The sequence below is a fragment of the Gouania willdenowi genome, unplaced genomic scaffold (genome assembly GCF_900634775.1).
Source record: "Gouania willdenowi unplaced genomic scaffold, fGouWil2.1 scaffold_93_arrow_ctg1, whole genome shotgun sequence".
NCBI classification, from domain to species: Eukaryota; Metazoa; Chordata; class Actinopteri; order Blenniiformes; family Gobiesocidae; genus Gouania; species Gouania willdenowi.
The window spans coordinates 2,021,632-2,093,720 of record NW_021145258.1 but is presented as its reverse complement, the minus strand read 5'-3'; the positions used below and the strand labels follow the sequence as shown (position 1 = coordinate 2,093,720).

The window sequence follows — 72,089 nt, the reverse complement described above, 5'->3', positions numbered from 1 at the left end:
CGAACTTTATAATTTACCACTGTAACCTGACACCTTTGATTGTAGTAAATATCTGTATGATTGTTAATTATTTATTCTACTTCATGTTTTACTACTGTAATGTGTGTGTATCAAATCCTTATTTTTGTTAAAAACATTATTTCACGTAATTATGTACTTTATTATTACATCTAATAATCATGTTTAGTGAGACGTACGTGTTATTCACTCCACAGTGACAGTAAACTGTCTTTTATGTTATTATTTTCTATACAATACCCGTGACCCAGATGTAACCTGTGGTATGTTGCGACCTTTGGAAGCATAGACATTTTATATATATATATATATATATATAATGTCTATGTTCTGCAGTAGGTCGCCAGTTAATCTGAACCGAAACAAAGTCATAGTTCTGGACTATGAAGGCACCGCGCTGAAGTTTGGCTCCACAGATTGTTTGAAAAATATTCTTAGAGTGATTTGTGAACAAAAACAAAGATGGAGATATCTTCCCTGTGTGTAAATTCAGGTAAACGCAGTCACAAGTTAACATGGAAATAGTGCAATTCCTCTGCGACCTCCAATAAAAACGGTATGTAAAGATTAGAACAGTGAATTACAAGTAGATTAATGGCCGAGCGGTTAATGCAGCGAACGTGAAGATTTGATTTTTTTCTCATTGACGAAGGATCGATCCCCAGTGGAAGCAATTCAACAGTTTGTTTATTTATTTGTATGACACAGATCATATACGTGTTTATTGTTTCATCATATTACACAGACTGTAGATTTTGTAAGAACAAATAGGGATGAAGAAGTGCGAGACACGTAACTTCCTGTTTACAACAGCCGTGGTGAGTCCACTTTGCACCGAGAAGTCCGGTTTTCTACATGTAACGCGTCCGCACACAGAGCTGCAAACACAATCACATATTAACACTTTAAACAGTTGTACAACGTAAATAAAAGCTACCCGGCATCAACGCGGGCAGCTATGCACCCTGGTCCTTTTTGAACACATCTGCCATTGCTGCAGCAACAAGCCACGCTACCGGAAGTCGGTCGCCAGTTAAAATGGTCGCCACTTAAACTATAACACCGGCATGACAGAATCCGCAGTTTTCCAGATGGAGAATTGAACAGGTTGAGATCAATATCGACTCTCGTGAAACAGCGCGTTATTGAACAACAGTTATATGGTTTAAACAATGGGAAACGTGTCTGCAGAAGACTCACCAGTGGCTGATGGTTTCAAAGTATCTATTCAGAGAGCTCCCGTGTTTGAGAAGCTAACAATAGCATGGCACAGGAGGAAGTGGAGTCTGCCGTGGCTCACACACACGAACATCAGTGACTAACATCAGGCCCAATAAGTGAGACTTAAGAGCTTTGCTAGTTTATCATTACAAACACGGCTGCTCAGACGTTCCTCTCCGGTATAAAACTATCTTCTTCTGTCTCACTCGTGTTTACAGTCCGTGTCTGCTTGGTTGTGTGCACACGTGACTCTTGCTCGTGTGAGGAAATAGATCTAGATGGTGCGCTAGCGCCCCCTCACACCCTGAGGTCAAAAGTTGAATAGGTTTCATTTCGGGGCCATCCAGAAGTGAAATAATATTAAAATAATTATTTTGAAATTACCAAATGACTCCAGAATAACAGATACACGCACTCGGGGTATTTGGAACCCGTCGAGCGAGTTTCAGGTCGAACTGGCACCGCGTCTGGGAGATATTTGCTCCATCCACACACACACATCAAGACACACACACAGACCTCCCTTGAATTAATAGATAGATAGATGTAGATTAAATTTGTGATAGTGAAAGCATAGAATACAGGTATTTAAGTTAGTTTTGTGTGTGGTGTTATAGATTTGAAAAATAATAATTACAACATTTCAAAAATACATTTTAATCAGTTTATTTTTTTAATCATAAATTATTATACATTTCAGGGGACTCCATTTTAATTCCAGGTGACCCCACATGGGGTCACGACCCCAAGGTTAAAAAAACGCTGCATTACATTATAGTGTGCAGGAGTAGGGGGTACATGGCCTCATGTTAAATGTTTGAAGGGGTACGGACTGTGAAAAGTTTGGGAACACTGCACTAGAATAATTGTTTACAGGAATTTAGTGAACAAAGCTGAGTGCTTTTTAATTGTAAATAATATATATGTAAACACTATTTAAACTATAATTGAATAATTACGTGTCTGGACACAAAACTTCCTCACAATATGTGTGTAATAAACACTGGTTATAGCTGTTCACCATCATTAGCATCATTTGCTCACATACACACTGTATAGCTCTGTATGTACAGTAGCACTGATTCTAGCATGTTAAGCAGTAAGTTAGACCATGTATAACTTCTCTGGTAATTACAGACATTTTCACATTTGATCGTCTCGTTCAGTAGGAAACGTGTGTAGAACTGAAATGGTTCCAATGCATAAACATGCTATTCTACTGTAACACAACACGGAAACAAGCACGAAAATTATGGAACGTGCTTTGAGTGTCTATGAAAAGCACTAAATAAAATCCAATGCATTAATATTATTATTATTATTATCCACCAGTATCCATGAAGTTACACATAGTATTGTTGCTAATGAATTCAACCAGGACTCCAAGCTATGCTTTATGATGACTGTGTCCTCTAGAACTAAAGTATCCTCTTTATCTGTCCGTCACTAATGTTAAAGTTGTGCCTACTGCAAATTCTTAATATCTTTATATTTTAACTCGAAAAGTAAAAATCATTAAATGGCTGAACAACCAGCACTGTGGATGACGCCATTGTGATGAACTCTGACCCGGAATCATCAGTAAAAAAAAAAAAAATCTGTTTTCCGAATTAATGTTTTTTAAATTCGTTTTCTGAATTATTATTATTAATTTTTTTTAGATCGTTTACCCAAATTAATTTATTTTCTTGTTGTCAGTCATGTGACTTTTGGTTAATAATCAGCTGTTTGGAACGTTGCCTATTTAAATATAAATGAAATGAATGAACAAATCAAATAATATCAACTCTGTCGTCATGAGTTCCAAACAGCTGATTTGCCAACCAAAATGTTTGAGTATTTGTGTGTGTGAATGTATGTGTTCCTTTTTGGGGGAGAGATGTCAGGCTACCATGTCTTATTTCTTATTCTTTTAAAGTGTAATGCCAATAACTAGTACTCCAAGTCCAAGTCAGAACCTGACCAATATTGGTGGCATTCGATTCTTGACTTGGAATGTAAAATGATTAAATAGCCCTGTTAAAGGTTCTAAAATACTTCAACATTTGAAACGCCTTAAGATTGATGTAATTTTTCTCCAGGAGACTCATCTACGGGACAGGGATCATGTTAGGCTCAGGTGTCCATGGATGGAACCTGTGTTTCACTCCACATTCAATTCCAAAGCCAGAGGGATGGTGATCCTAATTAATAAGAGAGTGCAGTTCACGTCATCAAAGGTAATAGCTGACAAACAGTGGAGATTTTTAATTGTTATTGGTACTTTGGGTAATAAACCTGTGTTATTAGTTACTGTATATGCTCCTATTTTTGATAATCCAAGTTTCACTGACACATTATTGGGCAGCCTCCCCTCCCTCGATTCCCATCTTCTAATTTTTGTGATTTGAACTGTGTTGTTGATCCTGTGTTAGATCACTTTAACCCTAAGACTATGACCCAGTCTTCTATGGCTAAATCCATTTCAAATTTCATGTTACAGAATGGATTTGTGAATTCTTGGAGGTTTTATAATCCTAACACAAAAGCATATTCATTTTACTCACGGGTAAACCAGTCTTTTTCAAGGATTGATAACTTATTTTTGGATGGCTCCCTTATTTCTAAAGTAGAAACATCTGAATATTATTTGATTTTTATTTCAGATCATGCACCACTTAGTGTTGATATTAAAATGCAAAGCCAGCCCTCTTTTTCTTAACTCTGGAGGTTTAACCCTTTATTGATATCAGATGGGACATTTAAAGATTTCATTGAATCAACATCACCCGTACTTTACCTTCCTTATACACAGCTAACTTCACCCCATTGATTAACCAAATTAAAGCAGACTTTCAGAGGTGGGGCTCCTTGCCCTTATCTCTTTTGGGTCGGATAAACACAGTTAAAATGAACATTTTACCCCGGTTTCAATGTAATCCGGTGTTTTTGCCCAAAAGATTTTTATGAACCTCGACCATCTTATATTATGTTTTTTGTGAGAAGGCAAGAACCCCAGAGTGAGGAAATGTCTATTACAAAAGATGACGTTTAGTGGTGGGCTTGCTTTACCTAATTTCCTGTATTATTATTGGTCAGTTCACATTCATGAATTGACCTATTGGCTCCGACACAAGACTTGCTGTGGTGTAAACTTGAACACTTGTCTTGTTCCTCATCATCACTGGAAGCTCTGTTGTCTTCTTCTCTCCCAATGAATATCCAGCACTGTTGATGACGCCATTGTGATGAACTCTGACCCGGAACCAGTTTCTGTGTTAAAAAAAAATTAAGAGATGATCTCCACAGGAAGAAAAAAAATTATTCAAAAAAACGGATTTAAAAAAAAAAATTCATTTGGAAAATGGATTAAAAAAATATTAATTCAGATAATGGTTTTAAAAGAAAATATTAATTTGGAAAACAGATTTAAAAAAAATTTAATTGGAAAACGGATTTTTACTGACAATGCTCCATCGTACATATGTACCAAGCAAAATAAAAAACTCAATAAAAAATTATTGATTAAAATCCAATAAGCTTGTGCTTATAGAGTCTCTTCCTCAGCCCATGATATGTAAAAAAGATTAAATAACCAATCTTGTTTCACAAAAATATAGTCCCTTCAATAAAAAAAATAAAAAAACAGATGTCAAACAGTTTTTTCTTTAAAAAAATACTGACCAGCAAAACTAAATTGTATAGCTGTTTATGTACAAAAAGAAATTACCATCCTTTCTGAAGCTACTTAGCACAGCAGCTAACTAGCGATTAGCTTAAATAGCGATTAGCATGCTAGTAACATTCCATCAAAAAATACAACTTAACAAGACATTCAAACGTATATTCCATGACAGTCAATTGCAGTACAGTCAGTGTTACACCGTGAATATTTTCAGCTCACCTAGCAGGGAATATTTAAGTAGACTGTATGAAGCAGGCACGGATGGAGACGACAGACAAAACACGTGTCTACCACAGCTCGAGCCATCTGAGCATGCGCAGATTCTGCTCCGGTTGCCATGGTTATCAACTGTCATAAAGCACAACTCATCAGAAGATGAAAGCAGCTTCTGAAGTAGTTCTAAGACAAAGTCTGGTGATAAACTACATGTTTTATCCTCCTCATCAGAGTGAATAACTAAAGACGAACACAAACAAATAAAGTAAGTGTAATATTTTAAATATGCATTTTACATCGCGACCACCAGAGGCTCCCCGTGAGCAATGTGTGAGATTTTACAGCAATACGGCTTTTTTTTTTTTTTTTCTTAGATTAAATTACTTGAGTTTTGTCAGATGAAGTTTGATTGTAAAAGAAAAGATGAAATTAAATATTTTTTGTGTAAGTCAGTTTTTGGCATAATTTTATATTCATAAGTGTAGATAATTAAACTTAGCCACGTTTTTTACTATATCTAATTATTTTTTTATGGATAACAAATAAATTCAATAGGCAAGCATTGAATTCTAATTTGTTTCTCTTCCTTTGAAATTAAATGATATTGTTAAATGTATCTCACCTGAAAGATATGAAAGAAGATTTGTGTGTTTGCTGATCATTCCAAAGGCTAAAGAAATATTAAATAATATCCATGTAATAATTTCTTACATCAACCTTTTGATATTGATTTGATTAACTGTGTTTATGTATATCATCATATAAGTTTTTATTATTTTACTTATAGAGGATGAAGAGCGAGATTACAGCGGTGGTTTTCTTCCTGAAAAGGCTGGTGAAATTAAAGAATAAGGTGGAGGTGGAGAAAATGGATTTGTTTGCTGAGAGGCTAACAGTGGCGCTGCAGGAGAAGTTTGAGGGTCACTGGGTCCCTGAAAAGCCCAGCAAAGGCCAGGCGTACAGGTAAGCTCAGTGGGACACCCATGGTTTGTGGGTCATTCCATGTCATTAACAGTGTGACAATTGAATAATTTAGGAACAATTGGTAAACATTTCAGGAGCTAAAAGTGCTGATCCTTGTGTGTTTTTCAGGTGCATCAGAGTGAACGCGTTCCACAAATATGACCCAGAGCTGCTGCGTGCCTGCAGGGAAAGTGGGGTTCACTACGGTGACCTGGGGCTGCCCTGGGAAATCACTCTGTGGGTGGATCCAGGAGAGGTTTGTGGCAGGTGAGGAACAAAAACACACAATTATTCTTCACTCTGTTTTTAGACTTTCTATTCCTAGGTTTGGTTTATTGGTTTATTGGTCAGTCAGAGCATAAACAGTATACACTCTGGTCAGACCAAGCTTATGTTTAGCCCCACCCCCATTTGACGTCTAGTTTACAAAGTACAATATTTATTGATAATCAAAGAACAATAATATACATTAGGGTCTCTGATTGTCCATGATCGTGGAATTCATGTTCTGAATCATAAAATGAAATCCAAACTTTTTTAGTTTTTTCTCTTTATTTAAAATCTGGTCCCAATATGACATGGAAATGCTTCACATGCATGTTTTGGGACAATATGACACATATACATGCAATTTTTCTTCCATAAAAAGCGAGTGTTACATACACAATCTTGATCATAATTTCGCTCTACGTAAACACATGGCTGGGTGGGATTTTGTGCAAAACTTGAGGGTGAGTCCAAATGGAAACAGCTAAATGACACAGACTAAACCCTCATGTTTTGGGACCATATCAAACATTTCCAAGGTATTTTTCCTGTAAAATGGGGGGCTGGCCGTTTTAACATTTAATCTGATATGTGGGAGGGGTCAGATATTAGTATGTTCATGTCAGATATGTGTGTCTGGGGTCAAACTGTTCAGCCATTGGTCGTGTCTATTATTAAAATCAAACTCAAATGGTTTGTCATTGAACTGACATGTGTGTGTGTGTGTGTGTGTGTGTGTGTTATTGTTGCACAGGTACGGAGAACAAAATTTTGATTTCTCAATTGCCACATTTTCCACTGATAAGAATGAGATGACATTGTTCTATCACTCGGGTTCATCTGATGAGGGGAGCACACATTCCTCCCCCCTCACCGTCCCCAACAGGAAGTGCCAGGTAACCCAGGGAGCAGAAAGCCCCCCCTCACTTGTTCTTAAACTGTTGGTGCTTGTGTGTTTGAACTCATCTTCAACCTTTTCCTTCCCCAGGTGTTAAATCCAGCTGCTCCAGCTTGGGAACCCTAAAAGAAGCTGTCAGGAATGGTTCATAGCATTCCACAGCCTCAGCACAGCTACCGGACCCGTGACAGAACCCCCCACCCCTGGACAAACCAACTAGGGGTGCCTCCTCCACCAGAGGCACGGTCCCCTCATTATTATTATTTTTATTAACATGTATCAATGTCCAGTAAGAGTCTTTATTTTTTAAGAATGTATCAATGTACAATAAACATATCTTGAATTTGACATTTTCTTTTATTTTACCCATAAACATTAAACAGAAAATCACTGGTAACCAGCTGCCAAACAAAACAAAAAGGACAAAGACATAAAGTTGTGGGTCTTTCAAAGTAATCCAGGAAAGGGCGACATAATTTATATAAATTGTCTTCAGATCCTTTAACTGTGTATCTATTTTTTTCCAAATCCATACAGGACAATATATCTTTAAGGTAAAGAAATCTTATTGTCCACATGAGACTCCATGGTGACCCAAACGAGGGAAGACGGTTCCAAGTAAAAGTGTTTCTAATACAGCATCGACCTGATATTTGTGGCCTAGTATTAATATTAAGAAGAGCTTTCCTCAATCTTTGATGTTTACAATTCCATATAAAAGGTTTTCTTACTATCAATGGGAACATTGTTATCATTAAATACATTTAATAATGGCTGATCTATGTCTTTTCTTTTTCAAAAAGTTTTTATAGCTTAGATACTGGTCGTCTTTGACAAAGTCTTTTGCAATTTAGACAGTTGTAGTTTGTATCACCTAAATTAAATTGTGTATATGAAAAATAATACAACACATGATCAGAAGTAGTGTATTCTTTTTTATTCTTTTTATTTATTCTTTTACTTTGACTGCACATGCTGACGAAGGTCAACACTACAAAAAGTGCAATATAACAATGGCCAACATTTAATTATTGCTGTTGGTTAAGCAGAGATAATATTTCAACCTCATATGTGTGATCCTGCTGTGAAATGGTATTTTATTTTGTATTGTGTGCTGTGTTTTTAGTGTGTTTTGTATTGGTTTTATTTTTGCAGTGCATTTTAGCTTTTGTTTTATGAACCTTGCCAATCACATGCTGTAATTTGATCAACCCTATCACATGACTATGTCCAACCCCTGAGGCTAATCAACACACCTGAGGTTAATCAGCACCTGTGGCTGGAGCACAACAAAAGGAGCAGACAGGAGAAGGAGCAGGGGGAGGAAAAACGACACAGACAGGAGAAGGAGCAGCAGGGAAGCTGTGGGTCCTCCCCAGGTTCCCAGGGGCAGAGGAGGACTCTGCCCTCCAGGTTCCCAGGGCGGCACACGCATCGGGGACCACAAGCACGCCAGGATCACAAGTGTTGCGAGGTGATATACACGCAGGGGCAGAGGAGGACTCTGCCTTCCGTGTGAGTACCCTATGGGACCGTAGTAACACTTGTTGGACAAAGTCAGATCGGGGATATTGTTGTGGGACGTTTGACTGCCGGTAGTTGTTCTGTGTAGGTGTCCCAGCGTGTGGAGGGCTGGAGCCAGCGGGAAGTATCGAGACTGATTGGAGTGTTAAGAGCCACATACACGCAGAGGCAGATGGGAACTCTGCCTTGCCCTGTAAGTGACGTGGCAACACCCCTCCTTCGGACGTAGTCTCGGACCCCCGTGCTGGCCTATGTTTTGCATTTTCAGGGGACCCTGAGCCTGTGACCAGAGGAATCTACCGCCTTGGGACAAGGGAGAGCGGAGGACCTGGGCGTAGCTGCACATTGCATTTTATTGTGGACAGTGACTTTTTCCCCTATTTTATTCGTTCCTTAGCCCACATCGTTAATGGATTTTAGCATACATTGATTTTAATTTGTGGGCATTTTAATCTGTTTTACTTTAATCTTTTTAATAAATTTGTGACTTCTGCAGTTGCTGTCCTCCTTGGTAACTAAGAGGTGCTCACACCCGGTCGCTTTACTCTCCCTCCATAAACATTTGGTCAATTCACTGTTATTCAAACTTCCCCAGCAACACCCCACCCCCAATACATATGCACCTATTACACCTATTTAAAATAAGTGTAATGGTGGAAACTCTCCCTCCCTGCAGCACAATGCTGACCCTGAGGGGATCATAGAGCATGGGGGCCGGAGGCTCCCACAGGTCGGTGGCCACGACATCATAATTTCCGAGGAGAAGGATGTACTCCCCTTCCTCTGATGGCAGACAGGACAGTACCTCCACCTCCTGGGCTGCAGATATCACTGACTGTTAGGAGAAAGATGAATGAATATATACATAGGGGAAGAGAACCAATCATCCTATTGAAAACAAAAATGAATATTTACATGTACTGCAGTACTGTTAGTACTCTGCAGCTGAAAGCCATAGTGGTTAGTGACACCCTTTAGGTGGGTCACTTTAATCCTGCTGTGCTGCAGGATGGGGAACAGGACAGCTTCTCTCCAGAGGTTCATGATGACTCTGGTCCCATCCTATAAAAGAGGGTGACAGCAGTAGTAAATGTATTGGTCAGTTAATGATATTTTTAAATTGTAAATGTACATTAAACAACAGTTAGTTCCGAACAAGTCATTTGATTATATCAGCACTCATGGAATGTGTTTGGTTCAGAGTAACAACAGCACTGGGACTTTTTACTCACGTTATCACTCCTCTGTTTAGGCTTTCTAATAGAAAATGTTTGTGTTGCCTGGCAACAGCCTCGTCTCCCTTCCAGTTGTGGATCTATTTGTTTTGGAGGAGCCAAATAAATGAACCAAAACAAACAGAGCTTCAATTTTTTGCTCTCATTGTCAATTTTGTTCACATTTAATTGTTCTATATACATTAAAAATTAAAGTACATGAGGTGTCAAAATCATTGTATCTCAGGGGCACATACAGTGCAGCTTGATCTCAAGTGGGATAGACCTGTATAATAATGATCTACAAATTTAAATGTCTAATTTATATTTTAGTGCAAGAATTTTGGTGCATTTAGATAATGACTTTTATTGAACTGTCCTTTACCAATACAACTTGTAAAGAAATACTAAGATTCTAATAAAATAACTGCAAATTCTTATGTCATAGTTTATAGTTACAACCCTTTCACTGGACTAGTTTTACTTCATTTATTCAGACAATAAAATAAAAAATAAAATAACCAAGGGAAGTGATGTTATTCACTTCATGAACATTGTTTTATCACTACTCTCACTAACTGTGTGGCCCTTGTGGTCAAATGTTGTAGCCACTACACTTATAGTGCACCACCTGGTGTTTGAATAAAGACATTGCAGTTATTTTGTCATCTGGCAAATGTGATTTCAGCACAACAGCGCAACCTTTTGTGTAATATTGCGTAAGTAATAAATAAACAAATATAAATAAGGACAACTGTACTTTTAATCTTAACACAGAGAGCAAGACATGTGCTGGGTGGTGTTCATAAAGTGTGGCTTTTGACCTAAAGGGTGAATGTTCTGTGATGTGGTCGAACATGCTTTGAATTTTTAGTTAATGCCTTGCTTTTGTGTCTAACAGTGAGTGTTGATATAGGCATAAAATATACAATCTAATTTGGACCTCCTACAAAGTCAAGCAGAAGATCTCACCTGCTCCAGGGTCAGCTTTTGATGAGGCACTGCAGGCCTGACACCCCCTCCCTCATCCTGACGGGTTCCACCTAACAAAGAACATAGGGAGATGTTAGTGTCAAATAGAAGCTATTCTACTGCAACTAAAAGCTGCTTGTCGTGAAATGAACATTCAATGACAAGGCACCAAATTGTTCAAAGCATTAAAAGTTCACATCATGTAATGAGTGTATGAATAAAAGTTAATCTTTACTGTTTACTGAAGTTGTCAACCATGACCTAAAGGTGTGTGATTTCACTAACCTACACAATGTACAGCCATACTTACAAACGGTGGTGAGTGTGTGAGGATAAATGTAGTGTGTGACTCTATAATGACAAACCATCACCACATTGTCCTCCACAGTGAGCAGACCTGTTTGGCTCTGCACTGTGGCAAGGTGGACATCAGGAGAGGGGGGGGGGTCTAGCAGCAGGCTCACCTCATCCTCCAGTGCTCTTGAAACCTGCATCTGAGGAGCAGTGAAGAACCGTGTTCCTCTCACTATCCTAAGGTGGCAGGGGGCTCATTCCCCACTATGCTGTGGCCCTTCATGTAGAAGATATTCTCAGCAGTTACCTGCTGGGAATATTCTTCAAAGAAGGTGGTCTTCACCACTGTCACTCCATCGCTGAGTGCTACACTCTGTTTTTCTTTTGGTCCAAGGGGACCACATTATCATTGTCTTTCTTCCAAGAAATGACCCTGACCTCCTCCTTTAATTTCACCACCTTCACCTTCAGGGGCAGCAGCCATTAAAGGGGCCAGAGCGTCAGCCATTCAGCAAATCTTGCAATGCCATTCTAAAATGAAAAAAAAGAGGTAGTTTGAGTTGTAAAAGTTACAAGTTCATGATTAACCGATTACACAGTCATAAAATAAAGTCACATCAATGAACTGACAGCTTAGTGCAGTGGTTCCCATTTTATATCATAAATTTCTGGTGAACCCAGAGACTTTTTTCTATAAAATTTGTGTTTTAGTAATTTTTGTTTTACAAATACAGAGTAGCAAGTATCAGTGCACAAAGTAATAATAAGTGTAGGCTCAGATATTTATATACTGCATTTTATTTGAACTAGATTTGACAGTGAAACTATAGAAGTTGTTTGAGATTGTGTGTAAGGTGTTTTATAAATATGATTCATACCCCTGGCATATTTTGACTTAAAGTTACTTTTATTCAACCAGTAAGTTTTTTCTTGAATGAAAATGACACAGGTGTCTCCCAGAAAATAATAAGACAATGTACAAGAGACATCATTGTGGAAAAAAAAATCCTAGCTTTTATTTACATTTGAACAAAAAGTGACATGTCCAAAATTATTCATACCCTTCTCAATAATTAATAGAAAAGCCTTTATTGGTTATTACAGTAATCAAACACTTCTTATAGTTGTTGACCAGCTTTTTGCATGTGTCCACTGGTATTTTTGTCCATTCATCTTTAGTGATGAGTTCCAGCTCTTTCAGGTTGGAGGGTCTCCTTGCCATCACCCTGATCTTCAGCTCCCTCCACAGGACTCTGGCTGGGCCACTGCAACACATTTCTGTTTTTGTCTGATAAACATTTCTTCACCACTTTTGCTGTATGTTTTGGGTCGTTGTCCTGCTGAAATGTCCACTGGTGGCCAAGGCCAAGTTTCTCAGCAGATGACCTGATGATGTTGTTGAGAATCTTGATGTATGCATCTTTTTTCATGATGCTGTTTACTGTGATTAGGTTCCCTGGTCCATTGGCTGAAAAACACCCCCAAAACATTAGGTTTCCACCACCATATTTGACAGTGGGGTGGGGACAGTGTTCTTAGGGTTGAAGGCTTCTGCTTTTCTACGCCAAATGAAGGATTCATCATTGTGACCAAACAACTCAATTTTTGTTTCATCTGACCATAAAACAGAGGATCAGAAGTCATCTTCTTTGTCCAGATGAGCTTTTGCAAAGATCAAACAGGCTTTTGTGTGCCTTATCTGGAGAAGTGGTGTCCTCCTTGGTCTTCGTCCATGGAACTCAGCAGTGTGAAGCGTCCGTTGGACTGTCTGCCTTGAGATGTTGCCACCAGCAGAGCCCAGATTCACCAGAATGACTTTGGTGGTGATCCTTGGATTCTTGTTCACCTCTCTCACTATCCTCCTGGCCAGCGCAGATGTCACTTTCGTCTTCCGACCACGTCTGCTAAGATTTTCCACAGTGTGGAACGTCTTGTGTTTTTTAATAATACTTTGCACTGTAGCCACTGGAACTTGAAAACATTTGGATATGGCCTTCTAGACCTTTCCTGATTTGTGAGCAGCCACAATGCACAGCTGCAGGTCCTCACTGAGCTCCTTTGTCTTCTTAGCCATGACTGTCCACAAAGCAACTGCAGAGAGCTGCTGTTTTTCACCTGTTGAGTTGATTAAACAGCTGTTTCTAATGAATCAGGGTCATTTGAATGTTTTAGAACAGCTTGGACTGTTTGGAATGATGTAGAACTTTGCATTTTCTATACACTGACAATTTGCAAAGGGTATGAATAATTTTGGACATGCCACTTTTTGTTCAAATGTAAATGAAAGCGAGGATTTTTTTTCCACAATGATGTCTGTTGTACATTGTCTTGTTATCTTCTGGGAGACACCTGTGTCATTTAAAATCAAGAAAAAAACTTGCTTGTTGAAAAAAAGTAACTTTAAGTCAAAATATGACAGGAGTATGAATACTTTTGGGCTTGAGTGTATATATATATATATATATATATATAAAATATTTAAATTATTTTAAAATTCCTTTTTTTAATTTCAAAAGAATATTATTTAGTAATTTTAAAAACATTTTTTATTTATTTGAAAAAATATTTTTTTGAAACAATTTTGAATTGTAAAAATGACTTTTTAATCAGTTTCTTATTTTATTTCATTTTATTTTATGATCACTAGACATTTCAGGCGACTCCATTTTATTTCCAGGCGACCCCAATGTTGAACAACCCTGATTTAACCTACCATGGCGGAGCAGTGGACTGTCAAGGAGTAAAATTGTTGTTTTTTTTAATTAAATGTTTTTATTTATTTAAAAAGTTCAACTTTTTCATTTTAAAATGTATGTATATATTTTTTTATTTAAAAAAAAATCTAAAATTGAAAAATATCATATTAATTTATTATTACTAGATATTTCAGGCTACCTCAACGTTGAAAACCCCTGGCTTAGTGTGAGACATCATACTTACAGGACTTTAGGAAAATGTAAGTATGTTAAAGCTTATGTTTTCAGTGGACAGCAGCGGTGCTGAACACGCACAATACTCACGCACACAAACGTGCACACAGTGAGTGTTTGTGTGGCATTTGTGCTGAAGTTTTCATGGCTGTATATGTGTCTTTAGAGCTATGATATCTTTCTGATTAAGTCTTTACAGAGAAATGACAGGAGTGTGTGTTTTTCCATCAATTTGGACACACGTACACTGTGCACGTGAGTGCATTCACAGGCCGGCCTCGATGTTAGGTTTAATTATTAATATTAAAACCATAGGTCTAACTGCTCAGAGTGAACACACACTTAAGGTGATGCATATGTACATTGTATATGTGCGTATAAGCACAGGCCGACTGGCCTCAGAAGTTCACCTACTCTCTTTGAAGTTAGAGCGGCACCGCCTCCGTCCCACGCTCAATGACAGTAAAAATGCAACAAAAAAGACATTTCTGAGCATTTAGAAAGTTGGTTAATGATTTAAACTAGTATTATGAAAGCTTTTATGGAACTAAATATGTAATGCCTATTGAATTAAAGTACTATACAAATTATACATTTTGACACCTTTTAGCATCTGTATAGAATAATTCCAGTCCCCAAAGAGTTTTTCTTATACATACCCAGAAACATCTTTAATGATATAGTTCAATAAAGTCACATCAAAATGTGTAATAAGAGGAAGCAACTCTATGGAATAAATTAATTACATGAAAAAGCGCAAAAGCGAAAAATGTGTTATTTCTATTTTTATTTTATTTTCATCAATGTACATTTAAAACCTAAAAAAATGGGTGTGTCTTCCATTACGAGCATCTAAAGACATACGACTTAAAGTTAATTACAATTTAATAATGTTAACCATGTTGTTGAAAGTTTTGTACAAAAAAAGTCATATGTACATTCATGATGAAGTGTAAAGAATGTACGTTTATTATGAATGATAGGCATCCTAAACATGTTTACAGTTAGCATTGTTTTTAAAATAAATGTATATATTTTTACTATTTTAATGTATTTTTGCAATCAACTAAATTAAAAACTATTTTTAAAACACTTGAAGGCTTAAATCTATTCTGTGGCTCATAATGTAGTTTATTTTTTCTGGAAAAAAATTTGGCTGGTGGAAAATGTGGTTGGTTTATAACTTTAAGAATCTACTAGCCATGCTGGCTGGTGATCTAAAAAGTTAATTTAAAGCACTGATTGTGACCTACTGTATGATAGTTAGTGGGATATAGATTTGTTCCAAGCCATTATTGTGTGAATGATCCTGGTACCAGGATCACTGATCCAGATAACTTACAATATCTGACAAAGAGGAGATTTGGAGCTTGGAGGAGGTTTGGGTGTCTGAGTGAACTCTCCTTTGGTTATTTTTATTGTCTTTAATTTCTTATCTTCATGCAGTTCTCTTCTCTCCTTTTTTTCTCTTCAGTTACCATTGTAATTAAGTATGTAGCATTATTATTTTTAGTGAGCCAGTAATAATTCATATTTTTGAGCTCATTTTTAATCCATTTTACTTTGTCTATAATATCATTATCAAGCATTAATCTTTGTTAAAACCCTTATTGGTTATTATTCATGTGTGTTTTAAATCAACAAATCACTTCATCTGTTTTGTTTTGCACATTTTATTTTATTTTTTTCACAATAAATGGTACATTGTTACAAAGTGATTGTATCAGGTTGTAACATAAAGTCATTAATGTTTCCACATTTTTCAACTAATGTTAAAATATTTGTTGGAAAAACAGATTGTGTCACTGAGGATGGATGCGGGTGAAGATCCTCTTCTGCATCCACCTGATGAATCGGTTCATTCGACTCTTTTTCTTCTTCCGAGATTCCTCCACCTTCACTGGTGACTGCTCATGGAGGAACGTGGTCTCGTCCGGGAGTGACGTCGGCTCATCATTTAGAGACGTGGGCTTCTCATGGAGGGACGTGGGCTCCTCAGGGAGTGACGTGGTCTTGTCAGGGAGTTTAGTGTGCCCCTCATGGAGGGTCGTGGGCTTCTCATGGAGGGTCGTGGGCTCCTCAGGGAGGGACATGGTATCTTCTTGTTTCCCCCGAGGCTGAAACAAAGCCGTGATCTGTTCAGCTGTAACTTCAGCAACGTGGTGCATCAACTGTGGAGAAAATGAGTTCAGCATCTTCCTCCTGATGTCTTCGGGGTAGGCTTCATGAAGTGTCTTTATGATGGAGGTGATCATCTCATCCCTGGTTGAGCGGGACATGTTGACTTCATGTGTGGTGGAGCCTAGGGCAGCTAGAACACCATCTTCTACCCCTTTGGTGACTCCAACTGCCATCTTATCCAGCTTCATGGAAGGCATGGTGAGGAACAACCTTGGTTTAGGCACCCACAAGCCCTGAAGCACCTTTGGAACCACGTCCAAAACCACGTCCCGGGGCTGCTGGAGATGTTCAGAGCAGGAGGTTTGCTGATGCCTCTCAGTGAGCGCCTCCCCAATGGCCTTTGCCTCTTTCATCATCTTTGCTGATCTATGAAATGAAATCATAAAGTTAGCTTCAAAACAGCCCAAAGCAGCAGGTGTTTAAAGTGCAAATGTCTGTCAAATATAACCAGAGGTGAAAGTAATGGATTACAAGTACTAATGTTACTGTCATTGAGTTGATTTTATGGGTACTTGTGCTTCTTTCAGTATATTTCTAAATCTGTAATTTTACATGTACTTCAGTACATTTTTCAAGAAATAGTCATTCGTTGCATTTTTAAACCCAATCATTACTGAGAAAATGATTATTATTTTTCATTTAAAATGATCAATGTGTGAGGATAGGAAGTTCATAAATGTTAAAAGGAAACGGGCACCCCTATATTTTAATTGTTGAACAATGTGGTGTCCTGTTTGGGGAATAGTTCATTTATTGTGTTCTTCCACATTGGCGTTTGATTTGTTTGTAATGTGGAATGTAAATTGTGCTCCAAAGCTACACAGACAGACAGAAGGCACTGTGCCAGTAATATTGGTGTTGTGGCCCAATTTCACCACAAGGTGGAGTGTGCTGCTATGTGAGTCCTTCTGCATGGTCAAACAGTATCGTCTCATTGTAGCTCGACGTGCTGTGAAGTGAAGCTGTGTGCAGAAGCGAGACGTTAAAAATGTGCTTTCTGTTTGTGTACATTTACAGGTAAGCAGACATGAATGATAGTAGGAGTGATAGGATGTGAGAGGAGGCAGTGGATCTCAGGTTTAGTGGGGAAGAGGGCCGTTTATAACCACTAAGGGCGGATAGAGAAGTTGAGTTTGTTGTTAGTCATGCTGAGTAAGCTAACGATGCTAAGTGAGCTAGCTTCTGGTTGTGATAAAGAGATCCAGCGTCAATGTGTGTGATTTGTGTTTGTAATATTTGTTAAACCTCAGGAACTGTTCCATGGTGTAAAATAGGAGTCACATTTATATTCTATATGATTTATATCACATTTATATTCTATATGATTTATATCACATTTATATTCTATATGATTTATATCACATTTATATTCTATATGATTTATATCACATTTATATTCTATATGATGTATATCACATTTATATTCTATATGATTTATATTACATTTATTTGTTCTCTTTTATAAGTAATAACTGCATGGTAAAACAGTATCGTCTCATTGTAGCTCGACGTGCTGTGAAGTGAAGCTGTGTGCAGAAGCGAGACGTTAAAAATGTGCTTTCTGTTTGTGTACATTTACAGTCGCCGAGCAGTACAATAAACACGTAAACAACCCACACTGGGATTCATTTTTCAAGTGTGCAACAAAATTGGTGGCCCGTACGGGGATCAGTGGTGCTTCTAAGGAGACAGTGGGAGATTCCTGAGTCAACACACAAGATATGGAGCTGGAGGAACTGCAAGATCAGCTGAGTCAGGCCCTGGTGCAGTTAAAGGTGGAGCAGCTACAAGAGGTGTGTCTGCATGGTAAGATCACCACTGACAAAAAGGCCAAGAAGCACACACTGATTAGAATTATAAGTGAAGCAGCTGAAACAGCTATTGAAGAGGAGGAGGAGGAGGTTGCTCATGAGTTTCTGGTCCGCTTGATATCAACTGCTCAGGAAATCCAGAGGGGTGATGACCAGACAGAGGGGACAGAAGATAGCGGCAGTAAGGATGCTGCTAAACTAGCTGGGTTGCAGGAACAATATGCGGCATTACAGTTAAGCTTCCAGGCATCTGTGAAGAGAATTGAAGAAGAAATGTCAAAGTTGACAAAGAAAGGAACAACTCCAAGTAATGTTGTACCCCTGCTAACTAGTCCCATTGTTACTCAGCCACCTGAACTCACTATACGGAGAGAGTTTAAAATCAACGGACAAATAGGAGAAAGGGGTCAGAGAGATAAACTGTCTTACTCTAATCTCATCCATCAGATCGAAATTGGACTGAAAAGAAACCACAGTGAGGCTGAGATTATTGAAGCAGTCGTCAGGGCAATAAGTCCGGGTCTGAGCCTCCGCGACATGTTGGAGATTAAAACTGACCTCACACTTTCACAACTGCGCACGATACTAAAAGGCCATTACAAAGAAGATAGCTCGACTGATTTGTATCATCGGCTAATAAATATCACACAAGACTCTAACGAATCTCCCCAAAACTTCCTATTCAAGGCAATAGAGCTTAAAGAAAGACTTTTAGCCTCATCTAGAGAGCCTGGCGCAGAAGAACAGTACAGTCCTGACCTTGTCCAGAAGAAATTTCTAAGAGCTGTTGGTACTGGACTAATAAGTGACAATGTGAAATACCAGCTCAAAAATTACTTGGACGATCTCACCGTCACTGATGATATCCTGATAGCGAAAACAAATGAAGCAGCTAGCATCGAATGGGAAAGACAACAAAAGTTCAAAAGACACAGTAGAGAACTGAAAGTGAGAGAAATTAGAGCAGAAACACAGTTAGTCCCAGAAGCAGTAGGTGGGCATGAAGGGTCACTTTCCACCTGTACAAAAGTTAAAAGTATAAAAGCCCAACAAACAGTGTCTCGCACGGAAACTGACCTTTTTGATGCAATTAAACAGCTCAAAGGGGAGATGGACGAAATGAAGAAGCTCATTTATGAATCTCCGAGACCTGCTGCCCAACAACGAATGAATAGAAAGCGCGGCTGTAAAAACTGCCAGGACAGCGACAGGGGAGATCGATGTGATCATTGCTTCAAATGTGGACTAAGTGGTCATCTTTCACGGGGATGTAGGACCAGAAGGGGCCCTACAGACAAGTCAGGACAGGTAGATATGTCAGCCAGCACTGTAACATCCATATTATCACCACCTGTAGAAAACAAAAAACAGAGTGATGAGCCTGAAGATGTTCACAAGCTAATCACTGACAGTATTCAGCATTTAGAAACGAAAATAGCTGATACAGTCGCACAGAGAGGTGAAGTTGTCCGTGTTAATCTCCTGTCCCCGACACGAAGACAAAGGTTGCTCAATCTAATTGGGAAGAAATATGTTATCACTTGTCTTTTGGATGAAGTAGAGACAAAGGCTTTATGGGATACTGGATCACAGGTATGCCTAATAAATGAAAAATGGAGAAAACAGAACATTCCAAATGTCACAGTGAGGAGCCTCACTGAGATCATTGGGCCAGGTATACTTGATGGTCGAGCAGTGAATAAGACTCCAATCCCTTTCTCGGGATGGGTTGAACTTAAATTCAGCTTACCCTCAGTTAGCCCATCACAGTTAGAGCTGATAGTTCCAGTGTTGGTGGCTGACGAAGAAAAGGTGGGAGAAGAACCAATAATCGGGTTCAATGTGATTGAACATTTATTAGAGATGGGCATAGAACCACCACAGGTTGTCAGAGAAGCAGTCAGTGCAGCATTCTCTTTTGACTGCAAGAAAACTGAGGTGTTCCTGAAAGTGATGAAAGGTGGTGATGATGGGCTCGGCAGTGGGATTGTAAAAATAGGGAGAGGAAGCATGGCCATTCCAGCAGGCCAAACAAAAGCTTTAGCGTGTTGTGTAAGAGCAGGCCCACTTCCGGAGCCACAGGATGTTCTTTTTGGGCCGTGTCCACACCCACACCTGCCTGAGGGGTTGCAAGTGGAACAGGGGGTAGTGAGATTGCAGAGAGGTTCCTGGTCCCGTCTCACTGTCCCAGTTACAAACAACACTGCTCATGACATCATGCTGCCTCCAAAAACCGCACTGGGACAAACGCAAATCTTGAAAACGATTTACCCTGCACAAACAAAAGCAGTGGACAGTAAACAGATAGAGACAGTGATCCAGAGTATTGGAAAACTAACACAACCAATAACAGAAAACGGAACGTCAGAACAAGAAAACAAAATAGAGAACAGCAGCAATGACAGTTGGGATCCTCCAGTTCCTGTGAATCACCTCTCCCCAGCACAGCAACAGCAAGTCAAACAGCTCCTACGGGAAGAGAGTGGTGCTTTTGCTCGGGATGATTATGATGTGGGTACCATACCCTCACTACAACTGAAGATTCGTCTGAGCGATCCCACACCTGTGACAAAAACATATGTGTCAGTTCCCAAGCCACTTCACAGAGAGGTGAAGGAGTACCTCGAAGACTTGTTAAACAGAGGTTGGATAACAAAGTCTAAGTCTTCCTATTCGAGTCCCATTGTTTGTGTGAGGAAGAAGGATGGAAGCCTCCGTCTGTGTTGTGACTATAGGGAGTTAAATAGGAAGTCTGTTCCTGACCGTCATCCAATACCCCGTATACAAGACATGATCAACAGTCTGATGGGAAGTTCCTGGTTCTCTGTTCTCGACCAAGGGAAGGCGTATCACCAGGGCTTCCTGGAAGAGTCAAGCCGCCCTCTCACTGCATTTATTACACCCTGGGGCTTATACGAGTGGGTGAGAATCCCTTTTGGGCTGTCATCTGCACCGGCTGAGTTCCAGAGGTCAATGGAGGAGTGCTTGGTGGGACTACGGGATGAAATATGCTTACCCTATTTGGATGATAATCTAGTTCACTCCAAAACTTTCAACGACCACCTTGACCATCTAAGAAGTGTTCTCCGTCGTTACAAGAGCCATGGAGTGAAGTTGACGGCAAAGAAATGTGAAATCTTCAGAAGCCAGGTGAGGTTCCTTGGAAGACTTGTAACCAAGGATGGCTACACGATGGATCCTGCAGACATTGCCCCTGTGCAGGCTCTGAGACAGATAACACCCACCACCATAGGAGAACTCAGAAAATTGCTGGGATTCATTTCATACTATCGCAGTTATATCCCAAACTTTTCCTGCATAGCAAAACCCCTCTACGAGCTCCTCTGCACAGACAAAACTACGAGTGAAATGCGCAAACAAATAAAACGGGGCAAGAAAAAGAGTAACGACGGAGGCCAGTTGCCATCATCGCACCCAATCATGTGGTCAGAAAAACACCAACAGGTACTTTGCCAACTACTCGACTTTCTCTCTCAGCCACCAGTGTTGGGGTATCCTGACTTTGAGCAGCAGTTCATCCTACACTGTGATGCCTCACAGGACGGGCTGGGTGCAGTGCTTTATCAGAGGCAGCAGGGAAAGTTGGTGGTGATCGCATATGGATCAAGGACTCTAACTGCCCCAGAGAAAAACTACCACCTTCACTCGGGAAAATTGGAGTTCCTGGCTATGAAGTGGGCTATATGTGAGCGGTTTAGGGACTATCTCTACTATTCTCCACCATTTGTTGTTTACACAGACAATAATCCTCTTACATATGTGCTCACTACAGCTAAGCTGAATGCAACCACTCATAGGTGGGTAGCTGAACTTGCTGACTTTAAGTTTTCCATCAAGTACCGGCCTGGAAGGTTGAACGGGGACGCTGATGGTCTCTCCCGCATGCCTCTTGACATGGAAAAGTACATGGAGAACTGTACACAAGCAATTCAACCTCAAATCGTGAACAGTGTAACTCAGGCTGTGGATGTTCAGTTTCAAGAAGCAGAACCTTGGCTGTGCCCAGCAACCATTAATACAATGTTAAATGAGGGTAATGAGGTGGGGAAGACATCAGTGGCAGAAATTCCAAAAACGGCATTAAGAGAAGCACAAAGAGAGGACCCTGTGATTGGAGAGGTGCTGCATTATGTAACAGTAAATAAGTGGCCAAAAGATGGGAAACGACTTGACAACAGGAGGGCAGCTGCACTGATCAGACAAAAACAGAGACTTCACATCGGTGATGATGGGTTGCTATATCGCAAGACGGCCACCCGTTCACAACTACTACTCCCCAAGAGGTTTCATCAGCTGGTTTACAAAGAACTGCATGAAGAGATGGGCCATCTAGGAGTAGAAAGAGTGTTGAATCTCATCAGAGATCGCTTTTATTGGCCCCACATGCAGAAAGAAGTCGAGCATCATGTCCTGCGTGTGTGCAGTTGTCTGAAAAAGAAACGCCCTAACAAACCAACTAGAGCGCCACTCACCAATATCACAACCACCTATCCTTTCGAGCTGGTGTCCATCGATTTCTTACATTTGGAGAGATGCAGGGGTGGGTATGAATATATCCTGGTTGTAATGGACCACTTTACAAGGTTCGCTCAGGCTTACCCTTGTCGAAACAAAGCTGCAAAGACAGCTGCAGAAAAAATATTTGGTGATTTTGTGTTGAGATTTGGATTTCCTACGAGACTTCATCACGATCAAGGGAAAGAGTTTGAAAATAAACTTTTTGCTAAACTCGAAGAATACAGTGGAGTCAGGGGATCTCGGACCACACCATATCATCCCCAGGGGAATGGCCAAGTGGAAAGATTTAATCGGACGCTGTTGACCATGCTCAGAAGTTTACCTGAGACTGCTAAAGCAGACTGGAAAGCCTCCCTGACAAAGGTGGTCCACGCTTATAATTGCACACGTAGCGAAGCCACAGGTTACGCCCCTTACTTCCTCTTATTTGGTCGCCATCCACGACTCCCCATTGACCTCATGTTTGACCTCACGGTGGAAAATCAAAGCCCATCTCACACAGAATATGCGGAGAAATGGAGGTCCAGAATGACCGAAGCTTACCAGTTGGCCTCTACGACTGCCAGAAAAGCAGGGAACCGCAGTAAAACTCTCTATGACAAGAAAGTGCAGGGTGCAGAGTTGTACCCGGGATGTAGAGTACTGGTTCGAAATTTAAATGAAAAGGGAGGACCAGGGAAATTGAGGTCATTCTGGGAAGATCAAGTGTATGTTGTCACACAAAGGAAACATCATGACAGTCCAGTTTATGAGCTCAAACCAGAAAATGGGAAGGGACGCGTCAGAGTCATCCATAGGAACCTTCTCTTGCCCTGTGACTTTCTCCCTGTTGCAACAGACAAGCCCTCTGAATCTGGGAAACGGAGGAAGGAGAACAACCGACGCAGTCAAAGAGAAGAGGAAAACAGTTCTGAAGATGAAGAGCTGTATGAATACATTGGTGGATCACAGGCGAGCAACCTTCCTCAGAAGGGAGACTTGAGGGTAGAGGCACCCGAGTATCATCCAGCAAATGGAGCGGCAGCAGCTGATGATGTCCAGAGTGGGGACAACACGGAGCAGCAATTAGAGCTGGCCGAAGAAGACATCACGATACCAGAAGGGATCATTGAGACACTGGACGATGGGACACCAACCTCAGAAAGTGAAGATGAGTCTACTCTGTCAGCCCTCAGTGACCAGGGTGACCCGGATGGTACTGACCAGTCACCATCAACAAGAAAAAAGTATCCTTTCAGAGTGAGAAAACCCAAGTTGATATTTACATATAATAAGTTAGGGCAGCCTACTCTATCACATGACTAGGTGGTAATGTCATTCTTAAGTGGGTAATAGATAAGTTTTGTATGGTTACCAGGTGAAGAACATATATAGATATATACATTTGTATACGTGTGTATGTATATATATGGACTTTTCAGTTCAGAGTAGTTGGATCATTGTTAGTTTAGCTGTTAGCAGTAATAAAGTGCATAGTTTTAACATGCATGTTTTTGTTTAAGATGTCAGATATTGAGATAACCCAGCATAACAATTGTACGAAATGTTGGGTATAGATGGCAGGCTACTACTATGTTATAGTTACTTACTCTCAGAAGGGATGCAGATACCCGTACTCACGACGGAAGGGGCAGTGGACAGTTATAGTGCACGATGACGTCTGCTGCAAACATATGGCATGAACGGGAGATATATGTCATATGACGGACTGGTGGCAGTTGGGCACCCTTATAGACTCTTGGTGGACGATGGAATTCTGACTCCTGCGTGGAAGTAGCCATTAGGTCATTGGTGCCAACATGTGAACTTTGTTGTCATAATGTGAACTGGTGCTCCATGTCGGGACGCCATTCGATTTTTGAGGGGAGAGTGTGAGGATAGGAAGTTCATAAATGTTAAAAGGAAACGGGCACCCCTATATTTTAATTGTTGAACAATGTGGTGTCCTGTTTGGGGAATAGTTCATTTATTGTGTTCTTCCACATTGGCGTTTGATTTGTTTGTAATGTGGAATGTAAATTGTGCTCCAAAGCTACACAGACAGACAGAAGGCACTGTGCCAGTAATATTGGTGTTGTGGCCCAATTTCACCACAAGGTGGAGTGTGCTGCTATGTGAGTCCTTCTGCATGGTCAAACAGTATCGTCTCATTGTAGCTCGACGTGCTGTGAAGTGAAGCTGTGTGCAGAAGCGAGACGTTAAAAATGTGCTTTCTGTTTGTGTACATTTACAGGTAAGCAGACATGAATGATAGTAGGAGTGATAGGATGTGAGAGGAGGCAGTGGATCTCAGGTTTAGTGGGGAAGAGGGCCGTTTATAACCACTAAGGGCGGATAGAGAAGTTGAGTTTGTTGTTAGTCATGCTGAGTAAGCTAACGATGCTAAGTGAGCTAGCTTCTGGTTGTGATAAAGAGATCCAGCGTCAATGTGTGTGATTTGTGTTTGTAATATTTGTTAAACCTCAGGAACTGTTCCATGGTGTAAAATAGGAGTCACATTTATATTCTATATGATTTATATCACATTTATATTCTATATGATTTATATCACATTTATATTCTATATGATTTATATCACATTTATATTCTATATGATTTATATCACATTTATATTCTATATGATGTATATCACATTTATATTCTATATGATTTATATTACATTTATTTGTTCTCTTTTATAAGTAATAACTGCATGGTAAAACAGTATCGTCTCATTGTAGCTCGACGTGCTGTGAAGTGAAGCTGTGTGCAGAAGCGAGACGTTAAAAATGTGCTTTCTGTTTGTGTACATTTACAGTCGCCGAGCAGTACAATAAACACGTAAACAACCCACACTGGGATTCATTTTTCAAGTGTGCAACAAATGGACATTGTGAAACTATAAAAAATGAAATGACCAGACAACAATGAAATGCATTTGTACTTGTAATTGAGTAGGATATATCACTACTCTTTACACCTCTGTATGTAACTCACATAAAGTTTGGAGGCATGAGCTCTGGAGCGCTGATCAGCCTTTGAGCATCCAGCTGAATATCCCTCATCCTCATGCTGTCGTTGACCTCCCTCGCCATGCTGAGAAGCATCCTAACCTCATCATCATCATCGTTATCGTACTCCTGCAGCTGAAAGTCCAGCAGCTGCACCCTTAGACTGCGTTTGCTCATTACATGGAGGTGTCGAGCCATGTCTTCAGGAGTCACCTCAGACAGAAGTTGGTTCTCCTTCTGTAACCTCAGGAGTTCAGCCACCATAGCTACATGAACTTTGTAGGAGGGCATATGCCAACAGTTCTGAAAAATCTGTCTATAAACAGGAGTGTCGAACAGCACCCCGATGGGACGATAGGTGCCTTCTTGAAAAAGCTCCATCGATGCTCAGAAAAATACACTCAGAGAAGGAAATATACAGATAATAATGAACAAAAGTAAATGAGTCAAGGAAATGTCAAAGAAATAGTGATCAATGGAGAAAAGATGCTGAAGAACTGCTTATATTGGAACATGAGTGAACACTGTGAGCTCTATGAGAAGATGAAAGAGCTTTAGAACATGAAAGCAGGAGATAACTCTTTTTCTATTGGCTGTTGCAAGGAGTGATGTAAACAGAGTTGTCATGACAACAGAGTTCTGTGTTATGTTTGTTTACACATATGTGTGTGTGTGTGTGTGTGTGTGTGTGTGTGTGTGTGTGTGTGTGTTGGGGGGGGTTCTTTGTTAATCCCTCATTGGTTATTATTAGCATTTGAGGAATAGGTTGAATGTTGTCCAATGTTTTATTTTATTTTAGACTATTTTATTCAATTTAAATTGGCTGAAAATGAAATATAAAACAGTCTCACAATGGCTCCTTACTTTGGTTTTAATTCACATATCAAACAAAGTAAAAACAAAATAAATACTAATAAATAAAAAAAAACAACTCATAATTAAACAAAAATGTTTGTCAAAAATAAAGTATATACAATTAAAAGGTAGATATAATTGTAATGACATGGGTTATTATGGCCGCTATTTTTTAATTATTTATATGTCATATAAAGATGAGAACATGTATGAACATGTACAAAGTATGAGAACAGCATTAATGTCACCTGATTTCCTCTCAGGGATCAATGATTTACTGAATCTGATCAGGTTTAATGATTAAGTTCTGATCAACTTAGTTTAAATTAACCTAATTTAAATTATTTTCTGTGTAATGTGGAATTTGACATTGACTAGATGTTGCACTTTGTTACTTTTGTCCCCCATAGTCAGGGCAAAAGTAACACCATGCAATACACTGAAGTTAAAAAACAAAAGAAAACCAAACATTTTTTTAGGAAAACAACAAAACAATGAATTAAAAATAAATTAAAAAAAAAAATCAAGTGTAAACTTTGATTTTCATTAGTTAATTGTTTATTAATTCATTGTTTTAACATGCATTTTACTGTAGCTCTGATGAGTTGTTAGAATGTAACATTCTAATAGCGTTGCTCCAATGGACTTTTATTTTGTAAACCAGAAGTTCCCACTGAAACTGTTGTACTTGAGGTAACTTGCTGACTGTGAATGTTTACCTACAAGACACGGACAAAAGGTTGGAATAAAAAGAACTAAAAGACAACACGGACTGAGTTATCCTTAGTTAACCTGGCACAACAGTTCGAACACTGAGCAGGTGAAGATGATTAAAGCTGATCACATTTTCAGAGCGCCGCTGCGCTACACGAAAAATGGGCGGAGCTTCACAGGCACAGCAAAGTTAACGTGCACTGGAGGCTCTGTAGTTAGGAGTCAGTGATGATTTGCGTTGCTTTTTAGACAGTGTTTGTGGTGATTTAGGCAGAGTTTAATGCAGCCAGGACAGGAGGAGAGAGGGCGGTGCACCTAATAAGCGGTCCCCAGAAAAACTTCCCCATAAAAAACATTCTTTGCCCCACGGTGACGGCGTTTCATGCCGATTTTGTCCCTTTCCCCGTTGAACCGTTTTTATTGGTCGAATCCGTTAACGCTGATTTTATAGAGCCCGATACTAATTGCCACTTTTGTAGCTATCTGTACACAGCAAATCCAGCATGCCCAAATTAACACTGTCAGATTTGATTTCAACACTTTTAAAGTGTCTATATGGGTCCAGACCAGAGAGTGTTAATTTAACTCTTTTTGGAGAGTTGGTACCTTAACTCTAATTAAGTGTCAAATACTAAATCTGTCTGGAGTTATTAATTTAACACTAACTCAGTGTTAGAGTCTAAATATTAACTCTTCAAGAGTTTTTTTCTTTTAACTACATAAGAGTTATTTGTAAATAATAATAAAAAAGGTATACATTTTGTTTTTAACTTTTAGAAATTCATTGGGAAATAAACATTTAAGAGGCAATGATTTTCTGAAATACATTTATTTCAAAACATGCATCACAATTAGAAAACAATTTCTAAAACATGTAACAATGTGGAACAATGTACATGCTCTCACTTTCATTAGAATATTGATTATCTGTCATATGTGAGCTGGTCAATGTAAATAACAGCATTTTCATTATTTTTTTTATTTCAATACATTATGCATGGAAGTGTTGATCAGGATAAGTCCACCCTCTGTGAAGAGTTGAGACTGAAAGCTGAATTTCTCCATAACTGAAAGAAATTAAGAGAATTGAAATGTCATAAACTATTAAAACCACCAATTCAAGTTGTTCACTCACACTCACTTAGTCTATACCAATTTAAATTGCACATAAATACAAACCTCTTGAAGAAACTGGAGGAAATGGAAGCATTCATCACTTTGTGGAACTTTAATGTACTTCTGCACTCCCCCATATTCCACCTTTGCATCTCCTGTGTGGAGATTAAACCAGAAGTAGTGTAAGCCCAATTATTTTACAAGAAGACAAATTGTAGATATTATTGTTCATCTTTAAAGGCAATTTCATACTCAAAAGTAAGTAAGTAAATAACATTTATTTAAATAGCGCTTTTCGCTGATAAAAATCACAAAGTGCTTTACAATAACAGAGAACAGAAGTTGTTTGTTAAAATTGTGCTCTCTTAACCAACGCACACAGACAATAGTTAGTGCAGAAATAAATACAAAACCTCAACCTTTTTTATTTTTATCTAAACCGTGTGCACAAAGATCTGAAGAGATCTAAATGTTAACATAGAACCCAATCAGAACATCTGTCTTCAAGTCGTGGCATAACTGTATGTCAACCTTTCATGATCTGAAAATTGCTTTATGATTAAGTAGTCCCTCGCTGTTTCACAGATTTTTTACAGTGCAATTTTGATGCATTTTTTTACAGTGTATGAACGCGCATTGTGTTCTGTGTCCTGATTGGCTAATGCTGCGTTCACCCACCAGCGACACATCCAACTCACTGAGTTTCACTGTCAGCTGTAGTGAAAACCACCAGTGAAAAAAGCCGGTGTGATTAGCGGCTAATGCTATGCTAGCTCAGTGCTACAGAGAGAACTTTTACCTGCTACTACCACCTCCTCTCTGATTCTCTGATTTCGCCTATTGCAGGTTTTTTTTAGAACGTAACCCCCGCGATAAATGAGGAACTACTGTATTTAAGTTAGCCAAAAATGTGAATGTTCACCTGCACGGTTTTTTAAAACTATAGTTTTGCCCACAAACAATGAACTTCGGTGCTAAACCAGACTTATATGCCATATCACGAAGCAATGTGGCTAATGCTTATCACACAGGTTGGTCTCAGCCCAAAATAATAATGACAAATAAAAACAGATTAAAATGACTTACCAAGCGTGGCAAACACCTCAGTCATGTGGAAAGCAAATTGTTCTGAATGTTCGCTTCGGTCGCTTTGGTGAGAGCCTGTGATGCTGGGGGCGGAGTCAGTGAATTTACTCTTTTAGTGTTATAGACACTGTGGGAGTTTAGAGTTAAAAAATCAAGAGTTATTGTTTTCATTGTAACACCTCCAGATTTGATATAGAAACACTCTGGATTTTAACTACTAATATTATACACCACAGAGTTACATAAAAATAATGTGACTCTATTAGAGTAAAATTAACTCTGCTTTTGTACAAAGTCTACCAACACCAAACATTTAACACTTTTGAATTTGCTGTGTGGGGCATATTTTTTTGTATGGTGTATTTTTCTGTAACGGATGTTTTTTGGAGTCGTGTATTTGTGTATCTTAGTTTTTAGTCATCTTAAAAGTATTACAACAAATTTCTGTCCATAAATCGGTGTTCGTGGTGATTGAGAGTTCAGCTTCAAATTTAGCGATTGGTAAGTGATTAGAGTTAGTTTTAGAGTGCTCTGTACATTTTTGAGAGTTTTTTTGTTTTTGTTGAGATTTTTTTCCTATATATAGCCAGTTATGGAGGTTGTAAGGTAATTGGATCTATTCTTGATTGTTTCTGTTACTTGTAAGTACTGTAAAAAAATTACTTTTATTTATATTGAATGTTTAGTTTAAATTGTTATATGTCCTGAGCTTGTCAATTTCAAAGAGGTCTTGGAGATGAGTGATTCCACTTTCTTTCCATGTCTTCAGATAAAGGGGTGTTTTTCTTTTTCTAAAGTCGGGGTTGTGCCAGATTGGAGACAACATTCTAGTTTTTAATTGAACATTTGTAATGTCTAGGGCTTTCCACCACGCAGTCAGGGTGGAGGCAATCAGTGGGTTTTTAAAGCAGTTGTGACGTTTGAGAGTCATGGTGATAAAAGGTAGATCAGAGAGTTTAATATGTTTGCAGTCTAACTGTTCTATTTCTAGCCAGGTGTTGTGGTATTCTTTTGGTTTTAGTCATTCTGTTAAATATAAAATTTGCTAAGTTATAATGCATGAATTTAGGGGCTTCTAAACCACCCTCGCTTTTATTTTTTGAAAGACTTATTTTAGGTTTTTTATTCCTCACATAGAATTTTGTAATTGCAGAATCTAATCTTTGGAACACTGCGTTGGTGGTTTCAGTGGGATCATAGAGGAGCAGTTTCTGATGAACAAATGTGAATTTATAACGGTTCTAGTTCCTGGTTGAAAGTCTGAATGAATGAAACTCTGTTGTCTTTTTTCTAGCTAGTTTTCAGAGCAGTGTAAAAAGTCTGCGCTATTGTGCTTTCAGTTTCAGTCACTGCCCATCTTCTCATGGCCCCCAGCACAATTCCTCCTTCCTACTCCAGAGTCCACAAGATGGTCTTTCTGCTGCCTCACCCACCCTGTGGACAGTCGTCTTACTCCCAGAGCTGAGTGTCTTCCACACAGACTGTGCCTTGAAACCCCTGCACCCAACCTCAACTAGGAATAGCCAGGCCTACAAACCCTTGTCCCTGCACTGCTCGACAAGGTCCTGGTCGTTAGAATCTTTCCTCTCGTATGCCTCCTCGCATCCCTCTTCCCATAGGATGGTCAGTTCTATCAGGATGATTTTTTTTACTCCTCTGAGCACAAGAACAAGTCAAGCCTCAGTGGTGTTTGTATAAACTGGGGTTTAGATAAGTCTTCTGCCGAGGTCCACTCTCATCTCCCATGATTGTGCTGCTTGGAGAAGGCCCTTCTTGATTTTCTTGGGAACTGGTGGTTTCTGTTGGTGATGGAATGGTGTCGTACACTGCATGGAGCAGGAATGAGATGCAAAACAGCTCCAGCCTCCAAAATCCCACTGCCATCCTGGGTCGACAGGTTTGCTGCAAGAGAACTCCTAGGAAGTGTTTGTGTTGGTGATGTAGGCCTTGTGTCTGCAGCCACACAGGAACTGCTTCCTTCAGTTCCATTGATGCCATTAGGGCCAAAAACGCCTGTAATTAGTTTCCATAAAATGCCCTGTTTTTGGAGATGTTAATATTACAGGTGTTAAAGGGTTAAAACTCTGATTAAATTACAAGGGTGTGAAACACCATGAGGGTGGAGACAAATGCTTCCTTGTTGACATATGCTGCTATCCTCTTTTAAACACATACAATCAATCAAAACTCCCATATTGTTTCCTGTAGGTCAGAAAAAAAGAGGAGGAAGAGGAAGAAGAAGTGATGTCTTCAACAGTCAAAGAAGCAGTGAAGAAGATAGTGTGTGAGGAGAGGACAGAGGAATTTTACACCAGCTTTAACTGTACATGAAAAGAAGCTGTAGCAGTAACACGCCTCCACTGATGTGTGTGCATTTCATAAGTTCTTGTTACGCAGTGACTCTTCTTTTTGTGGCTCATTTTTTTACAGTTTGGTTTGGTGGATCAGCTTTTTTCAAAGTGTAACAATGTGGAAACCTAGAAGCAATCAGCAGACGCCTCTGATGTAGACTGGCAGTTGTCAGTCGAAACATGTCAGGAGATCAAAGTGGATTTATTAAAGAACAGTTGCTTGAAAAAAAGAAACCATAACATAACATTATCATCAGAAGTTTGAAAAGAACATCAAGATCTTTTGTCGACTGTCAATGTTTATTTTCAGGGCTTTTTCTTTGTCTAATTACAACTTTATTCTAACAATATTAAATAGTTTTTTTCTCATAATAGAATTTTGGAATATTATGACTTAATGACTGTTAAAAATGTCTTATACTAATACAACTTTACTCTTAAAGTCTAAAAAATGATGCTCACACAGATACTCTTTCTTCATTTCCGACCCAAGATAAGGTGTAAATATGTCTCAATGTACTTCCTATTTTCAGCTTCTTTTTTTCTCACTGACTTCCTCTTTTCTGTTTGTTCCATTGCTTTCGTCTCATGAAAGTAATGGATTACAAGTTCTCACATTACTGTAATTGAGTAGCTTTTATGGGTACTTGTACTTTTTTGAGTACATTTCTAAATCAGTAATTGTACTTGTACTTAAGTACATTTAAAAGAAGTAAAGTAATTCCTTACATTTCTACACCCAACCGTTACTGAGTCAGTTGTTTTTTTTTTTTTTGTTTTAAAATGATCAACAGACATTGTGAAACTACAAAAAATGAAATAATGAGACAATCAAATGCATCACAATATAACCGACTCATCAGATTAAATGTAATGCATCACATTATAGCCGACCAATCAGATTAAACGTAACGCACAACACCAAAACAGCATTGAATGGAGGTTATTTTCTCAGTTTTAGAGTTCATAAATGTATCTATACTTAGAGCCTGATAATTGAATTTAATTGAATTCATTGTTGTTTTATTAAAAAAATAACTGCACATTTGGACAAACTATTCTATGCAGAACTTAAATGAATGTAGTGTCATGTGCAGGTGTCGCTGCAGACCCAAATGCAGGAAAGGATGTGGAGCTCAGGTGCATTAACCCAATAATTATAATCAAAAAATAATCAAAAACACAAAAAGGCAAACCAAGCACACAGAGCTGGGCTAAAACAAGAAGAATGTCCAAAAGCAGGGAAGAAACACTTGTTATAGAATCCAGGAATTACTAGCATGAAACCAAGCTCAGAAAACAAGTGAAAAAACATTGTAGAAAATGTCCCAGCACTGAGCTGAAGCTAAGCCTCCCATTTATACACATCAGTTAAGTGTGTGTGTGTGTGTGACTCGCACACATGCACGCACACCAGTGACTCACATTAGGCCCAATAAGTGAGACTTGAGAGCTTTGCCAATATATCAGTGTGAGCGTGGCTGCTCAGATGCCCCTCCCCCTTCTCCGGTCTAACGTATTTTCCTCTCTAACTTGTGTGTTTGCAGTCCGTGTCTGCTTGACTGTGTGCGCAGCGATTGGCTCTGGCCGCACACGTGACTCTTGAGGAGCTGTACAGTGAAATAGATATAGATGGTGTGCTAGAGCCCCCTCACACACTGAGGTCAAAAACTGAATAGGTTTCACTTCTGGGTGAACTTGAATGTGCCGTCAAGCTGAAATAAAATAAAAATAAATATTTGGAAATGACCAAATTACTCCAAATTTAAGGATGCTAAAACTTGGGGTATTTGGAAGCCATTCATGAAGTTTGACGTCCAACAAACACTGTGTTGGGGAGAAATTCACTCCACACACACACTCACGCAGACCTTCTTTGCTTTTATAGATAGATAGATAGATAGATAGATAGATAGATATGAGACAGAAGTGTAACTGTATTGTTGACAATGACAGCATCAGAGAAAAGAGCTTCTGTCTGCACTGCTGCTCACCTCAGACAGGTTCAGCCTGTCTAATGGAGCAAACTGTTGGTTTAGTCTGGAAACCAACCAGAAAACATAATGTGACTACTTCTATCTCTCTATTTATGGGAAATTTATAATTATAATGAGACTCGCTAATGAGTCCAGGTCAAACCACTGTTTTACAAATTTAACAAGATTTATCCAAAAATCTAAAGGAATTTTTTTTATTTATTAAAACTTGAGCTATTTATAACTTGTCCCAACATGGAAAAGTGTACTTCATGTTTAGTTAAAAACGTTAGTATAAAAGTGTAATGTAATTTCCTGTGAAATGTTACAGAAGAGATCTTTTGAAAAAGCAATAATTCTAAAGTAAAAAAAGAAGGAGCAGCGTGAGGCAGCTAAGGGTAGTGGATCACTAACCAGCTGGGTTAAAAATAGCAAACATAAGAACAACAATACATAGTTTTTCAAAATTGTTTTGAGATGAAGATACACTAAGGATTTATTCATTGTTTACATTGTATATCAGTGGATCAGAGAATGGAGAACAAACCACAAAGAAAAGGTCAGAGTAGAAGGCACTGGAAAAATACTTTAAAAAAAATGTTAAAAATGAAGAAGTATAGTTGTAAATAGTTGTAAATATTTTGAGTAAAGAAGACCACGAAGGAAAAAGAATAGAAAAGGCAGGAGAACAAGAGAAGAGGGAAAAAATAAACTGTATACAGGTGATGAAACACATAAAGTTGGATCATAAATTGAGGTGATCAATAGAGGCTGATTAGGAATGTTAATATATCTTTATTAGGGCAAAACATGTATTTAATCTCCACTGTTCTTATTTTATGTCTGCAGTTCCATGTTCCAGTTTGCTGCTAGTGTTAAGAATGTACTACTGTAAGTCTGGCAAAGCATTTGGTAATAATGGTTTATTACAGTATATTAAAATACCAACAGTGTGCTCATGTACGTTTGTTTTTTCTTTCCTTGTCATGACCCTCCCCAGTCCACAATCTTTCCATCATCTCCTCAGAATTTACCTGCACTCAAGAAATAGTATTCCTTGAAATCGTGTCACAGCATCTACCGATGCTTCAGGATGTCAGTGACAGAGTTGTGCACTGTACTTCAGAACATAAGGGAGCATCAGCAATGTCCTCCCCCTCCAGGCCCACTAGAATTATTATTATTGATAATGTCTTAAAGAAACAATAAAAAAGGATATTTCACACTAAGAATAAACATTTTATCATGTGAATTATTGCCAAGAGAACATGGTTTTCTCCTGATAAAAACAAAAACACTGACATACACCAAAATAATTTATATAAGCACATTATATATCAAAGCCGTTATTATAATTAACATTTAAATGACCCATGTAATCTATCTGCAGCAGGGGTCTCAAACTGAAATTACCTGGGGGCCACAGTAGGCAGAGTCTGGGTGAGGCTGGGCCACATCAGGTATTCCACAGAAAAACTACAGCTGCTACAGTTGATGGATTTTCCACAATGTCCTTTTTATTTCATAATGTTGATTTTCAGCAGAATGACTGCAGTCTGTCAATCAAAGAACATAAGGCGGAGCCAGTGAAGTGATTGGCTGATCCTTTACACAGACATGAGCAGCAGCACTTACAGTATCGATTCGTGGAGAATTATCACTAATGCTGATGCTGCACCCATGACCCGACTACGGATAAGCGGTAGAATATAGATGGATAAGTGGATGGATGGATGGATGGATAGATGGATGGATGGATGGATAGATGGGTGGGTACTCCAGCACACAGAATATTAAGGACAGTCCTGCTATATTCCGGTATTTTCATAAGTGAAAGACAACAGCTTGGGACTTGATGTAGCAATGGGATCCATAACTTGTTTATAGAGAATATTTCCAATATACAAAGTGTATCTCAGCTAAGATGTGGGATCTAAATGTCAGAGGTTTAAACAACCTGCAATGTTTGCTGCCCTGATGGTTGACTTTCTCTGCCTCTCATCAAACTCTGCAGGTACAGAGATGACGGCCTTCTGGACTGACACCTGCAGATGTTGTTCAGCCATTTTTCTCATCTTCAGCAGAAGCCTGGAGTCAATGAACTCTGGGCTCATAGTGAAGGTGTGGCTAGTGGAGATCAGAAACTCTCCGCTTCCATTCTTGTTCATCAGCTGAGGGAGAGAGAGAACGCTTCAGATACACAGTCTTTTAAACATGTTATGGAAATCTTTGAGCGTACACTATATGGCTGATTAAATTAGGTCAAAATGGACCAAAATATCTTTTGTGAAGTTTTATCCAGAGCTCTGGCATCAAAAAAGAAATGGTACAGATGAAATATACATATATAAGCATCTATATTGACATCTATGAGCTCAGAATTATAATGTGCATATAATTCTACCATTACAAACAATAAAATAAAAATATATAATTTTTTATTTTTTATTTTAATTAGCCACTTCTCTCTTTAAAAAAAAAATTCACTCAGGGGATAGGGAAGTGCCTCTCCATTGGGGAATGAAGAGGCACCATAACAGGGTGGTGGGTAACTTCACACATTTGGGCCTGTCGGGTGGGGGCCCGGCCCCTCTGTTGATGGCTGGGCCGCCGTGTGGGGATCAAGAGGGTGCGGTCGGGCGTGGCGGGGCGGTGGGTCTCTGGGGGGCGTGGAGGGGTGTTGCTGGGGGCTCGTTTTGCGGGGTCTGTAGCAGTAACACGCCTCCACTGATGTGTGTGCATTTCATAAGTTCTTGTTACGCAGTGACTCTTCTTTTTGTGGCTCATTTTTTTACAGTTTGGTTTGGTGGATCAGCTTTTTTCAAAGTGTAAAAATGTGGAAACATCAAAGCGATCAGCAGACGCCTCTGATGTAGACTGGCAGTTGTCAGTCGAAACATGTCAGGAGATCAAAGTGGATTTATTAAAGAACAGTTGCTTTAAAAAAAGAAACCATAACATAACATTATCATCAGAAGTTTGAAAAGAACATCAAGATATTTTGTCGACTGTCAATGTTTATTTTCAGGGCTTTTTCTTTGTCTAATTACAACTTTATTCTAATAATATTAAATAGTTTTTTTCTCATAATAGAATAAGTTTACTTTTGGAATATTATGACTTAATGACTGTTAAAAATGTCTTATACTAATACAACTTTACTCTTAAAGTCTAAAAAACGATGCTCACACAGATGCTCTTTCTTCATTTTCGACCCAAGATAAGGTGTAAATATGTCTCAATGTACTTCCTATTTTCAGCTTCTTTTTTTCTCACTGACTTCCTCTTTTCTGTTTGTTCCATTGCTTTCGTCTCTGTAATTATCTCTGCAAAGCGTGAGAGTCACATTGTGAAAAAAAAAACAAAAAACACCACAACTGAAGTCCTAAGTTTCTTTGCAGTTGTAGATTAAAATCTCACACAGCTCAGTTACAGTCAGTGTCTCAGGTACAACATGTTTAAGCAGAGGTGAAAGTAATGGATTACAAGTACTCACATTACTGTAATTGAGTAGCTTTTATGGGTACTTGTACTTTTTTGAGTATATTTCTAAATCAGTAATTGTACTTGTACTTAAGTACATTTAAAAGAAGTAAAGTAATTCATTACATTTCTACACCGAACCATTACTGAGTCAGTTATTATTTTTTTTTTTGTTTTAAAATGATCAACAGACATTGTGAAACTACAAAAAATGAAATAATGAGACAATCAAATGCATCACAATATAACCGACTCATCAGATTAAATGTAATGCTTCACATTATAGCCGACCAATCAGATTAAATGTAACGCACAACACCAAGGTTATTTTCTCAGTTTTAGAGTTCATAAATGTATCTATACTTAGAGCCTGATAATTGAATTCAATTGAATTCATTGTTGTTTTATTAAAAAAATAACTGCACCTTTGGACAAACTATTCTATGCAGAAGTTAAATGAATTTAGTGTCATGTGCAGGTGTCGCTGAAGACCCAAATGCAGGAAAGGAGGTGGAGCTCAGGTGCATTAACCCAATAATTATAATCAAAAAATAATCAAAAACACAAAAAGGCAAACCAAGCACACAGAGCTGGGCTAAAACAAGAAGAATGTCCAAAAGCAGGGAAGAAACACTTGTTATAGAATCCAGGAATTACTAGCATGAAACCAAGCTCAGAAAACAAGTGAGCAACCATTGTAGAAAATGTCCCAGCACTGAGCTGAAGCTAAGCCTCCCCATTTATACACAGCAGTTAAGTGTGTGTGTGTGTGTGTGTGACTCGCACACACGCACGCGCTTTAGCCGCGCACATGCACGCACACCAGTGACTCACATTAGGCCCAATAAGTGAGACTTGAGAGCTTTGCCAATATATCAGTGTGAGCGTGGCTGCTCAGATGCCCCTCCCCCTTCCCCGGTCTAACCTATTTTCCTCTCTCACTTGTGTGTTTCCAGTCCGTGTCTGCTTGACTGTGTGCGCAGCGATTGGCTCTGGCCGCACACGTGACTCTCGAGGAGCTGTACAGTGAAATAGATATAGATGGTGCGCTAGAGCCCCCTCACACACTGAGGTCAAAAACTGAATAGGTTTCACTTCTGGGTGAACTTGAATCTGCCGTCAAGCTGAAATAAAATTAAAATAAACATTTGGAAATGACCAAATTACTCCAAATTTAAGGATGCTAAAACTTGGGGTATTTGGAAGCCATTCATGAAGTTTGACGTCCAACAAACACTGTGTTGGGGAGAAATTCACTCCACACACACACTCACGCAGACCTTCTTTGCTTTTATAGATAGATAGATAGATAGATAGATAGATAGATATGAGACAGAAGTGTAACTGTATTGTTGACAATGACAGCATCAGAGAAAAGTGCTTCTGTCTGCACTGCTGTTCACCTCAGACAGGTTCAGCCTGTCTAATGGAGCAAACTGTTGGTTTAGCCTGGAAACCAACCAGAAAACATAATGTGACTACTTCTATCTCTCTATTTATGGGAAATTTATCATTATAATGAGACTCGCTAATGAGTCCAGGTCAAACCACTGTGTTACAAATTTAACAAGATTTATCTGAAAATCTAAAGGAATTTTATTTTTTATTAAAACTTGAACTATTTATAACTTGTCCCAACATGGAAAAGTGTACTTCATGTTTAGTTAAAAACGTTAGTGTTTAGTATAAAAGTGTAATGTAATTTCCTGTGAAATGTTACAGAAGAGATCTTTTGAAAAAGCAATAATTCTAAAGTAAAAAAAGAAGGAGCAGCGTGAGGCAGCTAAGGGTAGTGGATCACTAACCAGCTGGGTTAAAAATAGCAAACATAAGAACAACAATACATAGTTTTTCAAGGTTGTTTTGAGATGAAGATACACTAAGGATTTATTCATTGTTTACATTGTATATCAGTGGATCAGAGAATGGAGAACAAACCACAAAGAAAAGGTCAGAGTAGAAGGCACTGGAAAAATACTTTATAAAAATGTTAAAAATGAAGAAGTATAGTTGTAAATAGTTGTAAATATTTTGAGTAAAGAAGACCACGAAGGAAAAAGAATAGAAAAGGCAGGAAAACAAGAGAAGAGGGAAAAAATAAACTGTATACAGGTGATGAAACGTATAAAGTTGGATCATAAATTGAGGTGATCAATAGAGGCTGATTAGGAATGTTAATATATCTTTATTAGGGCAAAACATGTATTTAATCTGCTCTGTTCTTATTTTATGTCTGCAGTTCCATGTTCCAGTTTGCTGCTAGTGTTAAGAATGTACTACTGTAAGTCTGGCAAAGCATTTGGTGTTAATGGTTTATTACAGTATATTAAAATACCAACAGTGTGCTCATGTACATTTGTTTTTTCTTTCCTTGTCATGACCCTCCCCAGTCCACAATCTTTCCATCATCTCCTCAGCCCAGCAGTGCCAGTAAGATCTTAGCCATAGATAATATTAGAATCAAAGGAGCTCTCACTTCATTTTGAATGAAAACATTTTGTTTAAAATATGTGCGACACGTTGTTTGTTTTATATATTCTGTTCAAATAAAATATCTTTCATTTTTCATGCCTACTACTTTTGTTATATATATGAAACTGTCTAATACTGGCCAAGATTCCATGATGTGTACTGGTAATATGTCCCCTTTTTATTTGAGCACCAGCTCCTTTGGAGGTCTCTGCACTGGCCTGAACTAAGCTGTGTTTATCCAAAGGAACCTATGATCAACGTACAGTGCACTGTGTCTGTATTCTGACTGTTGTCAAAGCGTTGCATTAAAAGAAAGTTTTCTGGCTGACTTGGTTTTTTTTTTTTTGCTGCATCTGGAAAAACATTTATTCCACAACAACATCTGTTTTCAGGCAGATCACACACAAAAGTAACATCTTCACTCAATGGCTGATCCTAAAGGTCACCAACCCCTGGTTTAGGTCCTCTTCTTCTCTCTCTCACATTAAATAAAGCATTAAACTGATTCTATGTAAATGTTGATGCTGTAACATGTTTCTCTCTCTGCAGTCTGTGTTTTCTCCTCTCTCTCCTCTTCCTCTCTTCATTCTGACTTTTATTTATATTAATTTCATTTCATAGAATTATTATATTGATTTATTTTTTAACCAGATCTGTTTAAGGTTTTTATTAAAACATTTTTTTTTTTTTATTATATTTTGGAAATTAAAACAATTTTTGGACTGTTGGAATAATGTGACTGTTCATTATTGTCAGTGTCTCTGCTGTGATGTTCTGTGTTCGCTATAGTCGACTTTGTAATTTCCTTTTTTGGTGATAAAGTTGAACTGTTTCATCCTGTTTGGCCTTGTGTGTGTAGCACATTATTTAAAGGAGACGTTAGTTTAGAATCACTGTATAATGTGTTTTTTTTTTTTTTTTATACCCATTTAAACTCCTCTTCCTCTTTTTATGACATCACTGATATAAGATGATATTTTTGCTCAGTGCACTCACAGATCAGAGTGTGAGGAAACATTAGAAACATTGATCTACAGCAGAATGCTTCTCCTGCAGCTCACTCTGCTCTTTGTGCTCGTGCTTGGAGGTAAACTTCTTCTTCTGTTGATGTTGTTTTATCATTTAACAGAGTAGATGCTTTGGATTTCATTTGTTTGAATGATTTAGTGATAAAAAAAATATCACTAAAAAAATAAACCTGTGTTAAAAACATATGGATGGTTAGAGAATATTGACAAAATACCATTTCATATCAAGTTTAAAGGCAAATTGTTATATTTATTTTAAAACAGAGCTCATTTTGAAAAAAAAAACTTAGTTTAAAGGGGACATATCATGCTAAATCCACTTTTTTAGCCCTTAAATGTATTTTGATGTCTATTTAGATTGTTTAGAAGCACAGAAAAGTTCAAATTAGTCTCTTCAGGTGCTCCGTTGATATCTTTATATTCTGTTTTGGTCATATTTTTCAATCTGTTTCGATTTTTTGATTCTCTATTACGTTTTTTGAACAATAACATCAGCGGAACTGCCAAATTAGGACATCGACTCCAGGCTCAACACTTCAAGCAATCCTCCATTTTTATTTCTCGCTTTTATTTTGTAGTGAAGCTCCAGGATGCAGAAGTTACGAGAGGATAAATCAAAATGTTTGGTTGTTGGATGTAGTAACCCACACGCTTCATTACAACGTCTCCCAGCATCAGAACCTTTTCAAAGTGCCTGGTTGAGTTTTATAATTTTTTTTTTTTTGTTTTCACCTTGTCTGCACATGCTGTTGAAGGTTAACACTACAAGAAGTGCAATCTTTTAACAGCAATGCATATTTTATTATTGCAATTAAATAAATGAATTTATTTCATTGCATAATTGTGACCATCACCAGCCCTCCCTACGGAAGGGTAAATACTTTATTAAAGGTAGGATGTAAAGGGCAGTGTTACACCAGGGTGAGGGGGGTGGGGTGGGGGGAGTTAACAGGGAGGAGGGATACAAGATAGGAAAACGAATGGGTGGGGAATAGTCAATAAGTTTCAAGTGATGCGATGTGAAATTGTGGTTGTGTATATTGTGCTTATTGTTGTGTTATCAAGCCAGTCTGGTGACCAGTGTGCGGCTTAGGAATAATGGTGGTGGCTGTGAGCAGAGGAGGAAGTGAGTGGAAGTTACATAAAACAGGTATTTGGGAACAACGTGTCTATGGTTGAGCCCAGTATGAGTGTTATCCCACAGCCCGAGGCCAGTGCGTCCATGACAAATGTAATTCCAAGAACTGCTACTGCAAAACCCATGAGCCGCCCCCGGGCCCGAAGAAGCAGTCGGGCCAGCAGAAAGAGCGGGAAATCTAGGGGCCCCCGGCGACCACCCCACGGCCAAGCAGCCCCCCAAACGCCCCCAAGATCCCAAGCCGAGAGGCAGCCATTGCCCCCCATACACACCCGAGAAGGCCCCAAGGAGCCAAGGACCCAGCGCACCACGCCACCGATCCCAAGGCCAGGCCCCCACCGGAGAGACCCAATTATGTGTACCAACCCACCACCCTGTTATGGTGCCTCTCCATTCCCCAATGGAGAGGCACTTCCCGATCCCCTGTGTGAATGTGTGTGTTTGGTGAATGTATGGGGTGTAATTAAAAGAAGGGGGATGGAGGGGAGCGGTGCTCCCCATCCAGCCTCTTTGGATTTGTGTGTATGTGGTGTAATAGGCCGGAGGGTGTAAATGATGATACACCCTCCGGGGGGTGGCATGTTGAGATGTGATTAAAATTGGAGGGATTAGTAGGGCAACTAGAGGTGGGAGTGCCGCCCCCACACCACTACATAGTAACACAGGTGGTGGCCCCCTCCACCCCCAGCCCCACCATCCAGCCCCCCAAGGGTTGGGTATGGGTGTGTGGTGCATTTTGTGAGTGAGCCAGACCAGCTGGGAGTGGGGTGAAGTGAACATGTAGGAGACCTGTCCGGTGTGAGCCGGGCCCGTCTGCATGGCGGGCCACGCGAGAGGGTAGATGGCGCAGACGGGCAAGTGGCACTGCGGGCCCCAGAGCAGCACAGCCGGAAACCCCCCCCCACGGCACCCCCCAGACCGCGCCGGCCCCGCGGAGCACGGTGAGACCCCCCATCCCCCGGTGCCCCAGGGGGCGACCCCCGCCGCCCGCCTGCCCGGAGCAACGCCACCCGGCCGCCAAGGGGAGCGGCCGAGCAGGGGGGAGGCCCGTGCCCGCACCAGGGCCAGCACAGGCCCACCCGGCGCCACGATACAACACTCTCCACCGGGAGGTGGCCCCGGCCCCCCCGACGAGAGAGGATGCCAGCCACGGACCGGCAAGCCAGAGTACCGAAGCACCCCCAGCCCGGAACCGCCCCCCCACACCAACGGCGCCAATAGAGCCCCCCCCCCCACGGAGGCAATCCCCGAAGACCCACGCACAGGCACGAGACACCCCCCCGACGCCAGTACACCCCGGACGACAGCGGGCCCGAGGCCACCAGCCCCGCCCCGCCCAAGGCTGCGCAGCGCCGCCACGAGCCGCGGCCGGTCCCCGGGCAGATGGCAGGAGAGCACTCCCCCGGACACGTAGATCAAGGATCCGCCCCCGGGGCACCCCCGCCCCGGAATCGCGCCCACGGCGCCGGTGCACCCAGCCAGCAGACCAGCCAATCCCGACGCGGATTCACCAGGCCAAGAACCACGCGCCGCACCCCCGCACACCCACCCAATACGACCCCCGGGGAGGCCCCATAGCACCCCCCCCCCACCCCTCTAGCCGTAACGGCCACACCCCGGCCACTGCGGTCATACAAAAAGCCCCGGAGGGGGCCCCGCCTGGCTCGTCGCACAAGCGACATCCCTGGCAAAGGTGCGCCCCAGGGAGCCAAGCCCAGGACCCGCAAGGGCCGACGGAGCAACCCATAGCCACACCCCGCCACCCAGCGACCCAGGAGGCAATCGCCGACCCCGGGCAGCAGCCACCCCCAAAGCCACCCCCACCCCGGATCCCCCCGGACCGGAGCCAAGGACCCCACGACCCCAGGCCCCCCAACGAGACCACCCCCCAGCCAACCCACCCGGCACGGCACCGCCCGCCCCCCAGGCGGGAGCCACAGCTCCCCCACCAGTGCCCCAGGCCAACGGGAGCCCCCCAAACCCAACCCAACAGGATGGCGGGCGCAAGAGCAAAGGAGGAGGAGGGGGGGAGGACGAGACAGGGGGACAGGGAGCAAGGAGAAGGAGCGGCAGGGGAGCACGCAGGGCCCCAGCCCCAGAGACCAACCAGATGCGCATACAAGGGGCAACAGCGCCAAATCAAACAGCCCCGGGACCTCGTGAACACCCAGAAGGAATGCACACCCGTGCTGAGGCAACAAGGCACCCCGGCAACCCACCCCAGCCATCCAATTTAGTAATATTGTTTTTTTTGCTATGGCTAGTGCCACAAGGATTGATTGTGATTGGTTTGCTGGAGGTTGAAGCATTGTCAGGTCTCCAATCAAACAAAGATTTGGAGATAAAGGAATCCTGCAGTCCAAAATGGAGGACAGTTTTTCAGTGATTAGAATCGAAAAGTGTTGAACTGGGGAGCAAAGCCATAAGGCATGTAGATAGGAATCCGCTGTATTCTGGGTGCACTGAGAGCAGAAGTCTGTTGCTGAGAAGCCCATTTTATGCATTTTCTGTTGGGTAATGTGGGATCTGTGGAGGACCTTGTATTGAATTAGCTGAAGGTTTGTGTTTTTTGTCATCTTAAAAGTATTACAACAAATTTCTGCCCAGAAATCAGTGCTCGGGGTGATTGAGAGTTTAGCCTCCCACTTCGCGATTGGTAAGTAATTACAGTTAGTGTGAGAGCGCTCTGTATATTTTTGAGAGTTTTTTTGATTTTGTTGAGATTTTTTTCATATATATATAGCCAGTTCTGGAGGTTGTAAAGTAGTTAAGTCTAGTGGAGTAGTTTTCTTTATTGTCTCTGTTACTTGTAAGTACTGTAGAAAGTTACTTTTATTTATATCGAATGCTTGGGTTAGATTGTTATATGACCTGATCTTGTCATTTTCAAAAAGGTCTTGGAGATGAGTGATTTCACTCTCTTCCCATGTCTTCAGATAGAGTGGTGTTTTTTTATTTTTAAAGTCGGGGTTGTGCCAGATTGGAGACAGTATACTAGTTTTTAATTGGATATTTGTGATGTCCAGGGCTTTCCACCATGCAGTCAGTGTGGAGGCAATTAGTGGGTTTTTAAAGCAGTTGTGATGTTTGAGTTTTATTTTTTATAGAAATGTACCCACATCTGTGGGTAAGGTCATTTTTGTGTGCGCGCAGCACTTCAAGGATGACTGCTTCTGCAACCTCCGCCAGTATGAAGAAGGATTTGCTGAAAGACTTTGTCTGATTGAGGGTTCAATTCCTTCTATCTTTGGAGACGACGAACAGAGCACTTTGGTAAGCTGTAAATAACGCTAAAAAGTGTGATGATAAGACGTCCCTGTCATTGTTTTGTTAGCATTAGCAGTTGCACCGTCTTCATAAGTTAGCGCTGTGTGCTCGTTTTAGATCCTTGATGATATGGCCTACGTGGTTTAATTTAAGTCTAAAGTTTTCATTAGTCATTTCATTTTGCCGTTTTTGTCTCCGAAAAGACTGTATTAAAATGCATTTTGTGACGTTAGCTTGGCGCTAGCGTTAGCTCGGTGCTTGTGTTAGCTCACTTGCTAGGGTTCTGCAGGTTCATCATCTTCATTTACATCTCGCTCCGCTGGGTCAGACTCTGGCTCAAACATGTAAAGCTGGATGGACAAGTCTTCTGTTGTTGACATTGTGTAAATAACGTGTGAATAAACTTTTTCTGCGCCGCTACATAGCCATATCTCTTCGATCAAACTACAAAAATTGTCTTGTCTGTCGATTGTCTGTTGTTCGTTATTTGTTGTCCGAATGTCTTTAGTTAAGTTATTTGTTGTATAGTATTGCTAGTTGTTTTTTTTGTGTGTTTGTTGTGTGTTTTTGTATTTTAAGTGCTCTTTTTATGCACTGCAGGTTTGCACTGGGGGTTGGGGGGGGATTGCAATTTCATCTGTGCTGTATGTTTAACATGGGGCATATTTGACAATAAAGAACCTTGAACTTGAACTTGAACTTGAACTTGAAATGGCCGAGCAGGGTGGAGTTGAACCTGGAGAGGGGGCGAGGTTTGCATTTAAAGAGACCGCACCAAAATGAGTCGCTCTGAGAAGCACATCAGAAAAGGGTAGAAAAGGGGTCTAGGGAGCTATAATAATGAGGAATTCAGACTCAAGCATTGCAGTTCCGCTTTATATAGACCACAACTGTATGATTTATATGTAAAAAGGAAGGATTTAAAATCATGATATGTCCCCTTTAAAGTTAGTTTTATTTCAGTCAGATAATAATGGACCCAAAAACCTGAAATACATCAGTTTTAAGTTAGAAAATTGAATCTACTCAAGTTGTGATTACTTTGATCAAATGAGTTTATTTCTTTGAACAAACAGTAGAAAATGATTAGGAGAACACAATGAAGGAGTATGGACCTAATTTAGGGCCACAGAATGAAAATTATAAATTTATGTTAAGAAGGTTTTTTATTTGGAGCTTCCTCTTCTTCTTCTTTTAGTTTATGAAAAACTTTCAGTTTTTACATTTGTGGAAATCAAATGAAATAATGTATTTTAAAAACTTACAGAGATTAATCTGAAGGTATTGTGTGTAAGAGGAAATATGATTTTAAAAATGATGAAAAAATGCTGGTCGCTGTAATCATAATTGAGTTGTAATTGTAAATGACTTTCTTAGGATAAATAATAATTGTAATTGAATTGTAATTGGAAAAACTGCTTATGGTTGACTTTCTTTGTGTTTCTATGTTGTTCTGCCTGAACACCAGTTGATAGTTGAACAGTGTGAGTTTAAAAAGCCGAGAAATGTGATGAAATCCGGTGCTGACGTTCTGGGCGTGCTCAGTGAGATCACCACAAAGAGGAACATCACAGATCTGAGGCTGAGGAAACATTTGAAAGAAATGTGATAGATCTGCACAGCTGTAATGCTCACCAAAAATGTCTTTCTCAACAGCAAAAGTAACGTTTCAGGCCTTAGCCCTTCATCAGACTTAGGAAACAGCTCTGACACACCTGCGATTAGGTCACATGATCAGAGGGGGTCACATGATTCAATAAAAAACTATGAGACTTGTGAGATATATAGTATAGATGTTTTACATAATCGATCACATTTATAAATGCAGAGACTGTAAAACAGGTGTGAATTGGCACATCTAAAAAAGCAGTGAACCAGTGCAACCACAACATAGTGCAAAAATACCAGAATTACAAATATATTATGAATTATATAAATAGAAATATAAATACATTCATAAATATCAGAATTATAGATATATTATAATAGATTATATAAATAAAAGGCCAGCAATTTTTCCAATTACAAATAAATTCCAATTATTTATTATCCTCAGAAAGTCAATTACAATTACGTTCTCAATGACTAAATTCCAATTACAAAGAATCAAAATGACTGAGTCTGAAATAAATAAGCTAATAAAAGTTAACCTTCCTCTTGTGTTAGCTTTCTGTTAGCATCTCTAATGATAACTGGTCCTAAATCAGCTGTAAGATACATTAAAAACAATTATCTATCATCTCATTTATTTCATATCTATTGGTTACCTTGTTAGGTTTTATAATCAATGAAAATATAGGTTTTAATATTTTTGGTGTGGGCGTCTGAGACTTTTATGTGTCAGTTTACCTTTAGATTTATGTATTTTTTAATGGTAAAATGTGGTAAAGCTTGATATGAAACATATTTTAATAATTGTTAACTACATATGTGTAGAACTGTACATAGAACTGTAACATGGTTCCCCAGTTTTGTGTTAAATTATAATTGATCATTTTTATCAATTTTTCATGGCAATTACAATTACAAAGTCAATTATCTAAACTCAATTACGAATTAATTACAATTACGTCAGCAACAGATTTTTTAAAGTAAAATTACAATTATAATTGACCCCATCCCTGTTTTATTTTATAACTTTATAACGACTGCTCTGTGTTTCTTTGCAGCAGGCAGCAGTGACTACATCTTTATCTTTCACAGACCTGGAGATGAGGTCATCATGCCCTGTAACAGTGTGGATTCATCTGAAACATCATGTTCTAGCATTAAATGGCTGTACGACAGAGACAGATTTACTACTGATACCATTGTTAGTGATGGACAGATTAATGAAGATTCACCTCAAGCTGATAAACTGAGTCTGGGCCGTAGATGTTCTTTGACCATCACAAACATCTCCTCTAAGGACGCAGGAGTTTACAAATGTTACTATGGGAACACAAATGAACCCGACACTAAAGTGTATCTAAACATTTTAACAAGTGAGTAACATGACATTTTTGCAGCTGTTCATAAATTTACTACAACAATGAACAATGCAGAGAAAGTCACATTCAGACCCAAACAGATAAATATGATCTATGACTGAAGCTTTGAGGAATCACATGTAGAAACTCCACCAGTTCAACACACTCCAATGTAGGCTTTTTCCTCTACTTCCTAATCAATGATATCATAGGTTTTATTATTTTTGGTGTGGGCGTCTGAGACTTTTCTGTGTTACTATACCTCTTTTTTAAAATGGTAAAATGTGCTAAAGCTTGATATGAAACATATTGTTTACTACATATGTGTAGAACTGTACATAGAACTGTAACAAATGTTAAATTATAATTGATAATTTTATAGAACTTTCATGGTAATTAGGGAGGGTTTTTCCTCTATTTTCTCACTAATTCTTTAGTTGAACAGCTCTAGGACAGATGACAAGAGTAGTTATTTTTTAAGTTTTAGTCACAAGTAAAGATTTAGCAGTCCTGTTTCTGTTTGTTCCTGAAACTAAGCCCTCACGCAGGTGGCGTAGCAGAAGAAATTATGTCCAGACATTTGAGAGTCCTACATTTTTCTTCTTGAGCTGCTGAGATGGGCCCAGAACAAAGAGTGAAGCTGGTGTAAGACGTGATTGGCCGATTTAATCACAAGGCATTCCAGCCCCGCCCTGTAGGCCATTTAAGAGGGGATGAGGGGAGATGGTGTCTCAGTTATCATCAAAATGACCAAAATGTGTCTCTTTTGTCAACCTGTCATCCCTCCCTCAGCCTGGGCAAAGCAGTAGATGTTAAAGCTGCAGTATGTTGAATAGTGAGACACTCCCCTCTCCCCCCTCCCTTTCTCAGCGTCAAGCTCCTGTATTTCTGAAGCTCATTTACAGCCAGGAGAAAGAGCAGAGATTCACTGTCTACTCTGAGCATATTGTAATCCAAAGTGTTCTATGATGATTATAGATTTTTGACCAAATGACGCCATAAAAAAAACTTACATACTGCAGCTTTAAAGACCATCAGTTCTGGCCAGGGTTGGGGTCATTTATAGTTGTAATTGCATAATTGATCATTAATTACAAATATGGCATAATTATAGATGTAATTTTAAAAAAAATGTTGCTGTTGTAATTGTAATTACATTGTAGTTGAGTTCAGATAATTGACTTTGTATTTGTAATTGCCATGAAAAATCAATAAAAATGATCAATTATAATTTAACACAAAACTGGGGAACCATGTTACAGTTCTATGTACAGTTCTACACATATGTAGTTAACATTTATTAAAATATGTTTCATATCAAGCTTTACCACATTTTACCATTAAAAAATATATAAATCTAAAGGTAAACTGACACATAAAAGTCTCAGACGCCCACACTAAAAATATTAAAACCTATATTTTCATTGATTATAAAACCTAACAAGGTAACCAATAGATATGAAATAAATGAGATGATAGATATTTGTTTTTAGTGTATTTTACAGCTGATTTAGGACCAGTTATCATTAGAGATGCTAACAGAAAGCTAACACAAGAGGAAGGTTAACTTTTAGTAGCTTATTTATTTCAGACTCAGTCATTTTCATTCTTTGTAATTGGAATTTAGTAATTGAGAACGTAATTGTAATTGACTTTCTGAGGATAATAAATAATTGGAATTTATTTGTAATTGGAAAAATTCCTGGCCACTGTAATTGTAATTGACAACATTTACAACCATGACAACACACTACTCTCTAATTTATTGTAAAAATCTATATATATGTGTTATGTGTATATGTACATATGTGTAAATACATTTCTGGGATTTATAAGTATATCTGTGGTTCTGGTATTGTTAAATGTATTCAGAATTCTATTTATATAATCTATTCATAATACTGTATATCTGTAATTCTGATATATATGAATGTATTTATAATTCTATTTATATAATTCATAATATATTTGTAATTCTGGTATTTGTATGTTGTGGTTGCACTGGTTCACTGCTTTTTTAGATGTGCCAATAACTGGTCCTAAACCAGTTATCATTAGAGATGCTAACAGGAAGCTAACACAAGAGGAAGGTTAACTTTTATTAACTTATTTATTACAGGATCAGTAATTGTGATTAATTGTAATTGAACTTTAGTCATTGAGAACATAATTGTAATTGACTTTATGAGGATAAAAAATAAATGTAATTCCATTGTAATTGGAAAAATGCTTGACACTGTATTTGTAAATGAATTGTAATTGAACATGGGTAATAAAAACTTACAGTAATTGTACCTAAAAAATGTAATTGACTACAACCCTGGTACTGACCACAAATATCACTGTTCATTTAATTATTTGCATACTTTCACATTTTCCTCAGTCTCAGCAAATCAAAGCACTGATCCAGTGGGAGGAGTCACACTGACGTGCTCTCTGTGGGTGGTCGGATACATCAGTTGTGTAAAAGGCATCCTGAGATGGCTGGATGAGGAGAGAGATGAAATGAAGCAAGATGATGATGAAGTCTATTATATTAAACAGAAGAAATGTGTTTCTGATCTGATGATAACACATCAGATTAACCACAGCAGAAGATACACCTGCCAGTTTGTTATAAACAATGAAGTGAAGATTTCTGCTGACTACACACTTGTGTCTACAGGTAGGACGACCAATCAAATCTCACCTTTAACATGTAAACACTGTCTTTATATGTTCTTCATTGTTTTCAGCTCCAGTTGATTTAACGTCTGATTCGACTCCAAACAAGATCATCTTCATCCTCAACATTGCAAAGATTTGCCTGCTGATCATCCTGGTTGTTATTGTTACTACTGTTCAGATTAAATACAGGAGGAGGACTGGAGCAGCAGAAGGTGTGTATCTCTACAAAGATTTAGTTAAAAACCTATGACAACAGAACATAAAGGTCTGTGACTCAGAGAGGACAAACTATGAAAGGATAAACTCTTCTTTTCTGTTTGTTTGCTGCTGAGAATCATATCAACACTGTACGACTTTAGTTATAACATCAATAACCAGTTTTTGATTCAATTCCAATGACAGAAATGTCTTTTTTTTTGTTACAGATGCTCAAGATCAAGATTGTGTTCCTGTGAGTATATTTATAACCAACCAGCTTCTTACTAAACACACGTCAGCTCTCAGGAACTATTTAGGTTCTCAAATGTGGTCCAACAGCAGCAAAAGTAACCAGTGATTGTTTCCCAATACACAGAGTGGTTGATATGTGACTGATCTAGGTTTAGACCTAAAGAAAAGAATCTGAATTATTAAACACAGGTGTTATGTACGTGGTTAGGAATATTAAAAGAGACAGCAGACTCGTGTATGAAAACATGAACTTTTTACTTTCTTCTTCTTCTCTGCTATACAGTCAGCAACACAGCATCATTCAACCACAGCGACCCCTGTGGTGTAGCAACTGAAGACACAACATATTTCCCCTTTGTTTATGAATGTTACTGATAACTAGGAAATAATCAATACCTGAAATCAAATAAGACTGACTGTAAATTAGTGTTAACTTCAATCTTCATAATTGTTTTTTCACTGCAATCACTTGTTAATATTAACAACATTACTCAGTAGTACAAAATAATTATAAAGTAGCAACATAATCTTACAACTACAATTACAGTATCTCTTCCACTTGTAATTCACATCATGACAAAGTCATTTCACATTGTCTGGAATGTTTTTCCCTTTTTTTTTTACATCATTTTCTATTTCAATATTCCCCCCAAAGGCCATGAGAACAAATAATGTTTGTAATCGTTAAGCCAAGCAGGCTTATTTCTGAACCTCGTGGGTCTAGGCACGTTATCAAACAGTGGTGGTGCAAGTTCTGGCTCAGGGGCTGGGGCAGCAGTCATGGTTTTAATGATGTTCTTTGAGCTGTCTGGGACCAGAGAGAGATGAGATGCATTCCATGTACGACCATCCTACTTTCTTGGCTTCGCTTGCACGACGTGCACAGGAGATTGGGACTCAGCTGAAAGAGTCCGTACATGCATGATCGCAGCTTCCATATTAACTGCTAAATCCATCCATATTTCCCTCTGTTTGCACCAACAGCTTCTCCCGTATTCTTGGGCTGCTGGCATGCTCAATGAGTTGGTCCTGGATCATCTCATCAGTATTCTCAGTAAACGCACACGTCACCGCCAGCTCTCGTAGCGTGTCAACATACTCAGCAACAGTCTCATGCGGCCTCTGCACTTGTTGTTTCTCCACCACGACATTTATTGCGGGTCTGAAGTGTGTACACAACACGGTCAAGGTGGACTGATAGCTCGTACCACCATCCGTGAGCATGTAGAAGATATGTTGTCCTTCGGCGCCCAAGCAGTGCAGTAGGAGCGCACGTTTCCTCTTGTTGGCCCACTCGTCTCCCTCCATGTGAATAGCAAGCAGGTAGTTGGTGAAAAGGAATTGTGGGTTGTCCGGCAGATGCAAGAAATAACGCAGGTAAAGGCAAAACACTCGCCATCCTAGTTGTCAATTTGTTATGTGCGTGGTTAGGAATATTAAAAGAGGCAGCAGACTTGTGACTGAACTTTCTCCTTCTTCTCTACTATACAGTAGGGTTTGAACAACTTCAAAATTTTAAAGGTCAAATTTATGTGCATACTAGTCAAGTCGACATCGACTAGTCGATGATGTCACCAAGAGCCGAAGTCGAGCCGAGTGGCAGCCGAGTGCCGGTGTTGTGCCAAAATCCGTGACCCAAATAAATCTATGACAGCAGGTGGCAACAGTTCCAATCCCTGTGGCTTCTTGGCGAACATTTACTCCCCCTTAAACATGTTTGTATTTCTTCTCCAGTCTGCATTTACTTCACCCACCAGAGCGTCATGTTTAAGGGTGTGTAAATAGCTCCTTAACTCATTCAGTGCCAGCGATTTTCAAATTTTCTACCCCCTCAGTGCCAGCCGTTTTTGAGCATTTTGACTGATTTTAAAGACCCACAGAATATTTTCTACTATGACTATCTGAAATATGACACCAGATTCTGAAAGATTGAAGCCTCTACTGTCATGAAAAAAAACCCATTTGTTTCTGGCTCGTTCCGTTCTTTTGTAATCAGACGTTGAATAGAGCAAGTTTTACACAAATCTTCAGTTTCAGAGCAAAAAGCTGAGAAAACAGCCTTTTTGTAAAAAAATCCTCAGTGACTTTAAAGCTTTTTTTTTTTTGCTTTAGTGACAACTCTAACATCTGAACATTGTTTCCTTATATAAAACATTAAAAAAAAAAACACTGAGACCGGGCTTTTGATGGCAAAATTATTATTATTTTGCTGTCTATGTCAGAGTTGAATGGATTTCTTACTGTATTTTGGCTTTCCTCCAACGTTCCGTCCAGTCAGTCTGTACACAGACGTAACTTCCTCTTCCTCCCGACACGCAGCAATGACCCGTTTAGCCCGGTTAGTTGATGGTTTTATCTCACAATCACAACATTATCAATAATCTACTCAGGTCCACACATGTTCTGTGTTAGTATGTGGAGCTGTGAGCTGCTGGATACGTCACAATATCACTTTGTAGCGCCATATTCTCAATCGTTCCTTCTTCTCCCACCCAGCTAATCATAGCATCAGTGGCTAATCTCTCATCTCAAGGTGCACTGCTGCCATCGTCAGGGCATAGTTGGTCACTCCAACATCCCACAGCTTAGATATTGATGAGTGACCTCCGCCAGGGTGTTTTCTAGTAATCCCCGTGAAAAAACGCAAATGACGAGTTTCTCGTAAATGGTGCTGAGCGTTCGGATTTGAAATGACGAGATATCTCGTCGGGGGCACTGAGTGAGTTAATAGCTACGGAGAGTTTTACTCAGTTGACGTAGCACTCTTCTTCTCTACTGCCGAGAAGCCACAGATTCTTAAGAGTCACAGACTTTGGCACAACACCACCAGCCCCTGGGATACGGGACATGCTATAGAAGCTAAGTAAACCCAGGAAGTGCTGCTTCGCCTACCATGAGCCTATGGTAACTGTTAAGCCCCAAGGTTTCCTCAAAGCCAGGCATTTAGACTTTGTTTGGGCTGATTTTAAAGTAGCTTCGGCTTCCTTCACCAAAGCCGGTGTTGTCAAACCTCTTTGGAGCTATTTACATTTTAATGTTCGCCGAGAAGCCACAGGGGTTGGAACTGTCGCCACCTCCAGTCAAAGATTATTATGGGTCACAGCTTTTGGCACAACAGCAGTCTTCCCCCACTAACAAAGCCTGTGTCCTGCTCTGCTGTTTTCCAAATCTGCTTAATACACAGACATGTTACCACTACAGCTAACGTTAGCATGTATATTAGCCATAGTATCTGCCTACCAGCTGCAGTTTGAGCACAAACCAGGAAGGAGTGAGAATTGCTTGATTTTATACTAGGACCCTCGTTTGCTGTGTTGTGCCGCCATCTTTGGCTAAAGTCAGGTACTGCGACAAGTCGACATCACGTAGACAGATTTGCAAGACAACACTAAAGTCGACTAGTTTGTTCAACCCCTACTATGCAGTCAGCTGCACAGCATCATTCAACCATAGCAACCCCTGTGGTGTAGCAACTGAAGACACAACAACATTGGAGAGTGGCGTGAGAGCTGTTTCAGATTTAGAAAGGATGTAAATTTGGGATGCATCATCTGTAGTGTTCCTTTGAATCAAGGGGTGTTTCTGCCTTTTTAACACTAAACACCCTCATCAAAGGTGACCAGCTACAGGGTGATCAAGCCTGAGCTTGCGTCCCATAACTGTTTCCCACTCTCTCCTATCTGCAGTTTTAGGCCAACTCACACACACTTGAAAAACACCAAGAATGTAATCAATGAACTCTTTAAAATTCAGGGTCTTCCTAGATTTAACTTTAGAGTCTTTACCAAAACCAAGGTCATGAGTTTTGTGCTAAAGTTAAAAAGTGTATCATTAGTTGTATCTAGTTTGTGTGGACTGTTTGAGAAAGTAATTTCAGAAATGCTTTGTAGCATTTGTTACTATTTTTACACATTTTACACAACTAAAGAGTTGTGATTGTGGATTGTTACTTGTTATCACTATAGTTTCTACTTCTGAAGTACTTTGTTTGCACTCAGGATGAGCAGGACAGCAGAGTGATCTATGATAATGTAGAGAATCACCAAGGCCCTGCCCAGCACCGCGGTAAGTGACTCATATACGTCCCAGCATTTAAGGATCTGTAACCTACGCAATATTTGAGCTGTTGAACTGTTACACATTATAACAATAACACAGATACACAAAGAATTCTCCCAAAATATTGATGGGATAAGTTTATTGTAATCAGAATAAGTGTTTGTTTTCATACTTTTTTTTAATAAATGGTATTGTGCTCTGCAGCACTGTGTGGTCTTACAAAGGTCTTATAGACATAATTTACAGGGGTCCTTTAACTCTATTAACAGCATCTGCCTTTATTGTCGCTTCTGTGGAAACATCCTTATCCTTAACCCTTGCAACACATCCTGGTATGTGTGCATTAAAATGACCGTAACTGTTAAAATTTGCTATATTTGAAAAACTCTAAATGTTTCTATAAGCTAAGATGTTGTGCTTTATGGACAACCTACAAACATTACAGTAATCACGTTTCCTCCTTTGTAAAAAAAGAAGTCGCTTCGGCTTGCGGGTGGTGCTGGGGAAGGGGTGCTGCGCGTGCAAACATGGAGATACAAAAAAAGAGCAAATTATTTCATATTTGTAGCAAAAAATAGAATCTGGAAGACCTTCAAGGATGAGGAAACTTCCACAGAGGTTTATAGACGTGTTTGATGTCGAAGCCTGGGTCGACAGCGCTGCAAAGTTTGCTGCAAGAAAACTCCTGGGAAGTGTTTGTGTTAGTGATGTAGGCCTGTGTCTGCAGCCACACAGGAACTGCTTCCTTCAGTTCCATCAATGCCATTAGGGCCAAAAACACCTGTAATTAGTCTTTGCATAATTATAACCAGGAAAACATTTATTTTTTATTTTTTATTGTAAATAGTTTTATATTCTTCTGAATGTTTTTATTCCTACTAAAACTAAAAAAAAATATTTTGTTTTTGTGTTTTTTTTTTTATTTCAAAATGGTATTACACTGTTGGAACAATAATAAATAGTGATAAATTGCCATATATTGGAGGTCTAAAGTGTTATGGAAACAACTTCATCATAGGACATTTTTATGACCATTTTATATGGACAAAATATGCAAGAAAACCCATGCAGAGATGTTAATATTACAGGTGTTAAAGGGTTAAAACTCTGATTAAATAACAAGGGTGTGAAACACCATGAGGGTGGAGACAAATGCTTCCTTGTTGACATATGCTGCTATCCTCTTTTAAAGACATACAATCAATCAAAACTCCCGTATTGTTTCCTGTAGGTCAGAAAAAAAGAGGAGGAAGAGGAAGAAGAAGTGATGTCTTCAACAGTCAAAGAAGCAGTGAAGAAGATAGTGTGTGAGGAGAGGACAGAGGAATTTTACACCAGCTTTAACTGTACATGAAAAGAAGCTGTAGCAGTAACACGCCTCCACTGATGTGTGTGCATTTCATAAGTTCTTGTTACGCAGTGACTCTTCTTTTTGTGGCTCATTTTTTTACAGTTTGGTTTGGTGGATCAGCTTTTTTCAAAGTGTAACAATGTGGAAACATCAAAGCGATCAGCAGACGCCTCTAATGTAGACTGGCAGTTGTCAGTCGAAACCTGTCAGGAGATCAAAGTGGATTTAATGAAGAGCAGTTGCTTGAATAAATGAAACCATAACATAACATTATCATCAGAAGTTTGAAAAGAACATCAAGATCTTTTGTCGACTGTCAATGTTTATTTTCAGGGCTTTTTCTTTGTCTAATTACAACTTTATTCTAATAATATTAAATATTTTTTTCTTATAATAGAATAAGTTTACTTTTGGAATATTATGACTAATGACTGTTAAAAATGTCTTATACTAATACAACTTTACTCTTAAAGTCTATAAAAACGATGCCCACACAGATCTTCTTTCTTCATCTCTGACCCAAGATAAGCTGTAAATATGTCTAAATTTACTTTCTATTATCAGCTTCTTTTTTTCTCACTGTCTTCTTCTTTTCTGTTTGTTCCTCCTAGAAAATTTCCACTTAACATTGTCTGCTTTCATCTCTGTAATTATCTCTGCAAAGAGTGAGAGTCACATTGTGAAAAAACAAAACAAAACAAAAAAACACCACAAATGAAGCCCTCAGTTTCTTTGCAGTTGTAGTTTAGAATCTCACACAGCTCAGTTACAGTCAGTGTCTCAGGTACAACATGTTTAAGCAGAGGTGAAAGTAATGGATTACAAGTACTCACATTACTGTAATTGAGTAGCTTTTATGGGTACTTGTACTTTTTTGAGTATATTTCTAAATAAGTAATTTTACTTGTGCTTAAGTACATTTAAAAGAAATAAAGTAATTCATTACATTTCTACACCAGCATTATGTACAATTAAATGATACAAAATCGAACCAGTGTAACGTAAATCGGGGAGTACCCCAAGGCTCCATACTTGGGCCATTACTGTTCATATTATATATTAATGACTTTACAAAAGCATCAGAAAGATTACAGAGTATTTTATTTGCAGATGACACAACCTTATTTTACTCACATAAAGAAATACAGGAGACAATGGAAGTAATAAATGAAGAACTCAAAAAATTAAAACATTGGTTTGATCAAAATAAATTAGTTCTCAATGTTAACAAAACAAAACATATAATATTCAATGACAAAAGAAACACTGTTGATTTATCAATACAAATAAATGGGATGGACATTCAAAAGGTTAAAAAACAAAATTAATTCACCAATTAACTGGACAGGCTGATTATATAATTATCATAATATATTAAATTTTCTCTACTCACTTTTTATAACACAATGATTGTACCATATTTAACTTACTATGTGGAAATTTGAGGTTTGACCTGTAAAACTTACATACAGCCACTGTTCAGGGCTCTGAACACTATATATAACATTAGACATAGAGATCCATCAAACCCACTATTTATCAAATGTAAGTCACTAAATATTATTGATATTGTTGATTATAATTTTCTTCAGATGTTGCATAAAGCCAATAATAAAAAAAATTGCCAAAGAACATCTGATGAAGGTTTGAAAAAAGAGAAAATCACTATTATTTAAAAAAAAAAAAAAAAAAAAGCTTTAACTGAAAAACAATGGAACAAACTGTCACAGTGACATTAATTTGTTTATGAAATGCACTTCAGAAAGAAATAAAAGAGTCAGACATTCTCCTAAAATTTAAGAAACATATAAAAACTACAATGTTAAATAGTATAAAAATTAGATTTGAATATAAATAATATGAGATGTTAGATATTTGATTTTAGCAAACACGAAAACGATGGTTCTGTTTTTGTTTTTCTCCTTTTTTGTTCTTTCTTTTTTGTGAATATTGTAAATATGGCACATGAAAAAATGTATTATGCTGAAGAAGAGATATGAGACAGAAGTGTAACTGTATTGTTGACAATGACTTTGTTGCAGCTTGACTTTGTTTAATGTAATTATTCTTTTTTTTAAGGAGGGGTCAGATGTTATAAGTTTTTACTTCTTTTTGCTCCTTTTCATTCATATTTTTTCTTTTTTCAATGTGGAGAAGAAATAATATTTTTAATGTCTTGAATGAAATAAATAAACAAACCAAAGGAAATGATTGTGCAACTAAGTTATGTTTATCCAAAGGAACCTATGATCAACGTACAGTGCACTGTGTCTGTATTCTGACTGTTGTCAAAGCGTTGGATTAAAATAAAGTTTTAATGGCTGCCAAAGAAAAATACAAAAACATTTATTCCATAACAACATCTGTTTTCAGGCAGATCACACACAAAAGTAACATCTTCACTCAATGGCTGATCCTAAAGGTCACCAACCCCTGGTTTAGGTCCTCTTCTTCTCTCTCTCACATTAAATAAAGCATTAAACTGATTCTATGTAAATGTTGATGCTGTAACATGTTTCTCTCTCTGCAGTCTGTGTTTTCTCCTCTCTCTCCTCTTCCTCTCTTCATTCTGACTTTTATTTTTATTATTTCATAGAATTATTATATTGATTTATTTTTTTAACCAGATCTGTTTAAGGTTTTTATTGAAAACATTTTTTTTTTTTTTTTTAAATTATATTTTGGAAATGAAAACAATTTTTGGACTGTTGGAATTAGTGACTGTTCATTATTGTCAGTGTCTCTGCTGTGATGTTCTGTGTTCGCTATAGTCGACTTTGTAATTTTCTTTTTTGCTGATAAAGTTGAACTGTTTCATCCTGTTTGGCCTTGTGTGTGTAGCACATTATTTAAAGGAGACGTTAGATTAGAATCACTGTATAATGTGGTTTTTTTTTGTACCCATTTAAACTCCACTTCCTCTTTTCATGACATCACTGATATAAGATGATATTTTTGCTCAGTGCACTCACAGATCAGAGTGTGAGGAAACATTAGAAACATTGATCTACAGCAGAATGCTTCTCCTGCAGCTCACTCTGCTCTTTGTGCTCGTGCTTGGAGGTAAACTTCTTCTTCTGTTGATGTTGTTTTATCATTTAACAGAGTAGATGCTTTGGATTTCATTTGTTTTAATGAATTAGTGATAAAAAAAAAATAAAAAAAAAAAAACTAGACTTGTGTTAAAAACATATGGATGGTGAGAGAATATTGACAAAATACCATTTCATATCAAGTTTAAAGGCAAATTGTTATATTTATTTTAAAACAGAGCTCATTTTGAAAAAAAAAACTTAGTTTAAAGGGGACATATCATGCTAAATCCACTTTTTTAGCCCTTAAATGCATTTTGATGTATATTTAGATTGTTTAGAAACACAGAAAAGTTCAAATTAGTCTCTTCAGGTGCTCCGTTGATATCTTTATATTCTGTTTTGGTCATATTTTTCAATCTGTTTCGATTTTTCGATTCTCTATTACATTTTTTGAACAATAACATCAGCGGAACTGCCAAATTAGGACATCGACTCCAGGCCCAACACTTTGAGCAATCCGCCATTTTTATTTCTCGCTTTTATTTTGTAGTCCAAGCTCCAGGATGCAGAAGTTATGAGAGGATAAGTCAAAATGTTGGGTTGTTGGATGTAGTAACCCACACGCTTCATTACAACGTCTCCCAGCATCAGAACCTTTTCAAAGTGCCTGGTTGAGTTTTATTTTTTATAGAAATGTACCCACATCTGTGGGTAAGGTCATTTTTGTGTGCGCGCAGCACTTCAAGGATGACTGCTTCTGCAACCTCCACCAGTATAAAGAAGGATTTACAGAAAGACTTTGTCTGATTGAGGGTTCAATTCCTTCTATCTTTGGAGACGACGAACAGAGCACTTCGGTAAGCTGTAAATAACGCTAAAAAGTGTGATGATAGTCATTTCATTTTGCCATTTTTGTCTCCGAAAAGACTGTATTAAAATGCATTTCGTGACGTTAGCTTGGCTCTAGCGTTAGCTCGGTGCTTGCGTTAGCTCACTTGTTAGGGTTCTGCAGGTTCATCATCTTCATTTACATCTCGCTCCGCTGGGTCAGACTCTGGCTCAAACATGTAAAGCTGGATGGACAAGTCTTCTGTTGTTGACATTGTGTAAATGACGTGTGAATAAATTTTTTCTGCGCCGCTACATAGCCATATCTCTTCTATCAAACTACAAATATGGAAAAACTGCTCATGGTTGACTTTCTTTGTGTCTCTATGTTGTTCTGCCTGAACACCAGTTGATATGAACAGTGTGAGTTTAAAAAGCAGAGAAATGTGATGAAATCCGGTGCTGACGTTCTGGGCGTGCTCAGTGAGATCACCACAAAGAGGAACATCACAGATCTGAGGCTGAGGAAACATTTGAAAGAAATGTGATAGATCTGCACAGCTGTAATGCTCACCAAAAATGTCTTTCTCACCAGCAAAAGTAACGTTTCAGGCCTTAGCCCTTCATCAGACTTAGGAAACAGCTCTGACACACCTGCATATATACATGGGATGATTAGGTCACATGATCAGAGGGGGTCACATGATTCAATAAAAAAAATTATGAGACTTGTGAGATATATAGTATAGATGTTTTACATAATCGATCACATTTATAATTGCAGAGACTGTAAAACAGGTGTGAATTGGCACATCTAAAAAATCAGTGAACCAGTGCAACCACAACATAGTGCAAAAATACCAGAATTACAATGATATTATGAATTATATAAATACAATTATAAATACATTCATAAATATCAGAATTATAGATATATTATAAATAGATTATATGAATAGAATTATGAATACATTTAACAATACCAGAACCACAGATATACTTATAAATCCCAAAAATGCAAATGTATTTACACATATGTACATATACACATAACACATATATATTGATTTTTACAAAGTTTTTACAATAAATTAGAGAGTAGTGTGTTGTCATGGTTGTAAATGTTGTCAATTACAATTACAGTGGCCAGCAATTTTTCCAATTACATTTAAATTCCAATTATTTATTACCCTCAGAAAGTCAATTACAATTACGTTCTCAATGACTAAATTCCAATTACAAAGAATCAAAATGACTGAGTCTGAAATAAATAAGATAATAAAGGTTAACCTTCCTCTTGTGTTAGCTTTCTGTTAGCATCTCTAATGATAACTGGTCCTAAATCAGCTGTAAAATACACTAAAAACAAATATCTATCATCTCATTTATTTCATATCTATTGGTTACCTTGTTAGGTTTTCTAATTAATGAAAATATAGGTTTTAATATTTTTGATGTGGGCGTCTGAGACTTTTATGTGTCAGTTTACCTTTAGATTTATTTATTTTTTAATGGTAAAATGTGGTAAAGCTTGATATGAAACATATTTTAATAATTGTTAACTACATATGTGTAGAACTGTACATAGAACTGTAACATGGTTCCCCAGTTTTGTGTTAAATTATAATTGATCAATTTTATAGATTTTTCATGGCAATTACAATTACAAAGTCAATTATCTAAACTCAATTACAATTTAATTACAATTACGACAGCAACAGATTTTTAAAATTACAATTACAATTATAATGATGCCATAAATATCATAAATTATCAATTATGCAAATACAATTATAATTGACCCCATCCCTGTTTTATTTTATAGCTTTATAATGACTGCTCTGTGTTTCTTTGCTGCAGGCAGCAGTGACATCTTTATCTATCACAAAGCTGGAGATGAGGTCATCATGTCCTGTAACAGTGTGGATTCATGTTCTAGCTTTAAATGGTTTTACTACAGAAACATATCTACTATTGATACCATTGTTAGTGATGGAGAGATTAATAAAGATTCACCTCAAGCTGCTAAACTGAGTCTGGGCCGTAGATGTTCTTTGACCATCACAAACATCTCCTCTGAGGACGCAGGAGTTTACATCTGTTACTATGGCAACACATTTGGACAAGCCACATCTGTGTATCTGAACATTTTAACACGTGAGTAACATGACATTATTGCAGCTGTTCCTAATATTTGTAATTGAAAACTTACAGTAATTGTAACTGAAAAATATAATTGACACCAACCCTGGTACTGACCACAAATATCACTGTTCATTTAATTATTTGCATACTTTCACATTTTCCTCAGTCTCAGCAAATCAAAGCCCTGATCCAGTGGGAGGAGTCACACTGACGTGCACTCTGTGGGTGTACACAGGCAACTATTGTGTAAAAGACAACCTGAGATGGCTGGATGAGGAGAGAGATGAACTGAAGCAAGATGATGATGAAGTCTATTATAGTAGACAGAAGAAATGTGTTTCTGATCTGATAATAACACATCAGATTAACCACAGCAGAAGATACACCTGCCAGTTTGTTGATAACAATGAAGTGAAGATTTCTGCTGACTACACACTTGTGTCTACAGGTAGGACGACCAATCAAATCTCACCTTTAACATGTAAACACTGTCTTTATATGTTCTTCATTGTTTTCAGCTCCAAACAAGATCATCATCATCATCATCATCGTGGCCTCAGTCGGACTGTTGACCATCCTGGTCATAGTTGGTCTGACTGTTTTCATCAAATCCAGGAGGAAAACTGGAGCAGCAGAATGTGTGTGTGTGTGTGTGTGTGTGTGTGTGTGTGTGTGTGTGTGTGTGTGTGTGTGTGTGTGTGTGTGCGTGCGTGCGTGCGTGCGTGCGTGCGTGCGTGCGTGCGTGCGTGTGTGTGTGCGTGTTTGTGTGTGTGTGTGTGTGTGTGCGTGTAACATAAAGGTTCATTTATTTGCTGTTTTGTAGTTATAGTTTCCCAGTGTTTTAAATGTGTGTTAAATACACAAAAGGTTTGACTTTATAAAACTTATTTATAGCATCTGATTTTTCACAGTCAGAGAATCATAGGAGCAGGGTTGGGGTCATTTACAATTGTAATTGTAATTACTTATTGTCATAATTGTAATTAAATTGTAACTGAGTTTAGATAAATTACTTTGCCATGAAAATTCTATAAAAAAATATCAAATACAATTATTATTTAACACAAAACTGGGGAACCATGTTACAGTTCTATGTACAGTTCTACACATATGTAGTTAACAATTATTAAAATATGTTTCATATCAAGCTTTACCACATTTTACCATTTAACAAAAATGTAAATCTAAAGATAAACTGACACATAAAAGTCTCAGACGCCCACACTAAAAATATCAAAACATATATTTTCATTGATTATAAAACCTAACAAGGTAACCAATAGATATGAAATAAATGAGATGATAGATATTTCAGATGCTAACAGAAAGCTAACACAAGAGGAAGGTTAACTTTTATTAGGTTATTTATTTCAGACTCAGTAATTGTGATAAATTGTAATTGAAATTTAGTCAATGCGAACGTAATTGTAATTGACTTTGACGATAAAAATTAATTGTAATTAAATGTAATTGGAAAAATTGCTGACCACTGTAGTCGTAATTTGATTGTAATTGAACATGGGTATTTTAAAATGTAATTGTAACTGAAAAATGTAATTGACCCCAACCCTGCATAGGAGAATGTCTATGCACTTTAAATATCAGGAATTATCTGAATTCTGCTCTAATGATCCACAATTTGCTTCAGATTTTGTCTCATAACAATTCGAGGCTTGATCTGAGGAATTTTTGCTATTCAGACAATAACACGATGGTCAGTGATGTCATTCATGAGGAACATTTGTTAGTATCAGGTTAATAAAGGTAGATTTATCAGACATTTAAGGTTTGGTCTTGTAGAACCATTCACCACCTGAAACAGATTCAATGAATTACAAAAAGGTTTGAGGTCATCTCAGACTGTTTGTAACAGATTTAGATTTAAGTCTCCCATAGAGAGAACTTTATTTGACTTCATTGATTCATCATTGATGGTAAAGCATCACTGGTATCAATAGGGGGTCTATAACACCCATTAACAGTCAAATGAAGTGTTTTGGATTCTTCAAGGTCGAAAGCTAAAAAATCTAATTTCTTACTCACTGATTTGGACAAGAGCAGATTTACATGAAACTTACTTTTTATGTAAATTGAAATATTTCCTCCCTTCCTGAGACGATCGGTCCTACAGACCAGTGTTTCTCAAATGGGGGTACACGATGGAACTACAGGGGGTACTTGAGAGAGAGAGAGAGAAAGTGGAAAATGAACAAATAAAGTGTCAGTCTTGGTTCCACCCCAGGCGTGAGATGACCGGAAATGATAAAAACTATAGAAATAAATCTATTCAGGAGCCACTAAATCAGTGTTTTTCAACCTTGGGGTTGAGATTCTATGTGGGGTCACCTAATGTTTAAATGGGGTCACCTGAAATTTCTTTACAATAAAAAATATCCATCCATCCATTTTCAAACCCACTTGCTCCTGTCTCACAGGGTCATGGGGGTCTGCCGGTGCCAATATCCGGCTCTCATTGGGCGCTGGGCGGGGGTACACCCTGGACAGGGCGTCAGTCCATCACAGGGCAACACAGACAAACAACCACTCACTCTCATTCACTCCTATGGGCAATTTTTAGAGTCAAGTCATGTTTTTGGATTGTGGGAGGAAGCCGGAGTACCCGGAGGAAACCCACACAGCACGGGGAGAACATGCAAACTCCACACAGAAAGAACTCAGGTGTCCACCCCAGGGCTTGAACCCAGAACCTTCTTGCTGTGAGGCGGACGAGCTAACCACTAAGACACAATCTTAAGCAACTGTTTTTTTACACGTTTGCTTTGTGAAATATAAATCTAGTTAAGCTTAAATGCATTAAAAAAAAAAAAAATAAAAAATGAATAATTACTGTACCTGAGCTTAAACATGGTAAAAAACTAATTCTAGAAAAAAAATGTTTTTGGGGTCGCCAGAAATTCTTGATATCAAAATGTGGTCACGATCCAAACAAGGTTGGAAATCACTGTATTTAATACTGATTATTTCCACTTATTTACAAAATGAGATTCTTTAAAATGTGTTATCACTCATTCATTTCATCATTATGTTCTATAGTTGTTTTTAAATAGTTTTCTAAGCACAATGACGTAGTCGGACAAAGGAATTAAGAGAAAGGTGGAACTTGAGCCAAAGAAGTTTGAGAACCACTGCTTTAGACACTGTAACCATCAATACCAACATCCTTATCCAAAATAGATTTGTTTCACCATGACTCTGGTATTATAATTGCATCAGGATCAGGTGAAAGTTCCCATATGTGAACCATGTCCATGTTGGCAAATAGACTGTGTACATTTAAATGAATGAAACCAAGATCTGCCCTTGATTTAAAATCAACAAGGCTTTACAACTTTTCAGTGCCAGGATTGGGTTGAACATTTCTAGAGATCAGAAGCAACAAAACAATTAGACATTTCTGTTTAAGCTCTTGATACCATTTAATAGAGGTTTCTCTATTTCTGAATGAGTCTACTTCAGTTTCAAACTAGTCTTTTAAAAAAAAGATGTTCATTAATTAGACAAAATCCTCTGTGAGTTAATCTATCTCCCAATGAGGACAGTTTTGAGTGAGGATTAAATTAGGAGATAATTTTCAATCCTCATGCAGGTGGATGAATGTCTAGCAATCATAGAAGAGACAGATGATGATGTCACATATACACAGAATTTAGTAAACTCTGAAATGTAAAATCAGTTAATTAAACCTTGTTAGTATTCATCTGTATTATGATTATATGTTCTATTATTGAACTGCTTCTTTTCATGTTTTAAAGATTTGAGCTGAGCTAGAAAAGTAACTTTCCACTTCCTGTCGCTGACGGTTGTGACAATAAAAACTCTTTGCATCGCTGAGTGGTTGAGATAATAATCTGTATTATTGGTTTGTTACAGACGCCCCAAAGCGAGCTCGTGTTCCTGTGAGTATATTTAAACACTCACCACTTCTCACAAACTGTTGCAGCTATTTTTTACATCACCATGCAGATAAACTTAGTGTGTTTCCCTTTTAGATGAATCGGAAATTATCAAACATGCTTCACGATCAGCTGTTTATTCACTTTTTAACCAGCTGTTTGATTTGTTGAAAGATTTATCATTAGTTTCTCTTCAGATTTGTGTGGAAAGCCTGCATTAATCTGCCTGTTCCTTTGTCTCTTTACTGCACTCAGAGGTTCACCAACCGATACAGCAAACCTCACTAATGGTTGGGACTCATTGATTCGGCCTGAAAATTGTGCGTTTTGGCTCTAGCAATTCAGACTCAACCCAAGAACCAAGCACACATTCAGACTCGGGGGAACCGGACCTTTCCGTTGATACCATGGTTGGCCCAGTCCCAGCACTTTTAAAATCGTATTTCACATATAAATATTTATCCATGGTTGTAACACATACATATAACGCACGATTATACGTGAATTAGCGGGATCTCCTGACTCCTTACTGCAACAGATGTGCAGCAAAACCGGAGGCGGTGGGGATTGCTGGACTACAGATTACGCTGAAGTTACACAGCGGAGCAGTTTCAGAGCAGCGACGCATCCAGTGGAAATCCAGGGTTATAATTGTTTGCAAAACGAGTGGTTGTAAAAGAAGCTGATGATGATTCTATTCAAGGTATTGGATAATTGGATTAGAATAATGTCGGGCTCTAACGGGTTCGGGCTTAAAGAGGGATCGCCTTTATTCGGGTTCTACTCTTGTGTTCGTAAGAAGTTTCGGTAACACTTGAAGTTTTATACATAAGGCTGACATTACGCTGTCATTAGCATGAATAAAGTGTCATAAAGGCTGTCATTAAGCTGTCATTAAGTGCCGTTTGCTAAATTATGACACCTTTGGAGCTATGTTGGCATTTTTTGGGTTAGGTGGAGGGATCTAGAAGAGTTGGGTTAAGGTTATGGTTTAGGTTAAAGAAGGGTTAGGGGTTAGGGTTAGCAATAGGGTTAAGGTTAGGGTAACAAACGACACTTAATGACAGCCTTCATGACACCTTATTCATGCTAATGTCAGATAATGACAGCGTTAATGTCAGCCTTATGTATCAACCTTCAAGTAAAGTGTTACTGAAGTTTCTCTGCGCATGTGCTTATTTTGGTTTATTGTAAAATCACACCGCCATCTATTGACTACATTATTTAGTTTTTTTTCTTATTTCTCATGTGAGCAGAGATCATTTTGAAAACGTTGCCGTGTGAAGGTGGAACTTTTTGGAAACAAACAGAAAAAGAATCTAAACAGGCCTTATAGTCAGTTACTTTTTTTGTGGAGAGTATCAAAACTATACATTTTTGGAAAATCTATTGTAAAAGCAATCAGAAAACAATGTTTTCATCTTCCCTGATACCTATTTGGCCTCCATCTTGGATTTTACATAATGGACGCCATAAAAAGGGTTTTTGTCAACATCTTGGCTTCTAAATAACCTAGAGCTTTTATTTTGACAGCTAAACTACCATTTTCAGGGCCAAGGAATCCAATCTTTTCTGTTCACGATTCTTGGCCGTGTGGAGACCTGTAGCTAATGCATGTGCGTAACGGCTGCGTTTTCATGGCAACTATGATGGTAGACTGTCTGATGCGTAGGGAGTGTGTTTTTTGGACAGTTTTGCTGTCTTCTTTGGACCTCAACATAGATGCCATCATGCAAATTGACTCTCTCTTCCATTATGTCCAGCACATGCTAGGTGCATTCATTACTTCGCTCTGAAAATGATAGATTTGCTGTTAAAATAAAAGCTCCAGGTTATTTAGATGCTGAGATATTGATGAAAATGTTTTTCACTGCAGCCATTTTGTAAAATCCAAGATGGTTTCTATTTAGGACTTGGGGCAAATGGAAACATTGCTTATACTATGAGGTTTCCAAAAATGTATAGTTTTCATATTTAAAAATCTAAACATAGTAAACTTAACCTGAGGTAAAGGTTCCTGAGACATAAATAAACACAGAAGTAATACAAAGAGTTTGACAGGCCTGAGCTAAAGACATTTAAACTGCTGAGACAATAAATCCTGCTGAGGAAGTGATTTGTTCCTTTGTTTGACCTCAGGATGGGGAGGAGAGCAGTGTGACTTATGTCACCGTCAGCTACAGAAACCGAAACCAAGAGGCCTTGTCCAGCTCAGAGGTAAGTGACTCCCTACGTCAAACCATTGCTCCCACTTTAGCAGAGTCGCTAAAGCACAAAAAACCAAACTGGGTTTGAATCCACAACAACTAGACACGCACACATCATCATTCAGTGATGTGTGATCAGAGGTGGCAAAAGTACTAGTCGTCAATACTCAAGTAAAAGGGTTAACCCTAATCCTAACACATGCACCACAGAGTTCTAGTGTAACAATTACAAATCAAACATAATCTAAATCAAGCAGCAGTAAATATCTTTCAAACAGAAAAGTCACCAATTCTATCTTCTACTCCTCCAGACCATACACTGTAAAAAAGACGTCGCTCCAGCCCCGGGAATGGGGCGGGGCCTGTGAGCAACAGCTGTCAGACAGCCCATCAAAGAGTGGTTCTTTTTGCTCTGTCATGGTACATTCTGGATATCAGCAGATTGGCTCAATGAGCCTGTTTTTTTTTCACACTAACTACTAGTTTCATGTAAGTCTGTCCTTACATAGTGACAGCTGTAGCAAATATGACAAAAAGTCACTTTTATAAGAGTTGCAGACTGCAATATAAAAATTTTTTATTAACATAAATTAAATACTCAACAATACACAAAGTAATCCCCACAAACACATGGTGACATGCTCCCAGTAGTTTGTTTCCAAAAACACGGCAATTGTTCACCATTTTGTCCCGAAATTTGGGATTTTTTTGCCTGCGTGCTGTTTGTAGACCTGCTGCTTTATCTCCAAAATGGCAACTTCCGGGTTGATGACGTGGTTGATGACGCGCTGTGAAAACCCTCTATTAGATCGTTAAGGATTACAACATGACGACGACCTCCCAAATCACGGAGATTGTAGAACCGCCTGTAGTTCACATTTTAACCCTTGCAGTGCCGTGTCTGTGTCATATGTCTGTGGTCCATACACAGAACATCCAAAGGTTTTTTTTCTCTGCCAAATCAAACCATTTGCTAGTCAGCATGTCAGCATTATTTACAGACACAGAATACTTATTAAGTGCTTAAACCAGGCAGAAATACGCTCCGCTCCCCCTCCCCCCAGTACACGGACACACAGTCAGCTGTGTTAGCGACTGTCAGAGGTCTGTCAGTCTGTCTGTCTGTAAAACTCTATCAGTTCTGAGTGTTGAAGAACTGAGAGATGTTTGAGGAAACACTGCATGTGTTTCTCTTCTGTAACTAACTCTCTGTCTCTCCTCAGCAGAGATCTGCTGCTGCTGTTTCCACATTCTTAAAGAGACAGTGTCCTGATTGTGATTTACTTTAAAAACTACTTTCAGCAACTCAGAGCTGCCCTGAAAAAAGCAACAATACAGAATTTAATCATATTTCAGCCTTTATGAAGGAAAAAGTCAAAAGTGACACTAAATGTTGTTTTTGTGCTGCTAGTGATTAATAAAAGCATCTTTGTGGCGTTTTTCTCAACTGACTTTGACCCATTATTGTTTTTCTTGTAAAACTATTGAAAAAAATAAACAAATGGAGTTTATATCAACTATTGCCACTTTGAGGAAAAATACAGAAATATGAATATTGGTCCATATCACCCAGGCCTAATGTAACCAAAGCAGTAACATTTTATCTTGTAAAGGATATGAATGTCTAAACTGTGTGAAATGAGGCGTTCAAACACTGATTAAAGTAGGATTTTATTATTATGAGTGTGTTACCTAAAAAACTAATAGAAATCACTAGATTGATCTGATGCCTTGATATTAGAGTTTAGATCAGGCCCAAAAAAACCAGCCTGACCCGACCCGGGCTCACGGGCATAAAACCCGACATGACCCACACCCGACCTATTAACTTATATTGTAGGCCTGAGCCCGAAGCAAATCCGACGTAAACTATTATTTTATTTAACGTATTGCAGCCAGTAGATTATTAGCGCGGTGCTTCACGTAGCGGTACTGTAATGACGTGACTCAATCCGTTATCACAGTTTTACAGACTTTAATGGAGGTTGTAGTAACACCAAAAATAAACAAACACACAGAGAACCATCTTACACCGTCATACACTCACACTACCGTGGGAAGAGAATTGTTCACTAGTCTTTTCCCCGCTTACGCCCGCCCTTAGCCCAGCCTCCCAGCCAATCAAAACTCAGAACACATGTAAACAAAGACACACATTGGCAGAGAAAGCTGCACGTAACCATGATGCCTTCTCTGCCATGGGAAATCTCAGCATCAGTTAACCACTGAACACACACAAGTGGAACATAACCAGAACATAGAACCCAGTTCGTAACAGTATTGCAGACCAGAGCGGGCGGCCCGTACGTGGAGCACAGACCTGACTGAAACACATAATCCTATTTGTTCCCTGCGCTCCAGCAGCAAGTGAGGAATGAGCAAAATCAGCAATATTCAGTAAATGTGAACGCTGAACAACTAAACGCAACACAACGGTGTCAATATCTCGTCCCACTACGAGCAGAAATCACTTTAGAAATGATACCACAACAATATAGAAGTGTTTTTGTGTTCATTAAAAAATAACATTAATGTAATAGAGGTTAAAACAAATTTTTTAAAAAAAGTAAAAAAAATGAGGCCTGAGCTCGGCCCCGGGTCGGACCAAGAATCTAAACTCTACTTGTTATGTAGCAGCTGTTGCTAATGCTAATGCTAATGCTAATGCTACACCACTTTATGTAAACAAAGTAAAAAGACTGTGTGTGAATAAAAGAACATGTCAGCCCTTTTGTTTGATGTTAATTGTACTTGGAACCAGTTTGATAAATTGCTTACATACATTTTTTTTTAATTATTTTAAAATGACTTTGTCTTAAATGATCTTTTATTCCTTTTTTACATTTAGGCCGATTATTTTAAGCAGGTGAATTGGTTTGTTTTATTAGTAAATAACTTTAAAATAGTCTCAATGATTTGAATGAAAAAAATTGTGATCGTGATTTTACAAATAAAAAAATGTGATATGATATTTTTTCCATATCGTCCACCCCTAGTTACAAAGTTACAAGTATTCATGTTACTGTAATTGAGTTGCTTTCATGGGTACTTTCTAAATTTCTAAATCAGTGATTTTACTTGCACTTAAAAGTGTGTTTTAAAAGTAGTAACGTAATTTGTTACATTTCTACACCCAACCGTTACTGAGTAAATTATTATTTTTTTTGTTTTAAAATGATCAAAGGACATTGTGAAACTACAAAAAATGAAATGACCAGACAACAATCAAATGCATCACATCATAGCTGACCAATCAGATTAAATGTAATGTACCGC

General features: G+C 38.6%; 3 protein-coding genes across 3 annotated transcripts; 2 read left to right on the top strand and 1 right to left on the bottom strand.

Moving 5' to 3' along the window:
- The first annotated feature begins 5,909 nt into the window (after window positions 1-5,909).
- On the top strand, window positions 5,910-7,470 carry LOC114461095 (protein BTG3-like). The gene is made up of 4 exons (XM_028442935.1): window positions 5,910-6,082; window positions 6,212-6,349; window positions 7,104-7,245; window positions 7,338-7,470. Exons 1-4 carry the CDS (start codon window positions 5,910-5,912, stop codon window positions 7,371-7,373), a joined length of 489 nt encoding a protein of 162 aa, XP_028298736.1. The 3' UTR covers window positions 7,374-7,470.
- Window positions 7,471-15,983: 8,513 nt separating this feature from the next.
- LOC114461085 (uncharacterized) lies at window positions 15,984-26,203 on the bottom strand. Its single transcript, XM_028442925.1, has 2 exons — window positions 25,689-26,203; window positions 15,984-16,728 (listed from the first exon to the last, which is right to left on the bottom strand). The coding sequence occupies exons 1-2, from the start codon at window positions 26,081-26,083 to the stop codon at window positions 15,984-15,986; spliced, it is 1,140 nt and encodes a 379-aa protein (XP_028298726.1). The 5' UTR covers window positions 26,084-26,203.
- Window positions 26,204-40,768: 14,565 nt separating this feature from the next.
- On the top strand, window positions 40,769-52,394 carry LOC114461084 (uncharacterized). The gene is made up of 6 exons (XM_028442923.1): window positions 40,769-40,842; window positions 47,858-48,172; window positions 50,541-50,822; window positions 50,893-51,036; window positions 51,250-51,275; window positions 52,259-52,394. The coding sequence occupies exons 1-6, from the start codon at window positions 40,797-40,799 to the stop codon at window positions 52,358-52,360; spliced, it is 915 nt and encodes a 304-aa protein (XP_028298724.1). The 5' UTR covers window positions 40,769-40,796; the 3' UTR covers window positions 52,361-52,394.
- Window positions 52,395-72,089: the final 19,695 nt, after the last annotated feature.

Coding starts and splice junctions, on each gene's coding strand:
- LOC114461084 (XM_028442923.1), top strand. CDS start 40,797: ATGCTTCTCCTGCAGCTCACTCTGCTCTTTGTGCTCGTGCTTGGAG. Junction 40,843..47,857: donor CTTTGTGCTCGTGCTTGGAG/GTAAACTTCTTC, acceptor GTTTCTTTGCAG/CAGGCAGCAGTGACTACATC. Junction 48,173..50,540: donor GTATCTAAACATTTTAACAA/GTGAGTAACATG, acceptor CATTTTCCTCAG/TCTCAGCAAATCAAAGCACT.
- LOC114461085 (XM_028442925.1), bottom strand. CDS start 26,083: ATGGAGCTTTTTCAAGAAGGCACCTATCGTCCCATCGGGGTGCTGTTC. Junction 16,729..25,688: donor CTCATGCCTCCAAACTTTAT/GTGAGTTACATA, acceptor TTCATTTCATAG/ATCAGCAAAGATGATGAAAG.
- LOC114461095 (XM_028442935.1), top strand. CDS start 5,910: ATGAAGAGCGAGATTACAGCGGTGGTTTTCTTCCTGAAAAGGCTGGTG. Junction 6,083..6,211: donor AGCAAAGGCCAGGCGTACAG/GTAAGCTCAGTG, acceptor TGTGTTTTTCAG/GTGCATCAGAGTGAACGCGT. Junction 7,246..7,337: donor TCCCCAACAGGAAGTGCCAG/GTAACCCAGGGA, acceptor TTCCTTCCCCAG/GTGTTAAATCCAGCTGCTCC.